Source organism: Seriola lalandi, unplaced genomic scaffold (genome assembly GCF_002814215.2).
Source record: "Seriola lalandi dorsalis isolate HSWRI2012SDOR001 ecotype SW California unplaced genomic scaffold, Sedor1 jcf7180002054581, whole genome shotgun sequence".
NCBI lineage: Eukaryota > Metazoa > Chordata > Actinopteri > Carangiformes > Carangidae > Seriola > Seriola lalandi.
Genome location: NW_019525134.1, coordinates 4,199,274 through 4,255,715, shown reverse-complemented (window position 1 = coordinate 4,255,715; position 56,442 = coordinate 4,199,274). Strand labels below are relative to the sequence as shown.

Here is a 56,442-nt window from a genome sequence, read left to right as displayed (position 1 = left end):
TCGTTTGAGGTAGTGTGATGCTGCATAGGTAACAGAAATTATGCAACTGGTTTCAACTCCCAAGAAAAATGTTATTTTTCTAGTTTATAATCATCATAAGTATCATCATCATCATAAGTAAGATAAGTCTATTAATTAATTAATCTATTAATTAACTTTTATCCCCCACACTTCAAAAGCCAGATGCTAGCAATACGCATTTGACTGACTTTTGGTACCGTTACATAAATATGCATCTAGTGGTCAGTGGAATAACCTGAAAACACAAAAATAATTATCTTTCACTCACATCTGCATTACTTTGGAAAGTATTACTGTACTATACTGCAAAATATTTATGTTTAAATGGTTACATTCAGGATATTATGTTGCGAATTTAACAGGCCATTCTCAACTAGATGTAAAGACAAAATTGACATATAATCACCTTAAAGTTTTTGCAGCAAACAGTTGTAACTTTACACATCCAGTGGCTGTAAATGTCCCATATTGTAAAAACTGAGAATTCCATGTCTTTTTTGATTATAAAGCAGGTCTAAGTATCAAAAAGCTCAATCTACGGAGATATGTACACAGCCCATAATCAGAAACTATGCCTTAAAATGAGCCATCTGGACAGTGATGCCGCAACTACACAGTCGGACGGCACGGCCCAGCCTAACCCTAACCTTTTCTTGTTGTCGTTTTAACTTAATTAAAAACACAACACTGGGGCGTCGCGTAGCGTAGTGGTTTAAGCAGGCGCCCCATGTGTAGAGGCTACAGTCCTCGCTGCAGTTGACCCTGGTTCAAATCCCGCATCGGACGGCCTTTCGCTGCATGTCATTCTGCCTCCCTGTTTCCTGTCACTCTCCACTGTGCTGTCCATTAAAGGCATAAAAGCCCCAAAAAAATATACTTTAAAAAAAAACAAAAAAAAAAAACACAACACCACGCGATCACTCCATCGCTGAGTTAGCTACAAGACATAGGAATGTCGATGACACACTGCAAAATCACCGGATGTCATGAAGCCAATATGTCATTGCACCACCTTCCCAAGGATAGAAATATTACAGCCCAATGGCTAAAGTTTCTTTTTTTTTTTCTAAAATAACCCAAACATTTTAGCTTGAATTTGACCAACTGTTTGGCTCATTTCAGCGCTGACTGACCATCACATTTATATTTTCTGGGCTACAATCTGTTACTTGTGGTCGGCCTGTCTCTGTGTCACTCATAATACAGTCAGCCAATCAGAAGAGTCTGGCTGACTGTACAGTGAACTTACAAGATGCTACAGCGCTCTTTAGAGTTGAAGGAAAGTGTAGAGTTGTATTCTCATTCTCTGTGCATTCACATAGTTATTTGATCCATTCACAATATAAAAATGACAAACAACAAAATGGGCACAAACAGACAAACTTTTGTTTACTAATATTAAGAATTAGGTTTAACAAAATAAACTGTTGTTATAGAGCATGTACTCAATACTGTTAAAGAAAGGAAATCCAAGCAGCCCACCAAGCACTGAAAAATGGACATCCCCTTCTTTCTTCTCATATAGTGGATTATTTCCAGTGTATCGTTTTTCTGCCTAATGTAAGCCATGGGAACATCAGACAATACATGTGTGAGATAAAACCCAGACCCTTAGGAGCCAGTCAAGGTACATACAGCTCCAACAAGCACCAACATGTAGAAGCAAGGAAGTCTGGGGTGATGATAAATTTCTTAAGGATGACATGATGGACCATGTTTATCACTTTTTCACGTAATGATACTCCATCCTCAGACAATCAGATTACACTGCACTAAAAATATAAATCGATATCCTAGTGGGGTCTTGTCTTGTCATCAAGTTAAAATAGACGATGAAAAACGTAACTAAGAGTGTACTGGTCTCTAAAAACCTGAGACCTTGCAGATAATCTGCACGATAACACACTATTCTCATTTTCAGCAGTATCCAGACATATGACTGGATTTTTGTATCCACGTCTGAAGAGTTGAGTTTGCTCTTGCCATTCTGCCACAGAAGCAGTGAATGGACTCATATTGAAAATGGAGTCACTGAATCTCGCAGCTGATGTCAAGAGTAAGATAGAAGGCTATTAAATCTCTCAAGGGAAAATAACGCAAGTAAAGAGTCTGCAGCACTGAGGGAGCTGATAGCATTTTTCCTGTGGATAGGAAAATGGAGCAAGCTCTGTCCTACACCGCTGGTGGGAACGTCTGTCAGCAAGCCACAGCCGGGTCACATTAACTACCAGTTTTCCCACAATCTGGCCTTTATTAGAAGGGCTAATGGCAACCCTAGAATCAGGTAGATCTGAACTGCCCCACAGAGAGAACACTGAACACTGCCTAATTCATACAGGACGGCCTAAAAATATCTCCCTGTGTATGACATGATGCCAAGGAAAGCAGTCAGTTCCTCAGCTATCACAAAGGATGTTGTTGATCTTGAGTGCACGGAAGGTCGTAGAGCAACAATCTTCAGTTAATGTTAGACAGGTTAATAAAAGGTTGCTGGTTTCAGTTTTTTAAGCATATTGATCCAGAGTTTGTTCCACCGGGGAGGTGATACTGAGCTGCAATGTGAGCCAGAGTGAGGCTTTGAATCTCATTTGTACAGCAGTTTTAAGATGTAATGTGGCCTTGGTCCAGTTTGGTTTGGAAAAGGATCTATGACTCAACGAGAACACACACCAAACTTTTGCACTCATAACCCAGAGGAAAGCACTGTTCCCTGTTGCGTTGTACCACTTCCACCTCATTCATGTTGAGTCACAAAGCAGCAACAGGGAAGGATATTTCCCACTTTACAAATAACTCATTGTGGTTTTCTTGGAAGCAATGTTTGACCAAGATAAAGTAAGCTCCAAACTATATCACTTCCACACTTTCTTTTTATCAGGTGCCAGATGTAAAGTGGTGAATGCTCAAATTAACAGCTCCATGTTGCCACATTACCACTCCAAACAACTTTTAAAAAACAGTACAAATTTCCCTCTTGAAGTTAAAAGGCATGTTAGAATCTCAGTAGCTCACATCTTCCCACCGTGAAAACATACAACAACATGAGTATGATGGAGATGTAATTGTGCAATTAGGATTTAATATTTAACTCAGTTTTGTGTTTAAATGTACATTATGATATTACTCATTTAATAGTTTATTTTTACATGACAAAATACCATTTTACAAAACCAAAATACCAATAAAAAGTTCATAAAGTGTTTGTATTGCACATTTGTAGTACTTTTTGACTAAATGTAGCAATATGGTTTATTTCAACATTCAGGACTTACAAAATCGTGAGTAACACTTTACAATAAGGTGCACAAAATACTGAGTAGTTAGCAGGGAATGAGTGAGGAACAAATCAAGAACAACAGGCTTGACCAGACTTTTTTACATTCAAAACCAACGGACATGCTTATTAGTCATTACAAAACCTCAAGACCAATTCTGAAATTTGATTTTGAAAGAATTATGCGGTCGTACAACTGATCTCTTTGTCTTTTACCAACTGCTTGCTCAGTTAACCAGACAGCCAGTTTAGTAAAAAGTCTTGATTTGTCAGTTTTGCTCATTTTAGAAGATATAACACTGTCACCGTAAACTTTCTCACAGATCTCATTCCCTCATTGCAATCCTCCACAGCCTTCTATCACTGTGCAGGTAGGACAGCGTTATCCTTCATCTTTGAGGGAATCTTACACCCTTTATAATCTCTGTGGCCGTGACTCTGAGCCACCAGGGACCCTGACTGCCCCACATACAATGGTTCAGTTTTCAGTATTGAGTAAACAGGGGATGTAGCTAATATTATCTGTACAAAGATAGACTTTCCAGCAAGTGGAGCGCAGAAAAGCAGCTGTGCATCCTGGGAAGACTGAGGAGACAGAGTCTCTGGAATGCTGATGAGTCCCAGAATGAGCAAGTGAGGATTGAACAGCTCTCCAAACACATGGGAACCAACTTAAGTGTGAAAGGGAAAGACTATTTAGTGTAGACTGAAAGGCAAGTCGTTTGAAGTGTTTGTGATGGATAGACTCTATCCTGGAAAAGCATCTCAGACGCTTGTATGAATCTACGTGTGAACAGAGTGCGTAGAGGAAGAAACACAGGATAAACAATACAGTAACAGCAACAGGAGGAACTGAAGTCAAGTGAACAGGAAGTTGCCCGGCTTCCCGTTCTAGATGTGAATAATTGGTGTTAATGATTCCAAGTGCTGAGAAGGCAATCGTTCACAGCTTCTTGGTTTTTGGGAACATTTATCAGTAGTGCTCTCAAAAATAACAATATGATACTTTATCATTTGACTGACATGTTGACTGTTTCATAAGAAAGGTTGTTGCCACTTTTGATTTTCTCACCTACAAATTTGCTGTTATTGCTTCTTTTTCTGCCGTTGGATTTTTGCAAGAATCATCTTTATTCTGGATCATAAAAGCCAGACTTTCCACAGAACACAAATAAAGTGTTTGAGACATACTAAAGTGAGTAACAGCAGGCCCCATATTTAGCAAAATAACCAATATTTTCCAGGAAGGTTAACTTAAAAACCTCTGGCACCACACATGGCGATGGGGGAACAGAAAATGAATACCAGATTTTTGCACCCAATTAAAGATATAAAAAAAAGAAATAAAATATAGTATAAAACATGTCCACTAGAAGAAGTAATTACTCTGTAATGCAGACTTGTTCTGGATCCAGAGTATAACCTTGTGTTATCATACTTTATAGAGCTATACTCTAACGGACCAACATGACATTTGTTAGCAATCACTTTCAGTGCTGACTATAAGCATTAGGACAGTGGTAAGACCTAGTTAGGCTTCTTAAGGGATTACTATTAATAATGTGCTTTTTTTTTTTTATTCCTGCACCTTTGCTTTTACATGTGAGCTGACTTTGGTAATTATTCTGTGCCTATTTTATGTTTCAAATTTGACATCTATTATTTGCAAGCCACAGAGACGTCATACACAGATGAAGGGATTCCTCACCGTGATGTTAGCATCAGTCAGAGTAAGCAGCGTCACCTCAAAGGGCTTGAAACAAAGAAGAAGACATGAGAAATGCAAGCAGAGCATAACAAAATGATGTGACTCAGCTCACACACGGTTGGCACAATGGCAGCTTTATGGCTGCTCACAGGTGGCCCTTTAAAGTTTACAAACATCCTCTATAAAGCTGCTAAGTGACTCTGTACTGACTCACCTTCACCAGCACACGTCTCTGTGTGCACCTGCATGCTCACACGCAGGCAGAGGTTGCCAAGCACTGAAAGAAAGGCAGCTGTGAACATGCACGTGCTCTCTCTCAGACGCGCGCACGCACGCACACGCACGCACGCACACACACACAGGGAGAGATAATCTATAATCTACTGAAAAAGTTTTTAAAAAATGTACAAATTTTGGAACAGAGGTGAACACTGGCCCAGGAGCCTCTACAGGGTTTCCTATAGAATTAGTGGCAGGCTTTTTGCAAAGTGAGCCTGAAGGTGTTCTTGTGTAGAAAAACAAAGACGGGTATGTCAGTGAAAATAAAATGAGTGGTATTTCTCCGAACAGGCTGGTTATCATCCCAGTTGTAACTATGCTTCCCAGGACCTGAGCTGTTTACAAGCTCATGAATTTCTTAATGGAAAATATTCACCCCCAACAAAGTCACCATCAGTGTTGTTGGATGCGTTACTAAGTGCACGCCTCTCCTTTTCCACATAAAACCACCATCTCTAAATTGTGCAGTTTTCAGTTTAACCTCCTTTGAATTATCATGTCTCCTCCCCAGTGAGTGCACTTGGGAAGCACAGGGGAGCAAGGAAGAGAAAGAAAAACAGGAAGACAACCCAAACTAAACATTACAGGTTGCATGACTTCATTTTATACATGTACAATGCTATTTGAGTGCAATAGATAAGACTTTTCATTATTTTTCTGAAAATTTTAGTTTTTAAATAACAGTATTTTGAAAAATTTTAACCAGTGGATTGAATATCATGAGGGTAATTCTCCTGTGCAATGAGCAACGTTTTGTGGGACCAACAGACTGAGGTAAAAACTTCTCCTTTCCTTTACTCAGTCAGTTACAACCACTGAAGAGAAAGCCAAGCTGAAACAACTGCACCACTAATTTGTCTGGGCTACTAATCAAAAGCTTATTATATGCTATTTGAATTAAATACTTTCACATAAGTCTCTACAAGGTCCTTTTCCACTATAATACAGTATTTCAAAAGAGTCTAACAAATAGACATGGATGAATATTCTCCTTAGACACTGTCTGTTTTTTATTAAAGTTTATTAAGATTATGTGACATCTGACACATTGGCATTTGCTTTCAAATCCATCCAGACTTTTATTATAAAAATCGAGCATTTTATAGAATATTTTTTGCTCCACAAAACTGAACATGAGAAATCTGATTAATGATTGCGGAAAACATATGTTATTGCCCACTTATATGATGATAAATGTTTCACCAACACAAACAATATGGGAAGTCGTTGTCCTTATTGGATTTTTGTTCCACATGCTCCACATGCAGCATGGCTAGTTTCCATAAATGTGTTATATACAAAAAATTTTAATTGTTTTTATTTCTGGTCTTGTCTATTTCACACACCGCAGACTACGGGGGGAAGGGACAAATGTTTGACAATCCTGATATTGAGTATGGTTTTATAAACCCTTGTGGTCTGTCAAAATAAGAGAGAAAAGTGAGGACTATTATCATTACACTATACAGTATAAACCAAAGCCTCCAGCATAGAATAGTCATATATGAATAAAATATAGAAAATCCACTTGCTTTAAGTCAAATATAACTATGAATGATGGCCCGCCGTGCTGCCAGCTGTGCATGTAAACCATTACATCTTCACTTGGATCCAATGAGGACATTTGCAGACACTGTGGTTTACACATTCCCCACTGTTCACAAAACTATTCTTCAATTCTGCTTTCCATGCAAGCAAAGCTGGTTTATCTGTCATCCTAGACAAGAATGCAAACACACTCACTAACAAATACCGGGAGAGAACACCATGAACATTACTGGTGGTGTCTGTTGAGCTCTAATAATTAACCAAGGCTTTTGAATGCACTGACAGTTTGGTCAGAGCCAAGATCATCAATTTCACTATGAAGTTAAACCAACCTATCAAATCTTTTCTGGACACTTTCGGTATGCAGGAGCAAAGAAAGGCCATGCTTGCCTATTCTTAGCTCAGACACACAAAACCCTACCAAATCTATGATTGTGACTATTAAAGTACAATGAAGTTAGGACACCCATGTGCTCATGAGCAATACACGTGACAATTGATACATCATAGCTCAAGCCCTTTAAAGACCTCTCCAACTGGGCAGCCGAAATTTAAAATGTCTCAGGGAAGTGAACATGGATTTGCCAAGAATGCATGAAACATGAAAGGTTACAAGGACCCCTCTTGTTTTCGTTATTCATCCCACTCACTGTGAGTGTTCGATGTGGTTTATACTGCAAATTTATATAAACGTGGGACCAACGTGCTACAGAAAAGGAGTCATAAAAACAGCACTCATTTACTTTCCCTTTGATTCACACATACACACCAGCCACGCAAGAAAATACCTTTAGCAAGACTTTCTTGTTTTCTTTCTTATAAATCTAATGATTGTGGACAGTAACGAGTAAACTGGACTCAAATTTTCCAAAACAGGTCTAATGAAAAGACTGAAAGATGTTGTGAACATCTGCCAAAGCCACTGTTTTAACTCTCTGATCAAGCACGTCTGCTGGACATGCTACGTCCAGCTGAAAAATTATGAATCTCTAAACAATGAACCATTCACTAATTATGAATGTATGTGTTTTATTTCCTTCTAAAAACTTAATTCTTAACTTTCATCTTTCAACATAAGATCCTGCATGTTGCCAAATGTCTAAATATCTACTCTTACACACTAAAGCTGCACTAAATGGTATTAGTTTTCTCTAGGGATGGCAATATCGGTCATTTGGTCCACCTCTTTGGGCCAGACAGAAATATCTTGCCAATTGCCATGAAATATAGAATAGATTTTCATATTCTTCAGACAATTAGCTACTGACTTTGATCTCACCAATCTCATTGCTTTTAGCCACAGCAGGCAACTGCCAAGAAAAAGCTCTCATAAACGCACTGTGTGCTACCTGCCCAACAACAAGCAGCTGACAGATACAGTTAGCGAGTAGCTAGTGAACATTTAGTAGCTTAAGACACTCAAATATTTGCGAGGTCACGCTTTTTTCTAACATGTTTCCTACATCCATCAAACTGATAGTATGTCAGTGTTGTGTTCAAAACTTACATATACAGTATATACTGTATATATATTTACATACATAGTGACGACCCCTTCCCCTCTGCCTGCCTGCTTGTTCTGATACTTGTGTTGTACTTACAGGGGGTTGGCTGTGGGGTGGAGCTCTGATTGGCTTTAGCTTATACCTGCCCATCTGGGAAGGGCTTCCAGAAAGCATAAAGGACTGCCCTCCTGGCACTCTCGTTCTGTCTCAGCCTCGCCTGCTGCACCCTCCTCAGCCTTATTCCTCTGTTTGGTTTGCTGCTGCATTCAACATGCAAAACACAATATTTTCACTCAACCACATATTTTGTAAAATCACTAATTTCTCTCATACTTATACTTATTAAATGTCTGTGGAGTGTGTTTGTTCATTTGAAGTGAATAAATTACTTTTGTGTGTGTGTGGCCTCCCTTACTGCCCTTATGTTGCCAGCCCTATCTATATCTATCTATCTATAAATAGATACTGCATATATAATCAATAGGCTATAGCAGTGAGACTGCACGGTCCAATAACTTTTATCCCCATGCTTATCGCCATATATCATTTCAGTGCCCTGGAAAAAAAATTGCACCACTTCAATAAAGCTTAATCTCATTTAAGAGTAACTGTTGTGATAGAGATTACAGATAAGAGAAAAAAAATTCTGAGTTTGTCTTTCCTGAGTGTATCCTTTCCCTTTGTGTCACCTTTTAATTTATCTGCCTTATCTCCTATTTGTGAGCTAATATCCGCCTTACTGCTAACAGAGACAAAGAGGAGAGGCTATGACCCAGCCTCGCCTTGTTTGCACTTCCCCAGCTCTCACAGTCTGATTCAGTTCTTGATGGATTGGTGGAAAATGCATGGCAACTTGCAGGAGATGCAGGAAGATATATTTGGAAGTTGTAAATGGCCTTTCTGTCAGTATAGTTGTCACTGAATAGATACTGTCCACAGACAGCAACTATTACATTTTAGGCTTTTAGCTGACTTAGCTCATACAGAGTGATTCACAAAAAAGGAAAAAGCACTGTCTGGTTCTTAAAGACAGTTTGACAGGTCATGTGGACGGCGATAGACACATAGTTGGCTCTTACAGAGACTCAGCCTGCACCTTTTTGGATTAGTCTCTCAACTTCACCCATTTACAAGGGGACAATCTTCTTAATATCCCAATATTGATCCTAATAATTAACAGATGTTTTGCTGAGATTTGCTTTCACTCTGGACAATGCAACACTGTGCCTCCCCTGAGCCGCAAATCAAGAAACTGAATGAGAATGTGTCCGTCCACATGAATGATGTGGCCATATATCATGCTGCTGTAGAGCCCCAACGTGATGTAAAGTAGAAATCGAGCTTCTGTAAATGAATTTTATATAAATGTATCAGTGGTGAGAATGGTGAAACATTTAAAACTGCAAACACAGATCCGTACTTTATGGTGTCTACAGATTTCAGATTAAATTATTCTGCTTTCTAGAAAAATCATATGCATGGATACAAATGGGTGGTGAGGTAAGTTTAGGGGCGAGACATCTGTCAAAGGGAGAGGGCAGCGAGTAGTGAATAGGTGGCATTGTACAACAGAGCCTTGGAGAAGATAACTTCGTCATGAAGGTAGTTCTCACCCTGTGGAGAGGGAACAATGGCCTCTATTGATAGACTTTATTTATAGTCGCAGGAATGAAAGTCTATGAGAAAAGGATAAAAAAACTTTAAACCAAGTAAGCTGAATTAAAAGGCTGTTGACCGGTTCTAATAGATGTTAGATCATTTTCCTTTCCCACTGAATAAGATCTTTATCTAGGACTGTGAATGAAAATTATATAACCCTTAAGAAAAAGTTGATGAGTGAACTGAGGAGGAAGTGGTGGGCTGGTGGATGAAGGCTGAGGAGACAGTACTGTTTCTGTCAAATATTATATATGAAATTGCATAAAGGACTATTACATTTGTGCAAACTGTAAACTCCCACACCGCTGTGTACACAGTCACTGATTTTGGCATTATTACCCAAAGTCTAATGAGAGTGAAATGCATGGATCTTTATGAATGTTAAACAAAAACTGAGATGCAATAAGCCACATCTGCTGTAGCTGCAGCTGACAGGCATTAAACACTTAGATTTATCATTTGGAGGAATTGAAATTAAGGTTTCCTGGCTGAAAGCAAGTTTACAGCACCTTTCAAACAAATTGTGTTTCTGACAAATGTAGGTTCAATATACTCTCTCCTTTTCTCTCTGTTTTTGGTCTCCACCAACTCTGTCTTGCTCTTTAGCAGCTTAATCCTCCACTATGCTCACCAACTAGTTGTTAACACTGTCTATCTGCCATTGGTGTTAGACAGATAATGTACAGTTGATTCATAAGAGCTTTCTCACTGAAAACAATGGGATGAATGTTGGGACTGAGTCAGAACGGTTATGCTGCATAACTGTGAATCAATGAGCTGAGGGGAAGTGCAGAGCTGGGTGATAAACTTCTCATCACTATGAGCGACCTCTTTCACATTATACATAGACTTTGTTGACAAACAAACATCAATTAGTCCAGCTTTAAAACATCCAAACTACACAAATCAGATGTTGCTCCTGAGATGAGGCACCCAACTGTTACCAAAGGTGATAGTAAAACATGCAACTCAAGCATGAATTAGAGTAAATGTCTGGAGGCAATAACTTTGAAAGAAAATAAACATCAGGCAACAAATACACGTAACCTTGAACAGCTGGGAAATATATTTGTTAGCTGAACTTTGCCGAACAGCTGATGGTGAACAAACTAGTGTGGCTACATAATGTAACATCAGAGCTTTTCCTCCCTCTGACTGTCAAGGACGTTGAATGCAGATGCAACTTCATCTATAAAAGACAAGCTTGGGCTGCTGCCATTCTCAACTAAGCATCTAATTTTCCTGATATGGTACTTAGTACCTCAGGGCCTAACCTGTAACATGGCATATCAGCTTTCTGACTGCTCCCAGGAGGGGCTGCATGGTGAGGAAGTGGACTGCCATGAGCCCACAGAGGGCCAACAGAGCTCCTGGATCCAGGCACGCTTCCAGCCCCCAGCACGCACACCAGCCCATCTTCCTACCCCCGGGGCATTCTCACTGATGGCTTAGACTGGCTTTTCACTGTGCCATGATGCTTTCATTAAGCTAGTTTATTCCCTGTTTTCCACTGCTGGGCATCTCTCCCATCTGCATTCTCTCACAGCAATCGGCCAAGCTGCCGAGGCTCTGGGAGACATGGAGGCTGTGTTTCAGTGAGTATGCACAGTGCTTTTACTACAAATCCCGCTTTCTCCATCATCCATCTCAGTGGCTCTGTGGTTAGGTTGTCTGCCACAAAACTAGTGGGCTGTGGCTTGGTAAGACTCGTCTATCCTTTTTTTATGCTTCAAGCTCAACTTTGGAAAGGCAGGTCAAGGCTGTGCTGTACAGAGCGGGATCACTGCAGCAGTGCAGAAAAGTTGCCAATGAGTGAATAATTGTCCTTTTGTAATTACCAGCATTGTTACTATCAAATTCTCCCCTCACAAGGACTTTGCGTAATCCAAAACAAGTTATGTAATCAGTCTTAATTGAGCATTGGGAAAATGAAACCCACACATTTAGCTCAAGCAACTCAGATACATAAACAGAGCAATGAAAATAAAATTTATAGAGGCAACAGCTCATGGCAAACAACTGGGTGCAGAGATAGCTGCAGAGTCAGTTGCACTGGGTGCAGGATTGGTAGATGCTGGTTTTGGAGCAGCATTGTCCTTAGCTTCTGTGTCCAGCTCATTTGTGTGTTGCAGTATTTGTAAAAGGTTTAGTTCTGTTGATTGTTTTATTTTTCGCTTATGCTCTATCGATCACCACAGCCTCTCTCACTTGTTACAGTCTAATTACATCTAATGTCTGTAATTAGACTGTAGTAATGTCGGTTTGATTTGTGGTTGTCATGGTGGTTGCACCTCTGGGGGCAGCACGCCCATCTCTGAGATGCTTTTACGCTCATTACAGACACTTGATAACATCATGGTAATTGACACAACAGGTTGTATATATTATTTTGTATCATAATAAAAGATATTAGTTTTGACAGATGGATGATGGTGAGCTACGTAGACTATTTAACTGGAGTTACATTCAGGTAACTTCCTACTGCTTTGTCTCATTACTGAGTAGGAGTATTTGTGTGCAGTGTTTACGCTGATTCATTCACTTAGAGAGAAGAAGGTTTGCAGTGGATATTGCTTTGCTAGATGGGTGTTTCTGAAAAGGGGAAGATTACAGCTTCCTTGGCTACAAAACTCAGCTACATTCAACAACAACAACAACATTTTTATGTCCATTTCCACTGTTTTGACAGTTCTTGCTCTCTACAATATCTGCACACACCCACTACATGATTGTTAAAGTTGATTAAAATAGACTATTGTTAGGGCTAACTAACACATGTGGTGAAGGTTAGAAAAAGATAGCGTTTACAGTTTATAAAAAGTCAAACATCTGTGACAGGACACAAACTCGACCTCCACACTCCACATTGGTAGTGAATGTAAAACATGACTACATGTATGTTATTCCTAGATACACACGGCAACTGATAGGTGACAAATTGAAGTATGATAGTAAGGTGTTGGGCCACCAAAAGTCTCCCGAACAGCTTGAGCTCTACTTGGCATAGATTGTGCAAGTCTGTAGCTCTGCTGGAGGGATGAATGCCATTCTTCCTAACAACCGTCCCTCATGTGGTGTTTTGATGATGGTGGTGGACAGCACTGTCTAACATGTTACCCATTTGGATGACACCTGGTGACTTTAAAGACCATAGCGTGTAATTTACATAATAGGTGTGGAAGATAACAATGGACACAATTGAATAAGAGCAATAATCAGTCGTGTTTTCTTTGGCAGCATCTCACAGAGGGCTGTAATGAATCTACATGATGCATATCGCCGCTAACACCAGTTTCGTTTCTATAACTCGAGTAATTACTTGAGATGTTTTTGACCATAAGGATGCACTGGGCATGGAAAATCTGGCTGTAGCGAGAGACAGAGGTTGTGTACACTGCTCCCCACAAAGCAACAACGCCATAAACATCCTGGCATCTGGCTTATGTTCCCATCATAAGCTATGCTCAAATTCAATTACCAAGTCAACATTCTCTGAGTGATGTTGAAGGGTTCTTGATGGAGTGCTATGTACATAACCCTGATTAGGGATTACGCATAGATGTGATGAATACCGCAAGACCATTGAGAAACACTCCAGCATCATAAATCAAAGCCACAACGATCCTCCAGATTTCAAGCTCTGTTCAGTTCTGGTCATTAGGGAAAAAAAAAAAGGCTCTGCATAAAACACATTTAACAACATGAGAATTAGTGTAATGATAAGAATTATAGTTTGTTGGTGTATGAGGGGATTTTTAAGGCGTTTTTTTTTACTTTTTCAGCAACACACACAAACACAAGCGCTCCATAAAGAATTTATAAAACTGACAAACTCATGCATTAACTTTGTTTTATCTTTTTTTCCACTAAACTATCGGCCCTTAATGGAGATCCATTTAACCACAGAGTAGACTGCAACCATAAATGCCTACACGGTTCATGCAGAGATTTATCCATGATAGAACAAGACACATGCTGCAAGTTTCCTCTTGGAAAATGGCTTATTTTAGATTCAAATGATGCCCAATTTCATTTTCAGTACACAGAGTACCATAATTTAGATGGGTCAAAGTTCAGTTGAATTCAGACCAACCTATCTCCAGTTTATGCCTCCCGTGTATTTTCATGACATTCGAGTCAATTTTTATAGTATAGCCAATATAAACAAATGTATCTGACAATAAAACTTTTAAATTTGGTCCACATCATACAAATTTAGCAACGACATAATTTCTCGCTACAGTCTTGGTTTATATTAGGGAATAAAGCTGCAACTTGGGAAACAGATGACAAATCTTTTGTATTGTGCAGTGGACAGACTATTTTTTTCATCCAGATGGTTTGAAGAGTCTTTAATGATTCTGGAAATACTTTGAGAACAGTGGTAAGTGTTTTTAAACAAACTATGTAGACAGTCTTGTATCCTCTATTTTTAGCCATTCTAGTGGCATGAGTCTATAAAAGACCATGTCAGGTTTGTGGGTCCCGAAGGATGAATCCTAATGACTTTTCCTGTCCACAAGCAGGTCAGAACTTTCAGCTAACCTGAGGCATGTCTCAACATCTACTAGACGGTTTGACACAAGATTTTGTACAGACATTTATTTATGACATTTTGTAGCTTTTGTGAGACTTACATTGAACAACTATTTACTATTAACTATTTACTATATTAACTATTTGCCAGTGATGCCAGTTAATTCAAATAACCTGTTCAGTCAATGATATTTCACTTGTTTGGTGGATACAAGCAATGACGGTGTAATACAATTAAAAAAGCTCAATGCCTTATGGTAACAGTTCAGCTAAGTTTAGGCACAGAAACAATTTGGTTAAGTTTAGGGAACGATTTTGGTTTGGGTTAAAATAAGTACTTTGTTGAGGTTAGAAGAGCTTTGTCAACATGGTTACTATAATAAACACATGGTTAAGTTGTGGAACAGTCGGATAAAAAAGACATTGACTATCGGTTGGAAACAGGAAACAAAGAGTGGTTTCATGTTAGTCCTGTGATTTGTTATGTATATTAATATCCACATTTTGCTATAAAAATAAATTACACAGCCCTTTCCGCAATACAGAGTTTCTGAATTTTGTGTATACATTTTAAGTATAAGGTCTTACAGATCCACGTTTACCGTAGCCTTCTGCCAATTCTGATCCCAGGCTATCTTGTGAGTTGGTCTGTGCATGGCCAATCAGAGCGTTTGTGGATGAATAGTGGGCGGTAACTCATGTGGCTGGGACAGAAAGAGGCCTTGAGATAAGCAGGGGGAAATCAAATCAACATTTTTTTTCTTAACACCATTACAGAAGTGATTGAAACCCACACATAAACAGTACAGATAACTGTTAAAATATGGGACTTTTAGACAGCTGCTAATTATATCTAGACTTGGATCCTCTTAAACTATCACGTTCATGTTTGATTAGCCAATAAGCTGCATTGCTGGATAATATTAAACTGCGCTGCAGCAAACGTTGAGCCAGGATCAACCAGTTTTTTCCCATGACAACTTTTCCTCTGGACTACTTGTTTTATTGGTGCCTCCCTCTATGACAACAGTAATCTTATTGAAATGAATGAAGAGGCTACATTTTTGACGCAGTGCTATTGTCGGTCTGAAGGAGGCTTTACAACATTTGAATAGGACGCTGAGAGCTGCTGCAGCACTAATTCAAGATAGATGTGAATGATGGGGACTGGATGCCTGATGGGGAACTTATATGAGGGCTACCACTGTGTAGCTCATATCAGATTAAATCAGGAATAGTATTAGCATGCAAATTGAAAATAGGGGCAGTATTTCCTTTGGATTAACTGCCACTGCCTGTGACAATGTATAAGTGCTACACTATAGCCCTTATCACACAGCCATATGAAATACTGTAGCTGTATGAGAACATGCCCATGGGCATCCTGAGGAAGGTCTCCACTCGTTTAGTCATAGACCTCATTAAAATGTGTTGTACGTCATTATTTCAAATAGATTCAGGTACAAACGTCACTGTGACAAAGCAGAAATCATCAGGGTGGATTAATGATGTGACGAACACACACACACACAACTCTTAAAGAAATGGGAAAGTTTTATGTCAGTGACACAAATGCAGCTGGCCAAGATGCATGCAAACTGGTGTTGGTTTTTGCTATTTTTATATACAGGCTATAGTTTGTTGCATGTTACTTTATTTGCTATCAAAACAAAAGTGTAAGACAATATCAGAATGTACATCAGAAAATTTGTGCAAAATACTGAAGGTTCAGTAAACGATCGTCACTCCCACTAGATGTCGCACTAAACCACCAGCATCTCAGACCAAAACAAATTCTTCACAGGCCACAGCTCCGTTTTTCCACAACCACGTTTTTCCACAACCACCCCGTTCAGCTAGGGTGTTAGGAGGTCCAGTGAAAGCGGCTGCCATAAGCACAACAACTACTCACAACTGAGTAAAGCTACCCAGCCACAAACGTTAGCCCAGTTTGCTAACATTACGTGACATGCTCCACCTGCAGTGCTAGCAGATAGAGGATCTTTGCTAGCAAAAGCAACATTTACTGAAAAAAAAATCATAATACATGTAACAGCAAGTTAGCCGAAGTTACCACACCTACTGATGCACTAATGATCACACACGAAACATTATGTAGGCTAACCTTCAAGTTAAGTTACTTACCTGAGGAAAAGGTACGAGTGTTTTAGCAGCTAGTAGGAGGTCGTAAAGCCTGACCAGAGACCACTTCTGGCAACAGCTTAAAAAACTTTATGGACATTTCGATCGCGCACTGCCGACCGGGTTTGGGACGGTCGTCCACATGGTCGCTCTGCCTGTGCTTCTGTGTTAACTGTGACTTCGTCTGAATCATTTACCTTATGAGCCTCGGTCAAACAACTTTTCGAAGTTGCAGGAGGCACCTGAACCATTTACTACTACCACTATATGCGTCATGTGTTTAGCCCATTTTTCTCTAAACAAATGTTAGTTGTATATATAATCAACAAAAGCTCAAAGCGTCACAGCGGTTTCAAGTAGCTGTCAGTAGCACATCACACTTACGGTTTTAACTTATAATTTTATTTTTTTTAAATATATTTTTATTGCTCTTAATGCAATGTTCTAAAAGTGTATGTTTTGTGAAAAATAAACATGATTTATACCCACCACTTTTTTTAAAATGGTTACTTTCTTCCCAAAAGTAACAAAGTAAGGCTTTCTGGGAGATCCTAATTTAACCAATGAGCATGCACCCTGTCATTTGTGATAAGTTGCGTGAGTAAGCTGCCTTTGTATTTATTTGTTAGTGTTGGCTGGCTAAATCTATTTCAGATGTTTCATAGTTGCTGTGGTGGTTTGAGTTAGAGTAGTTGATAATTTTGTCGCTAAGGCTGCTAGTTTGCTGGATGGGAGTTGCATGGTGAGCATCTCCATGGTGACATAGCCATTGTCTGAAGTGGTTGTGCATGCCCTATGTTTTCGTTTTTTTTTTTTTGGGGGGGGGCAAGAAAAATGTTTGCACCTGGGCCAATCACAATTGTGTTGTGCTACATTTGGGCGATCCATGTGTGTTGGGGAGGGCCAACAGTTTAAGAGGAGGTACTCACATGCACTAACATGCACGTGTTTCCAGACCAGGTACCAAAACAAAGAAGGGATGAATTAGGATTACATGATTAAAACCTCAACTACACATAAAGCTAACTCGTTGTGTTTGGTGTGGGAGCTCGTGAAATCATCCTTTTCAATTTTGATATGAGATGAGCTCTTAGCGTGGTTGTCATCACTTCTTGACTCTCTGGTCCCTCCATGTCGTCTGACAGGATATCTGTGATAGCACTGAAGTCAGTAAACAAGTATGTGTTGTGATCGCAGAGTATGTAAGCTGTGGTTATGGTTGGCTTGTTGAGCGGTGACATGCTTCCTGCATAGCCATCAAGGTGTAACTCAGTCGACGTCTTATGTATACTGGTTAACCATCTTCCTTTGAACCAGCTCTTTTAAAATAGTATTTACCACTACTGCCGCCTTTAAAAAAAAAAAAAAAAGCTCAATCACTTGGGTTTTAGAGACATTTAAAATTGAGTAATTGAAAACACTTGTCTGTGTGAACGGATGTGGGCACCCCTCCAAAATGTATTCCTGAGATGCCTGGGCTGGAGACAGATCCAGATGGGTCTGAACTGAAACCAGATGGCTGGGTGAAGGGAACATAGCCTAGGTACTACTGCATGCTGCATACAGACGGACTCCTTCTAAGGTGCACAGACTGTGATTTTGCTTGATGTGTGTGTATGTGTGAATATGTGTGTTTCTGAAGTGTTCATGCACACGTGCTAGTGTGTGCTTGGGCGGGGGAATGTAAAGAGAAATTAGACTAATTATCTGAAATCCAGTAGAGGTATATTTTAATTTAAGAACATTTGTTGAGGTATAACAGAAAGTCCATTGCCCCCATAGCTGTCTTAGTTTTGGAAAGAATAATGACAATACTATGACTATACCTACATAAGAACCCATACTGTGCATTAAGCTGAAAGCTTTATAACACTGCATAAAAGCAAGAAAATGCACTGTGTAATTCAGGTGCTTGCATTAAGTACTCCACTGTTCTTGAGCAGACTGTTTTGGCTGAGACCAACACTCTGGCATTTAAACAATGGACTCCACAAACATAAGATGTTCAACTGAGGAGCCATGACATTGGATTTAAAAGGTCTGACACAAAGAATAAATCATTGCAAAAGTTGCAAGTCTCAAAATGTGCTTTTCATATTTCATAGGGCTCTTGAAGTTCACATTCCAGAGGTCACTTCTCAGACACGTTTGTCAAGTACTGTTAAACTTTTAAGTTTCCTTAGATTTTCTGATGATGAAGTCAGAATATATAAAGGTGTCAGTCATTATCTAGCATGGATGTTGCTCAAGCAAACTACAAAGTAAATTCTCTTTATATTGCATTGACATCACCCTGGCTGCTGTTGGAAACAGTAACTGGACACACCTGTGCACCAGAGAATATTAACCACAAAAACCTACCAGACAGCAGGTGTCTCAAAACGCTGACTGCGAAAGCGCCACAGCACGAGTAGATTAGGAGTGATGAAGCTCTGGGAATGATATAGTTGAGTTAGTGTTTCACAGAGCCTTGCGAATGGCTCTGCCCTTTGGGAAATAGTGTGGGTCTGATAAATTAATGCATTTCAAATGTATCTTCAACAGCATGGCTCACGCAAGTAGACAATAATTATTTCCACCATCTTACTTCAAACGCATTCCCATTAAAAATGTTTCCAATCAGATTTAGCTGGTTGCAACAGAAAACAGGAGCAAAGCACGCAGACGACAAGCAGACACAATATCAAACACTGCACTTTTTGGCCTTGTAAAATGTCTTTGGGCTCCTGATCTGGGTAAGCAACATCATTTTAGTTCCTTGAGGAGAACTGAGTTATTTCAGTAGTCTTACAAGGTGCTGGGTCACCAGTGGAGCTGGGAGCTGAGATTCAGTATCTTGCACAAGGACACTTCAGCTGCGTGGATGCTTGTATGTGACATGTTGAAGCCATGGGTGAACTAAGGAGACTCAGCAGGACCAAAAATCAATGAACTTCAAATCAGGAGTTGGATAAGAATCACAAAATAGTGTGTAACCTGGAGGATGTGTAGAACATCTAGATAAAAATACATCATTCAGAAATTCTTTGTGACAGCACTGATGACAGTAAAACACAAGAACATCATTGTGTTCACCGGTCAAGTTTATTCATGTTCATTAATCTGTCAATTTTATTTGTAATCTGGTTTTCATCTATTTATTCAATACATTTATTCCCTTTGCCAGTGAAAGAAACCTCTTTTTCATTCCTTCAGCTGCAGTTGCAAACATAAGCAAGTCCATCAGTGAGCACGTATCTCCAATGTAAGGGGAGGTGAGGGTACAGAGTGCTTCTTTAGAGAGTCGTCCGCTGACTGAGTCGTGTTTGTGCAGCATGTTGCTAGTCGTCGTTTTACGACTGAGCACAAATTACCAACAATTTGCAATTTCTGCTGGTTGCAGCTCTACAAAGTAAATTGTGGCTGTAAAACTGATGGCAGAAATGGTACAAAATTAAATGTAGTGGACAATATTTAGTGAGGATTTTGGAGCATTTTATTTTGAAGCCCCAGTTTAAATTTCAACATGATTCCCCCTGTCCACACATTATGAATACAGTGATTTATTTCATTGTAAATTATTAGGAACCCAGTGCTTTCACACCAGCCTTAACAACCATATAGTTCCTGTACTTGACTAGAAGACAAGCTTGCCCTTATAGTCAGACATGTCCAGCTTCAGCAGTTGGATTCGAAGACAGTAAAGGGTGGAAGAAGTTGTTTCATACTCTCTCTGCAGTTTACATTTTCACAGAATACTTTACATAACATAAGAAATTTTAAAAGTGTTCCACAATCTTCCATCCATATCGTTCACGCAAGATCCTTCCACCATTCCCTCGAATGAAAAAGTGATCTTAGGATTTGTATCCCACTGTGTTATATGTTTCTGCATTTCTTTGATTCTTATTCCCTTTGCAGAGCAGCGAAAATGTGAAAATATTTGTAGCAATTAACTTTTTTTTGTGCAATGTTTTGTTCCTAATGTTTCATGCTGCAGAGCTGCAGTGTGTTTTCATTCCAGCTTCCAGATGTATAGCCCTGCTATGCTGCTCGTATCGGATACACATTCAGGAATGCAGATCCCCTGAGTTTTTTGCGTTATGTTCAAGTCATGCAGACATCTGTTTGAGGAAAAACACCATCCATTCAGATACTACAGAGGAAGAAATGCATTTAACACTCCTAAGAAAATAAGCTGAAACATTCCACCTTCTTTTCTGGTAATGTGCCAATGAGCATTTTCTCTGTCAAAATCCTACTTTTTCTAAGAAGTTTGAGCTCTATAAGGCCACAACAAATTAGAGCTCTATACACAGAGGTGTCTGCTAATTTCAGCCTTTCTGAGTAGTGAATACCACTCACAATAGCGAATGGGCTTAGCTGCTCAGTGTGCCCACAGAAACCAAATCTCAGTCTGGTTGCTCCACTTCTGGTGTTTCAATAGACTTTCATCTAACAATGCAGACTATAACTGTAATTAATTTGGTTTGTGTAAGCGGTTTTGAAAGGTTGTTAACATTTTGTTTTATAATTAATCAAATTTCTCTGCATCCTGAGAGCCTTATAGGTGGATGTGTATCTATTTCAAATTCACTCTTGAGATATAAAAGTGACACGGTCTGTATTTTAGCTGATGTCAGGGTGGGTGCTCAGTCTAATGGACAGATCAGACCCAAGTCATGTTCAAAATATTTCCTCAAAATTCAAGTGTCATTCACACGTGAACACCACAGTCATCTGCTGCCAGAAAGCAAAATGCATTCCCCCCCCCCCCCCACCGAATCAAATGACACACATCAAAACACACAGAAAATACTGAATGACGGTGCAAACACATCACCGTTGACCGGTTTTACATGTGGCAAACTTGGATGTGACTCTGATCCTGCAGGGTGTCTCGCATCCTTTCCACTTCTCAAATTTCACAAATCATGGACCACTCTCCATCCCTCCAATACATCTCAGACACCAGACTGTTTGGAGGTGTTACTTCACAGTAATAGCTCATGTTAAGTCAGTGAAATCTGACAAAGTCCCTCTTGTGGACGCAGGTAGACTTGCACTGCACTGTCCTTCCTTGCAAGTGTTTTTATATAACTCATTATAAAAAGATTCAGTGCAGACATTAGCAATATTTATGATTAATTAGCTTCCACTTGATAAAAGATCAACCCCCCATTTTTACACTAATTTCAAATCTCTTACTCATAATGAGCATCTCATAATCTTATAATTATAGAGGAAGTTGCTGTCAGGCAAACGGCAATAAGCTTAGGGCAAAATTCAACTTAGATGCAAAGTGACGTCTAATCAGAGAATCAGTTCATCCACCTCAATGTAAATGAATGCAAAACTGCAGCCGCCCGTTTTGACTGCATGTTCATTCTCTGCAACAGATTTGTCCTTTCGGTGAACTCTGCCCTCTATGTTGTCTGTTATATTTCTGAAAACAAGGTGAAGCACCTTCTTCTACCTGACAAAGGAATTCATTATCCTTTCCCCCAAGAGGACGCAGAAGTGGTATTCTCAAATGTGCTTGTGGTATGGCTTCGCTCCAACATTGAAGAGTCTGCAGTGATGTGCTAACAAGGATGAGACCGACTTCCAAACTCATGAATAAACTCTCAGTTCATGTCTTCAGTTTCAGCTGAGACGCACCAAACCCCCACCCACTTGAGTTTTAAAAAAAACATAGGGAAGCAATAAATGCAAGAGCAGCAACATATTCATGGAAAGCATGAATATCAGCTCAGCGTCTGACTCAAATCCTACATATTGTTTGCATTGTTGTTTTCTTTAGGCTTTTTAGGAGTGCTGACATATAACCAGTGAGCAAGCATACTTTGACATACTGTTTTCCACACCTAATTTACAAGGAGAGAGCCTTCATTCACACGGACAGACATGTAAGAGTCAACACTATAATGGACAATTACTCCTAATTTTCTAAATATGGTCATGTCTCATTCAAAGAAGAGGAAAAAAAGCACTTAAATGACCTAAAGAGTCCCATCCAAGGACAAACCCGCAAGCAATCAGGTAAATTAGATCACAGAGCGTTCTCTGGTCTCTTTTCAAAAGGTCAGCACTGATCCAACTTAGTCTGAACTGTGCAAATTGTCAAAAATCATTTTTCAAACATGTAACTTATGCCATTCTCAGACGAGGATGTTGATGGTGATTGACCGTGACAGTAGATAATAGCTCATTCATTAGGCTGTTAAATTCATATCATCTTTCCATTACAAAGGCTATCGGTGCAGTTGGCAGGGGCCCATATTTGGATTCCCCAGCAGACATAAGGTGCCAACAGCTTGACATCATGCCCAAGTCCTGACAACGCTCTGGGAGAAATTAGGGTTATAGCTCAATGATTGCCAAAGATAACCAGAGCACAGAAGACAGACGTGAAGAGGTGCTCTCTGCTCTCTGAAACACTACAGGAAAAGAAGAGTGATTGACAGAACATGATACGGTTAGTGAGATAAGAGGAGAAACATTTACAGGTGCTTGAAAGGCACTGTATTTCAGCTAAGGAAGAGGTTTCTGCTGTAAATCTAAATCAAAGAAAGTGTTTTCAGATCACTGTTAAACATTTTCTTTTATTCCATTCTATGATTATCAGGACAATTCGGCTTCATATACTGTCTGATTCTGTCTGTAATGGTTGAGCGTTGCACTGGGTGAAGAGGCGTGAGGCCTCCATGATAAATGATAGCTTAGAGTCCCACACATCATCCTCTGTGCGGCGGCACGTGCAGCTGCAAGTTAGTGGACTCTGAGCCAACATTTTACGGTCTTAGTAAGAGGAGAATGGAGGATTAGATCAGCAGCAATCATTATCCACACTTTATGTCAACAGCACATGTAGTTTATCTCCATGTTAAGTAGATTCCCTAAGCTAAAGCAACAATGGTGTCATCATTGAGCATGGTTCAGGAAAATGCCAGAGTGATAAAAAAGACATGTCATTTGAATGTTCTGGGTTGATATTTGGGCAAAGTCTGGTAAAGCATGCACCACATTTGACTAAAAAACTGGTTGGTTAAAAACCTCAGGTCTATCAGTGTGGTGAAGGGCTTTGCCTTTGTTGATGTTAGGGACAGCAGAAAAATTATTTGGGGTGGGGAGGAGGGCTGAATCTCCTGTTTCCGTTTAGAAAAAACAAAAAACAAGACCTGCCTTGAGGTTATCAGTATTTTTCTTTGAATCCACCTCTTGACTAAGGAAAACCTGCACCACCCTCTCTAAATCTCTCAGAGAGGCAAACTATTATTAATATACTAAAAACAAATGTAAAGGGTGTACTCCTTTTTTCTGCGTAATGGAATGATACTTTTCTCATGAGCCAACAATACACACATCAGAAGAAGTGAAATTGGCAATGGTCAAAAGTTGTGGCAACTTTGATTGTGATGGGGAAAATGAAGCTCTGGATGCCCTATGCCATAGTGATCATCTTTATAATATTTGATTCTAAAAAAATGTTACCTTGGAAAAAAATACATTACTATGAATAAAATGCCCTCTCAAGACTGTTCTCCCTCCAGTCAAAAGAAAAATACAACACCCTTCTACCTTTTCAAACTCCCTCCTTTCCACCTAATTAATTTTGATACTGTCCCTTACCTTTTATTTATGCAAGCATGGTTTCATGTCAGCCTGCCTATACTGTAGGGCAACACAAAAAAAATCTTATTCTATGTAAATCGTTTTGATCACGGAACAACTCATCCATAAACCAATTTATTCCATTTATCAAAGGCACAACCCTTATTTCAAGCCTCGTGACTCATCTGTAGCCTAATACTTGTCAGTCAGGGATCACTTGGTAATCGGATCACAGAAATGATATAGTAATAGAAATGTAGTAGCCTGAGAGAAAGGATGATTTTAAAAAGTCCCTTTAGATAACAATTAGAAATATATAGTGCTCGTATTTAGTTTGTTGGCGTCATTACAGGAAATAATTCCCACAACCTTGACGCTGAGCTGGAAGATCCACAGTGTTGGCTGTTGTTAAATGATTTTATCAATTAGTAGTGGAGAGACCGGGACCACGGTCTTGAATACTGCCTTCTGATTGGTCCAAACGCAGAACTCGTAATGTTCAGCGCTCCCATATAAACCCATGCAGACTTGACATCGGTGCTATCTGTCATGCAAGTCAAAAGGATAGTGAGGAGTCCAATGTAGAGACATTGCTGGCAGCCTACTTGTACTAGCCTACATTTGTTCTGTTTTCGGCGCTGCAGAAGCTTTTGGAGCTTTTATTCCTATGAATTACACACAGAGCAGGAGGCGTCTCTTTCCATTTAGTTGTATCATCTGTGTTGAGAGGACGATGCCTTTGAGGACCGGACTTTTTCTCCTGATGGTGCTGAACGCATCTGCAAATGAACTGGATCAGAACGAGTCTTATTCGCCCAGGAGAGCACGCTTTTCTGCCAATAGCCCTTGTAAGTAACACGCTGCTTCCATCTGCATATCTCAGAGTGTACAGCTTGCTTTTTTTTTTTTTTTTTTTTTTTTTTTTTTACACACCATTATTACAATGCACAGCCTTACCTTTGCTCGCTCCCTGTGTGGAGGTTTTTTTTTCTCACATTTTTTTTCTTTCTTTCTTTCTTTTCTTTTTTTTTGGCCTATGCAGCCCTTTCTGTCTAAACGAGCGCGTTGATTCACGGAGAAGGCTGCGGGATTAACGCTGTGGTTTTTGCCGGTGTCCTGTCGGCAACAGATGAGCATGGAGCTTGGTGCTGACACCTGAGAGTGCAGGCTGTGTCATGCTGACAGTCTCTCATAGCTTTGGCTGCTGCATAGGTCCAACTATTCAGCGTTACAGTGGACTTAAAGGGGGTTTCAGTGCGTAAAACATAAAGCTTCCTGTGTAGCCTGTGTAGTCAGAAAAAGAAGTAGGCTACACCATTGTACCTTTTCTCCAGCATGCCTCAGAAAAAAAAAAAAGCTACACTGTTTGTCACTGGGGCTGTGCCTTTTGGACAAATAAATGCAATCCTATTAGTTGACGTTTATCCATCAAAGAAAAAAGAAAGACCTAAGTCAAAATCCCTTGTAATAACCATCAAGAAATGACACAGCAAAGCAGAAGTCTGTGTGGCTTCATTAAAATTTTGACTTTTCCTTCTTAACACAAAGGTACAGCTCAGTGATAAAAAAAAGGCAGTGGGTAACAGGGATGCTGATTCCCTTCTGCAGGAATTGCTTCATCATCATAAGATTTGCAGCTCACTCTCTGTATTTTGAGAGGAATCTCTGGTCCCTGATGGCAGGCAGACTTTATCTGACTGTGCAGGTCAACATGGGGCCCCAGATTTGAAGTCTGCCAAGTGGGCTTAGGATCCTCTGTGACATTTCTTAATGGTTATTACAAAGGATTTAAGTCAGGCTGCTTGCCATCTCAGTGGATTCTTGGATAAAGAATAAGGGAAGCCCACTATCTGGATACACTGATTTACAGATTATGTCTTACAGCTCTGTCTTGGTGTAAAAATGTCAAGTCGACTGCATGGACTTAGAGCTGTGTCCCATGGCTATGAGTGGTTTTTGAAGGACTGAATGCTGCTGCAGGGGAGCTGTTTCGAAGGCTTTACAAAGATGAAGATCAGGGTTACTAGCCTAATAACTCTTCTGGTCATGTGATGCTCCTGAAATGAATATTTCTGAGTGTGTATTTCATCATGTAGAAGCGCATGGGATCAATTCTGGGTATGTAACTGGATTGTGACATGTGCTTAGTCAATAGTTAAGAATATTGAAGTGGTTTGGAGTCAGAGTCCTCAAATCAGCTTGACAAGTTCGGCTCGCGTACAATAATTGAAGACAGAGTCTGGTGGCACTGTGCATTTGTGCGTGCGTATGTATGTGTGTGTGTGAGTGAGTGTATGTGTGTGTGTGTGTGTGTGTGTGTGTGTGTGTGCCAGCGGTACAAGTGTATGTTTATGTGTGTCTACAGGCATGCCAACAATTTTCAGGAAACTCTTTGGTATTTCTGGTACTGTTCATCCAAGCTCTGCTGAAAAGAACCAAACAGTGGAATATAGGTCCCTGCCAAGAGAAAAGTGCAGTAGTGCCAAATAGTGTCTGAGACTCTCAGAATTGTAAGGTGTCCAATCCCCAGTCAAGTCAATGTTTGCCCCGAGTGACTGTACGTCTTTTGTGAATCACCAAAGTATGAAAATTCTCTTTTGTTCGTCGAATTTTTTTTTTTTAGCTGAAACCCTGGCAACCCTTGTGTAATGAGCTCAGTGAGTGTGCAGTGATTCCCAGTGAACCCACTGTTGGCTCCCCTGCTGATGGTTCATTCTCTGTGCCCACAGCAGATGTGGCACGCTGTCTCAACAGTGCCCTCCAAGTTGGCTGCGGAGCCTTCGCCTGCCTGGAAAACTCAACTTGTGACACAGATGGCATGCATGACATCTGCAAGTCCTTCTTATACAGTGCTGCTAAATTTGACACTCAGGTATACGCTTTAATTCATTTCACAAAGACTACATACAGTATGCCATTTTGTCTGTTTCTAAGTGCACATGAGCTGTGTAGTATTATATGGGTGTAACTGTCAGGGCAAGAATGTGTGAAGCACAAGTTTTTTTTGTTATTTTTTTACAGGGTAAAGCATTTGTGAAGGAGAGCCTTAAATGCATTGCCAATGGCATCACCTCGAAGGCATTCCCCACCATCCGCCGCTGCTCCACCTTCCAAAGAATGATATCTGAGGTCCAAGAGGAGTGTTACAGCAAGCTGGATATCTGCACTGTTGCCCGATCTAATCCAGATGCTATTGGTGAAGTGGCACAGCTGCCAAGTCACTTCCCCAATAGGTGAGCTCCTCCTCCACCATATAGTATATACATACATATACACAAGTCGATTGAGGTTGACAGTCCTACATGTTACATGATTTGTTAAGTAAGAAAATGTCAGTCATTACAGAATTTAAACCCTGTGAAGCTCTTTGACCCCGAGAAACGACTGGAAAATAATCGTGCAGCTCTCCAGTAGTGGACAATAAGAGTGAAACGTATCTGCTGCTAAACTTTAGTGAATGAGAGACACAATGACCTAAAGTGCTGTTCATATTACAAATATACAAATAGATGCACCTTTAGCCCTGTATTACGTAGTGTAACAGATGGCTACATTTGTATTGATTTCCATGTTTTGGTTACCATCTGCTTCATACATTCTTTCATACAATGAAAGAAAATAAAACAGGAATATCAAGTTTGGATGTTTTCGTTCCTATTGTTGTTGTAATACATGCAGGATTGCAGTCTGGGAGTGGATACAGAAGGATAGGAGGGTGGAGCACAAGGCTTAGATGTGACTGGAGCCGGGATGGTCACTCCCATACGGATGACATCAGACCTTACAGCACATGTACAAATACATAGATATACTATATTAAGATCTGAGAATGCCAAAAACCTCCAAAGAAGATCTGTGAAATGAGAAAAAATTGTAAATTTTTGTCCCTTTTGGTTTTGAGCACTTAAAAAAATCATTCTGTGATGCTTTGTGCTGTCCCAGGTTTTATGGTAAGCTGCTTCAAAGCCTGATGGACTGTGATGAGGACACAGTGGACCGCGTTAGGACCAGCATGGTGTCGCGGCTGGGCCCAGAGATGACCATGCTTATTCAGCTGCTGCAGAACAAGCCCTGCCCATCCACTGCTGTGGCTGCAGCTGCCGCCATCCCAACTGGAGTGGAGGGCCGTGGGAGCTGGCGCTGGTCCATGGGTCCCCATATGTACAAGATCCAGCCTAATCTGCGAAACAGAGACCCTGCCAGTCATTTTGGCAAAAAGCGCTCTGCCAGTGACAGCTCCTAACTTCCACTCAGATTCAAAAAAACTCCACACACCCCTCAAAACATCACGAAAGCTCCTCTATTCCCTAGGGGTGATAAAATCCATTCCTCCGCTAGACTGGAAGTTACAGAAATATGCACCTCTAGGGAATGCCGGAACGCCCATAGAGTTGATATCAGAGTTTGATTGTCGTTATATTGTATATCCTACACTATAGGCTTGAGAGAACCCCCCTTCCATCGACTGTTTTCAAACGTGTCCGCTCACAGTTAGTGTTGAACATGTGGCTGTTGCATCTGCGCAACACGGTCCTGTTCATACTCCTCCTCACCTCCTTCAACAGGGATGAATCCTTAAGATGTCTCTTGATGCCAAGCAAGAAAAAAGAAAAGAAAAAAAAGCAGCCATGGTGATTCACACCTCTAGAGCACAAGTCCGTACTTTAAAAGACAAAAACACAATCTCATTATCCTGACATTTGTTCATGAATAGAGATAGTTGGATTATTATTAGTTCATTGATAGGAATGCGAAATTATTGGTAGATGTATCTAATATTTCAGCAATGAGACCAGTCAAATTGTGAGCATGAGATGTGGAAATAAGTTTCATATCTATTTTCTGACACTAACATAACACTTAAATGTACTGTACACTAAGTTATCTGAGACAGCCATAGCAAGCCCTCTAAACGAGAGTGCTCATACGGAGTGAGGTCTGTAGAGGTTTCATGATAACCTTTGAGAGGTTACCTTAAACTGACCAAAAAACTTCAAACTGCCCTGAATGCTATTCATGAAATACCAAAATAGTGTATAGCTATAGTACTTATGATTTTTATTAATTAATTTTATTTTGATTTTTTTTATTTGATTTTTTCTGATGGCAGATGTAGTCATGGTCGTGTGTTTCAAATCACCGTCCTGCACATAAGGATCGTCCAGGTCATGGCCAAGTCTGTCTATCAGAAAAAAAGAAAAAAAAAATCAATTTTGCATATCTTGTATCCAGACACTTGTAATGCTTAAGACTGTTGAGCTCTACAGTATATGTGGGACCATGTTTAGTGGAATCTGTATCCATGTTCTTAACTGAGTGTGAAGCAGTGGTGTATGTGCAGTAGCTGATTAGCACGTTCACCGATGAGACTGAGAGCAGCCATCTTCTTGGACTGATGATCATCATTCTCTGAGGTGAATCACGTGACATACACACTGGCTTCCAGTGTCAAGATTGAAAATGACTATTTAAAAAAAAGCCTTGTTGGAATGATATTTATTTTCCTACTTTATTATTTAATGTTTTTTTTTTAATTTTTATTTTAATGCATTATTGTAGTTTTAATTCGTTTACAGATTTAAAAAGCAGTTCAGTCATGGCTCCTATTTGAACATGAGCTCTATGCCAAAAAAAAAAAAAAAAAAAAAAAAAGAGCTGACACTCTGGTGACTGAATGGGACCCATGTCATGACTCTGTGCTGGCCATAGGGGAACAAGGTTGGTCATTCAGGTCAGGTGATGTACTTTATGGGTGTTACAAGGGACCACAACAAAACTCTAGCTTCATATTGACACACTTTCTGGTTTAAAAAAAAAAATAAGGTTGCCATTTCAGCTGCTAGTTGTGCTCGTTCAAAGCTGGGTTTTGTGCACATTATTGAAGTCTGAGCAGGTGTAGTCACAGTAAAACAAACACTAGCATTAAGTGCGCTCACAGTGATGTTTTTGATGGTTTTGCACTAGTTTAAAGGATAATACAAATTTTCCTTAAGATGGCTGGCTAAATGTAGACAAATTCTAATCGTAGTCAATGTCAGCTATTATCTTCATGCCGTATATTTCTTTTATGTTATTATTTATTGTTTTTGTGTTCCTCTTTTAAAGGCGTCACCTCTGATATTATATAATAGAGAAAGGATGACATGTCTCAAAGGAGACATGTCATGTTGTTTGTGTTGGTTTCAGCTGTAGTTCGTCTTTAAAGCCCTTAAAAAATTGATTAAAGTAAATCTTAGGTGGCAATAAATTTTTACAACTAAATAAGCGACAATAGTTATTATTTAGTATTTCATCAGAACTGTGCGGGTGTGGTTTGATCAGATTTGATTGACACTGTCTGGAAACGTTAGCAACAACATCCCCACTACTGTCATCAGATTATGGTACAAATGTTGCCACATCCAGATTAGTGCATGAAAACATGTGACATCCAATTTCAACTCAAATAACCAAAACGCTGAAAAAAGAAATATGAGGGGAACATCGATATATACACTTAAACTCTATAGAACCAAATTAAAAAAGTCCCAGTAGACTTCGTTCTCTTACATCTACGATCAAGCCAATCTGTGAGAATCGGTAGACTAGCGCAGAGCCACGGTCACTGAGCAGGGTTTTCATGCTGGTGTTTGTTTTATCCATACCTGGTAGACAGGTGCTGGTTTGGTGCCAGTAACTTCGATGAGATAACCGGTGGTTTAAGATTGTTTCTGCAAATTTTTGTGCACATTGAAAAACTCAATATAGAGATTAACTTGGAACCAGGGCTGGGTTCAGTTCACTATGAAGCAATTTGATTGAGAAAATTCCCTTTCTTAAAAATTAAATCTTTGCAAACTGATCATCTTAACTTTTTTTTTTTTTTTTAATTACAAAATTATAAGGATTTTTTTTTTTTTTGCTCCTTTTTTTTTAGCAATTGAACCTGGTCCTGTTTGCAAAAGACAAGTGAATCTATATATTGTTCTGGATTGATAAGAGTGAAGCACAGACCAGAAAAAGAGATGCTTTATTTTTCAGTGTCAATAGCTATGTTAAGAATTCCAAACTATGCAATAATCTCACACACAAAGGATTCACAGCAACACAGAAATTGACCTTTATTTCATTCAGTGCCAGCTGATGCTGTGTGAATAAAGCAGCAGCATGTGTGCTCTCATACTGCACTCACAGTGTGAAGGCATTGCTCCTCTGTATCGCTTTCTGTTTCTGTGGTTTGTGTAAACTGGTGTTTCTTTTGTTCTGTGAACCTGATCATTTCTCTTGTGTCATTTGGTGCAAAAGGACAGCAGTTCTGAAGGAATCACTTGGGAAGTTAAGAGCTATAGTCACACTGTAGTATATCCTAGCTTACTATTTTATGTTAAATATGCACTTTGCATCTTAACCACTATAAAGGGCATTGAAACATTCAGCACATGTGCAACTGAGACATGTTTTATTTACCCAGTGAATGGAAATCAGTTTGAATATTTCGCATCCTGAAGGGTCAGGGCTTCTTCATGTACTATTGATACATATGTCTGTATCTTGGTTGTCCATGGGTAAATCCAAAACCCAACAGCTGCTGCTAAACTGTTACTTCCCTGTATGATGCTGTCCAGATGCCCGTCTACTGTGGCCACTCCGATCTGTCAACACACAGTCAGCTCAGCATCAGTTCGCATTTGCATTTAAGCATTTTAATGTCTATCTCATGTCTTCATATTTATTTTCTATGAACATTCCTTGTGTCAAATATATTTGGCAAGGGCAAATTGACTGTTTCCTCACCAAGTCAAATGTAACGGTAATTTCAGAGAATGTACCTGTACACTGAATGTCTGTTTCGACGAGAACATGCCCGAGTTAGGTGACCCGTGAAGGCTTATTGGGGAAAAACAAAAGCGAGAGAAGTATAAGGCTTTCGATTTCTTTCTGTTTTAGATTTTAATTCAACTATAGGGTGCTTAAGGTGGTACTGGAGTATTGTTAAATTGACCCGTGGTGACTTTTGTGAAACTGTTTCTCCTGTCAATACCAGAGACTAAAGACTCCCACACTCCTGGCACTTCATGGTACTCTTTCCTCTCAAGACTTGAAATAGATTGATAAATGTTGTTGCGCTTAAACAAAATCAAAAAGCTTCAGTGACTAGTAAAGTTTATTTTGTATTCATATATAAGTGACAGTTATTTTACTATCGGATTCAAAAAGTTATCAAGGATTTAAGGAGATTACTGAAGTTGCTGATACAGATGCTATGTAACGCATGATTGACCCTTGTGAATCACTTGCACTTTAGAATATACCCATATACATATATACCCATACTGTGTATATGTTTGGGTTTTTCCTCTGTACTGAAAAGTCATGAAAGATACAAATGCATCAATTGTGTGTCTTTTGCTGATCAGAAATAAAATATTTATCATATCTGGCATATGGTATGAAATATGTTGCTTTGCTCTTCTTTCACTCAGTTGGATCCATCATCATTCACAGATTTACATCAATACTGACCAGTTTAATAAGTAAGTTTTAGTAAAAGTCCTTTCATGCTTCGACATTCCTGTCTATCAGTTGCCCTCAAATATTCAAAGAAGGGTCTCTGATTTCATAACTTGTATAATGGATGGAAGCTGGTGAAAACTGAGTAAAATTTTCCCTTCCACTGCTGGTTAGATAAGTTTAGAGATGCATATATGTTCTGGCTCTATGGTTCACAGCAATGGCAATACAAATACAACCCCCACACCCCCCCACCGCCCCACCCTGACCCCTCAAAATGTTTGGGAAACCACAAAAGACACAAAGATAGATGTAGCAAATTGCCATGATCCGTTGACCGGTTGAGCAAGAAGTGGAGTTTGTTTTTCTAAAACATTTGTGATGGATTTTCTGGATTGCTGATTCCCTTCATCACCACCTCTCCAACCAGACCACACAATCTACAATAAATGTGTCACCCATGACACCACAATAATATCCAGGGCTATTAGCATTTCTAATTTCCTCAGCAACATGAAAAATGGAAACAGAATCAGTCCTCGGGGCCCAAACGCTTGGCACCAGATTTTAAAGAAATGCTTCTATGTCGGTTTCAGCTTCAACTCTCCCGCTGAAGATGCAACTCAAGAAAAAGCAGGAAAGACAGTTAAAATAATTCTAAACAAAGGCCCACTAACTAACCCTGATCAGAAACCCTTAAACCTTTGATTTAGTTATTGATTGTTGATTATTGTTATAGGGGGGGCTCTGACCTCCCCACAATGAAAAAACAAACAACACAATGGATTGGGGCAGGGTATAATTCTTCTTACTTCATCCGTTCACATTATACATATTCATTGGATACATTTATTTTTCATTCATATAAAAATATTGATTTTAGTGTCAGGTGCGAACAACAAGTGTCATGTGTGCTGAAGTTGTTTGTCTGAACCTGCTTAATTTGTGTTCACATAATGTTTCACATACCAAGAACCAGTTTCCATCTGACTCCAGCTCCATTATTTTCCACCATGTCTGACACGTACAGTATCGAAAACCATTTACCTCTGAGGTGGTGATTCAAGTGCAGGCTTCAGCTGCCAGTTTTCCTGTGATGGCAAAAGTTCTCTTTCAAATAGATGTCCTCTGAAATCAACTGGCCCATACCAGATTACCTGGGGTGTCCAGGACCAGACCAGACCAGGAACACAGAGGTCATGACCATGTAGCTCTCAGCTCTGTTCCCATTTGGTCCCTTTATTCTTAGAGTGACAGAGTATACAGTGTATAGACTTCCTTTTTGTCCTAGTGCATGATTTCCCATTTGATAACACTAAGTCTTTTCTTTACAGCCTCCGTTAGACTGTGATTTTATTTCAGAGTGACTAATACTGAATTCAAATCCAAAATTTATTTGAGCTTTCTATTGTAAAAAGGATTGATTTTCAAAGACCAGCCATGTGTGAATAAGTTCTGCACTATTGCATGTGCTGAAACTAACAGTGTATCAAATTCATCCTGGTGAATGATAAAGTAGCTGCTTAAAGGCAAATCATCAGCACATAACACTGCTATGGTTTACCACATCCCTTCAGTACTCTGTATGTGTGACAAATCCTGCAGGACCCACGGAGGAAGATGAAGGACACAGAGAGCACCTCCTGATGAAAATGAACTTTCTTAAACTTGAGCACAAACGAGCTGAAACTGCAAAGTGCCTGTTTGGTTTGAGAGCCTGAGGAAAAGAGGGGGCAGAACGCAAGAGGCTCCATGGACGCTAATCTCAGTCAGAGGGAGATATAATTTCATGCCTATTTAGAGAAGAGTCCTGAAGGGCTTTCTCATCAGCCGCTCTCCAGTCTCATGGATAGGTGATGCAGCAGCTCTGCACACAGATTCTATCATCCCCTTCTTTAAAGAGACATTCACTCTCGACTCATCAATGAATTCAACAAGAGCATGATGGACAGGACGAGACGGTTTTGAATTTCTCCATATGGTCAGTGTAGACATCTGTCTCTCACTGAGTCTTTCTGCCCAGTTACATTGCTGCAGTTATGTGGTGGGCAGCTTTTAAAAGCAATTGGGATGGAATTACTGCTTTCAACACACAGAAACATCTTGTTGCCAGGAAACATTTGAACAGATTTTTGACCCTGCTTATTCACTTTGTTGCCTGTTGCTTGGACTGCTGCCGAGTGTATCACCACCCTGACAATCATAACCAGAGTAATAATGAATAATGACAAAATTAGAATACCATTATGCAGATGCAATTCATACCATCTGCTCGTGCTTTTTTTGTAAAAAATACATTGCTATAGTAGCTTCTGATTCATGCACGTGCATGTCTGTAAAATGCATATGCCTGCAATGCTCACAATGTCACCCACTTACAGTCTGCATGCATTTCTTACAAGCAGACCTATAAAAAGTATGCAGATTTGAACAGCAGGGTGCACAGAGGTGAGGGGTGACGCATGCCCCCTCCTTGGATAAACGCTGAGCCTGTAGTTGATGATCAGAAATGACCATGAAGCTTCTGCCTACAATCTGCAGGCAAGAAAACAAACCCACCATTGTTTGTCATTGTTTTAACCTCTTGATCAAACTCTGAGGGAGGAAAGCAATGTATCCATGGTGCATGCATAGTGTCAGCAATTTGATGGGACAAATGAACAATGCACTGTGGTTAGTGCGGTACGGCAATTGCCTCTCCCCCTCTCCCAGTGTGTTTTATATTCATTATGTCCTTCTCTTTCCCATGAAACTTGTGGCATATTCATCAGCAGTGTGACAAATTAGATGTGCAGTGAAATGGAGTATGACTGAGAGCAGTGGAAGATTAGATCCACTCCAATCTTACCCAGCAATCACTATCCCTTCATTTCTGTGGGGAAATACCCAAGGACGGGAAAGAAAATTAGATCAAATTTTACTGAAGAAAGCGCTGGAGTGGCAGGGGAAAGAGATGAAACAGAGCATTTTCCATTTCTGCCAAAGCATCTTTAGATTTGACTTGGAATTGAATGCAAGGCAGTTTTTGGTTCTGGATATGCTAAATACGTTAAACTACACATTTACTCCGGCTGCACAGCTGACCGGAAAATATAGGTAGATGGATAAATAGTAAGATACATAGGTTCACTGCGTTTTGTCACCATCCACTTTTTTCAATTTGCTCAGCACCATGCTATTTGTGCACCTAATGTCTCCCTTAGCCTATCAGACTGATGGAGCCAATTGAGCATCATATTCAGTCACTTCACTAGCAGGTGAAATGCTCTTGAACGCTCTCAAATGTTGCTTTCTCTTGCAGAACCGGACTATTTTAACGGCTCTCCAGCAGAACATTGAGCAGTGGGAAAAAAAAGAGGAAAAGGCAGGTTTCACCAATATGGACAAAACCATGTTCCTCACAGTGTTGTTTTAGTTTGAAGCAGAGATGGATTACAATTTCCTTAGTGCTAATTTCTCTTGTTTTACATCACGCCTTAGCCTTCGTGAAAGACTTAGAGGAACACAACAACACAAGACTTGTCCGTAGAAGAGAAACTCCCATGTAGGATCTCATAGAGAAAGCTTTCAGGTTTAGCTCAGAAAACTGGCAAGATGAGATTAAGAAAGATATATTGCTTGTGTCTACTTTGCTTTGTGTTAGTTTGAAAAGACGCTCCCAGTGTTAAAGAGACATCAGTGTGTCATGTAATTTGTGAACTCAGGGTAAATTTAACAGCGCTCTGCTTGAATGACAATATATGAATCATATTTTTTCACTTATTGATCATCAAGTGCAGATAATTCCATCCTTTTATTGGAGCCCTTGGATTTGACACAGTGCGGCAGAGACATCTAGTGGCTGTAAACAGGTTGTACATATTTTCTTCATACAGGACACAAAGCTTCAGCTAACAAATTGTAAGTCCATAATTTTGAAATGGCAAATCCACAAGCACCCCACAATGATGTAGCAGTCTGTCATGTCAAACTGAAATGGTTATTTCGAATATGTGAATTCATCTAGGGCAATTCCTCATCCATAATTTTTGTCCATCAAATAATAAATATAAAAAACATTTTTTTAAACAACCACTAAAGCTTTGCCGTTATAGACGTCACAGTAAAGCAAAAAGACACTGAGAACATAATCGATGGCATGTATGTTCACTGTTCACAGTTTTATCTGAAACATGACTTCAACTAAGGATGAATTAATCCAGATGAACCTTCCCCTAGAGCAAGGTAGATGAAAACATTTTTTCAAAGGTCTCTGAATTCAAAAGTGAATAACAATCAGTCACACTCATTGCAAAAGAAGGAACTTAAATCAGCCATGTGTGTAGAAAGTGTAGAAACGCAGGAGATGACACATGAACAGGTTGGAGTGACGTTTATCTGGTCAGGTGCATCAGCCGATACAGGTGATAGTAAATAAGATTTAGCAAAATGATTAAGATGGCACACTGATATTATTCAAATGTAAACAGTGGTTTGGATATGGGTCACAATGACCCACGTTTCGACTGATAAGGTGGAAAGTGAAATAATTCACAGGAATCTAGAGTGAGCATATTTCATCGTCAGTATAAGGTCTGTCATGACTGCTGGATGAGTCAACGCCATGTAACATTTTAATGAGTATCTTCAGTTGCATATTGGCCAAAGGAAAGGCTGGGTTCAGTTTCACTCAGTGCAAGGCCACTCTGTCTCCTCTTTCAGCTGCTATCAGCCTCCTATTTTGCTGTATGATGAATTAGGGGTATTTTGTGGTAAACCGTACTTAGCTAGCTTCTTATATTACCGTGAGGGGACATATAGCGGGATCAGTAGGAAAGGCTTTGACTTTGAGGAACAGGAGTGGCAGAAACTCAGAGAGAGAGCATTGCTCCGAGCCTTCACAGAACACTGCTGTAGTGATTAAGTAATTTACCCATCAAACTGGACACCCTGAAATCCCCAAAGTGTCAAACAATTCACAGTTAACTTGTGATTTTTTTTCCCTCTGCTTTTGAAGTTCAGGTTTCTTGGTTTGTCAGTGTATGGCGTTCTTCTTCCACAGAATATCACTGTTGAAAACCTGAGCCTTGCATTAGGTTTTAAGGTTCTGTTTAACCAGCAGGTCCAGGAAGCAGCTAAAGCAGCGACAGATGATAACAGGTGTTGAAGACCACACGTATCTACCACATGCAAAGAAAGGTTCAAAATAAAAGAGAGATTTTAAAAAAATATTCTACTTCAGTACAGTCATAAACTCAAGAAATCTTTCCTATGGGGCACTGCATTGAGAAAACAAATGAATACATATACACTGTTGCCCATAAAGTTGGAATAATTTTGTTTTCAGTCACAATCCTCTGTTTATTCCTATTTAAATGGATCAGTAATCACTTTTGACCAGGTGCAATGATTACATTATGTGTCCCAATTACCCAGGAGAAATGAAATAAATCACATTGTCACAATCATTTCATGGAAAGAGGTAAAAAATATTCTATTCCAACTTTATGAACAACAGTGTATATATTTATATATGTTTTAATCTTATACCTCACATAACTATAAGCTATTTTTCTATCTTATATCTTATATTAATGAGCGAAAAATCATTACTTGAGACATAAAAGGTTATTTTATTGTGAAACTTAAATAAAACTATTTCAATTCTGCCAATTAATTCATAGATTTACTTTCCTGGACCTGGACACAGATACACAACTAAAGACTGATTTAATTCATTGTTGCTATGTTGTAGTCCTTAGTTGGAACATTATCACTGTCCTCACCTTAAGACAAGAAGTAGTTTTCTCTGTCTTTGTCGCGGCCTGAGCAGCAGCAGCAGCAGCAGCAGCGCTGCGAGCTGCCTGCCAGCTGCTATCAGGCTGATCAGCCACTTAGTTTTTCACTTGCTCTACCAGTTACTTGTTCCTCTGTCTACTCTCTCCTGCTTGCTGCCATGCTCCCTCAATTTCTCACTGAAAACATTCAAGTAATGATCGTGACAAACAGGCCTGCTCTGGCTACTGACCGTTGTCTTTTTTTCTTCTATATATTGAGAGAATAAATGTTCATCTTCTGTTAATCCAAAGGCAAGAGGAGCAGTACATCATTTCCTTTAGACCTTACTAAAAGGTTGTACCAAACACAGTCACAAATACAGTCCTGGTTATCCAAGAGGATTATGCATTATATGATCATCCTGCATCAGGGCTAAAATAAGGCTAAAATAAGGCACACGGTCTAATGAACTAATCAAATACAATAGCTCCAGGCTCTCCTAAGCCAAAGAAAAGAGAACAAAACTAACTAAAAAATGATAAATGCAACAACACAACTGCTTCAAAACAACAAACAAGAGCTCTTCTTAAGAATAAACATGCTGACAAATTTTAACTATAGAAATGAATAAAGTCGTTGGATGTATAAATCTGACTTTTAGATGAATTCAAAGCCTTAAACCTTTTTACACAGGTTTAACTTAAACCCCAGAAATAGGGACCTTAAATGGCATTTGAGTGATTTCTTCAGGACAAAGCAACTGCTTGAACTGTAGATTAAACCACTGGTGCAACAGCAGTGGGGCTGATTTTGTTTCAGACAGCACACTTTCAAACCTGTCTTAAAACTTGAACAGCAGCTTCGCTAATGACAGATCAACAGTTCTGCACGGTTCACTAACACAGGTGTTTTCACTTGTTGCCTCCTCTCAGGACTGTGTGGATGTTCACTAAAGTATAATTCTGTCCATGCAGCTCTTTTCTGATTTTTCTGACCATAAGCAAAGTGCAAACACAACTCCATCCAAATTCAACTGGAGAGCAGGAACTTTTCAGGAATATTTAAACCACTTGTTCAGCAGCTCGCCCTTAAAAATAAACTAACAGAGTCTTCATGGTAGCACTACACAAGTGTGCACATATAAACTAGCTATTTGTAACGTTGATTAATTAATGAACCAGTCACATACACTCAAAGTGATTTGATCATTTCTAAGTAATGAGTAAGAAATCATGATATATACTGCAAGTCACCATGAGTTCTATGTTATCTCTGCACTAACACCGTTTTGAAACCTTATTATAAAGAGTTGCCAGGTTTCATTTGTTATTAGCCTACTCCAATTGTTCTAAATAAAGGATCAATCAACAATTTCAATCAGTGCTTTGAAAAACCTGCTCAGACCTATAAGTGCCCTCCATACATCCTGCAGTGGGACAGCCCGTGTCTGTCCTTGTTCCTGTCTGTGTGGACGCGCGTCTCGGCCTCAGTCATGCATTGCGGGCTGGCGCCGCCGCCTCTCCACTTCCACAACATCAGGTGTAATGTTTCTGTTTGTTGTGGCCTGAGAACACTAATAACGTGGCTGGAAGACAATGTTGATGGTAAAGCTGTTCAACATCACCCAAGATCACTCAACCCCCCGAAGACCTGCGAGCTGATTAAGTGGCTTTACTGGGCTCACCAGAAGGGGTGGTTTGGCTAAACACTGAATAAATTATCCCCCTTTTTAAAACTGGATCTCCAATAGTTCAAATGCACGCGATTCAACAGATTTCTGGCCACAAACTGTTTTATTTCTGACAGGTTCATTCTCAGACGTGGATTTTGAATAACCATGAAAAAAGTGGAGAGTTTGTCCACATGTTTTAAGAGCAGCCTGGTTCAAAATGGCTTGTTAGAAATATAATTTCCTGCATAAAGCAACGTCTTCCCTGTCATAGAATTACTAAGAATAAAACATATTTAGTGTAGAAATCCACTCAAATGTGTGTAGTAGTAGTCTTATCGCTTAATTAACCTTCTTAATTACACCTCCTGACACAGGGAGACGGGTGGATATGATGAGAGGTGTTCATGTAAGGTGAGAAGGAAATGAGCTGCAGGACTGTGAGCACAGGCAGGCAGGGTGTTGGCCAGTGTTTTTGGAGAGGGGTGACAGATATATCTCTCCCCTTGCTCTTTAGCTGGGCCCTTGAATGATTTAAATCTTCCCAGGCCCTCACTCATCAGTTAGTTAAGAGACACGTCCGGCCGCATCACCAGCAGCTCGAGCACAGTGCGTAAAAAGGATCAAAAAATCATCTAGAGCTGCAACTGCAAGGGTGGGGATGCATCCCAGTTCAACCTCAACCTCGACGCCCTTTTCTGTCAAGGATATTTTGAAGCTGGAGCACCACCATGACTTTGAAAATGAATTTCTGGTGACTGATCAAGTTGTTCCGATGCATCATCATCACCAGCAGCACACACACGCCGCGTCCCGGGACTTCTATGACTGCCAGCCAGAGCCGTGCGCCTCCGGGATGCAGGAGAAGCTCGATACTCACAAGTCAGCAGCGGAAGAGGAGATAAATGAGAAGGGTGAGGTGACACATGCTTTACATCACGGGCAGATTAGTTGGTTTCTATACACTGAAGGCTGTTTACGTGGGGTTAGGCCGTGCGACAGAATGGGGCCTTGGGTGAGTGATACGATGAACCGCGGCCAATGACCTGCCACAGTTTCATTTTCCAAACCTGAGCAAATATTATTAAGAAGAATTTAACTTCAATACGCCATGATGAATGGGAAACATGCATTTACAATATATTGCCACCAAACATCCAAAAGTAAATCACTCACATTTATGAAGATAATAAGGAGCACTGACTTGTGGTGAATAGAATTATTGTTGTAATTAAAAGATCACTGTGATCAATTACAATCGTTATAGATAACCAGGCGCACGCTCCTCAAAGAGAGTCCTGTTTGGTGGTCTTTTTTTCCCACAACGTCTATCGATCCATTAACTACAAGATCAAATTTGAAGTCAGGTAAAGTCTGGCAAGTTATCAGTTTTGAATTTAGTTAAGTAATAAACTGTGTCGTCTTTTTAAATGTCAAAAATAATCAAATTTTCGTTTTCTAATTCGTACATTTTTTCAATGCGTCTATATTTCACTTTATTTTATTTTATTGATATTAAAGTGTGTATTAATATATATGTAGCACAAAATATAGTCTATTGTAGAAATAATGCAACAGAAACATTTTCGAAATGTACGGTAGCCTATTACAATAAAGTTAAAATTTTTTTAAAAAGTTGAAGAAGACAAACGTAAAATTGATCAGATTTGACTTTATTTAAAAATAATACAAGTATAGAACACCATCCAACTCCATCTACACATTTTGTATTTTTATTTGAGAAAAATAGAATAAAACTATTCGGTTATTTAAGAGTAGTTTTAGTAGGTCCATCTAATATAGTTTAAATGTGTAAAATATATAGCAGCCAAATGGTTTGTAGGATTTGAATTTTGTAAGGTTCAATAAATTTGATTTATGTGACTGTTTTGTGATTTGCAGAGATGAGCGGCCTTTACATTTCACCTGACAAAAACGCACAGAGCAGAGCCAGGCAGCGCAGGAAGCCCCGGGTCCTCTTCTCCCAGTCCCAGGTGTCCGAGTTGGAGAGGCGGTTCAGGCAGCAGCGCTACCTGTCCGCCCCGGAGAGGGAGCACCTGGCCCAGATCCTCAAACTCACCTCCACCCAGGTCAAAATCTGGTTCCAGAACAGGAGGTACAAATGTAAGCGTCAAAGGCAGGACAAGTCTCTGGAGCTGGCGGGTTGTCCAACTGCACCCAGGAGGGTGGCGGTGCCGGTGCTGGTGCGGGACGGGAAGCTCTGCAGCGCAGGTTCACATTCATCACCTTACAATATCACTCTCGGACATTACAGTCACGTGTTTGGATATGGAAACAGCGGCGTGTATGGCTGCAGTTATCACAGTGTGTCTCCCTCAGCCTCACACGTGTCTCATCACCAGCTGGATGATTTAACAGGTAACAGCGAGGGGCCCTTCAACCACGGACACTTTCAGGCTTCATTACAGGGTGTGAGAGGCTGGTGATTAAAGGAATATAAATGGTCCATGTAGCAGAAACTTATCAACTATTTCAGGGTGGTCAAATTTTTTATTGTATATTTTGTATGGAATTGTTTCTGTTGGCAGTTTTCTCTTGTTGGAGGTTGTTGTTGTTGAAGTCAGAGGCAAATTAAAAATCAGGTGATTGTTTATTACATTATTAGTGCCGCGGCTCCGAACCGAGGCACTAATTACATTATTAGTCTTTCTTTTTTTTTATTTGATTATAGGCCTATGTATATTTCACAGTTTAAATATATACTCATTCCTAATTAAAGATATAAAATTTCAAATAGTTCATCAAAAGTCCCTGTTATTTTATATTACCTAAATACGTTTACATGCTAATAATTTGGTTGATTTATTTTGTTTTGTTTTTTTAAGACACTTAATATTTTTGTTTATCTGTTTTCAAAGGTTTTCAGAATTTTTATACTATCACGTCCAGGAAGATGAAATGTCTTGAAGTTGACTTTACAACTTTTACAAGGACCGATGTTAAAAATATGTGCAAAGTTTTTAAAGGTCATTAATGTATAATAAACTCTCACTAATTGATATCAAATTTGACAAGACGCCTCGATCCATTGCTTCTAGTTAAACTGCGTAATGTTCCTCTTAAGATCCGATTAAAAACAACATAGTCTCCCTGATTAGAAGCCCTTCAGTAATTGGTCATGGAGCTTTCCTCTGTGCAGGTTATCAAAGACAGCCATCAAAAAGCTAATGGATGAAGTGACATCTGACCTGACTGTGCTGCTCTATCAAACTGAGCTCATTATTGTCCCATTCACAAATCCGCTGATAAGGCTGGAGAGCTTGTCCTGTCCCGGAGCTTTGCTTGGTAAACAAACCCGCAGACAGAGTGGCTCTTTAACTTTTTCAAACTTTCAATCAAACGGGAAACAGTTCCAGTCTGACCTGTCACTTATCGATGAGCCACAGATAAGACTGATACTCGCGCTGCAAAAACTCAATTTCATCGTGCTGCGTGGTTAGCTATTAAACGTAGTCTGCCACCTGATGTAGCTTATGTTACATATGCAACTTATAAGAAATGGTACCAAATGGATTTAAAATATCACATCAAAACCTTAAAGTAAAACATATAAAAAAAGGAAATGTTTAAACTCAACTCAATTGAAGCCACTTTATTGATATTTAATCTAAATAATAAATTAATTAATTGATTTAATTAATCAAGTGTGTGTGTGTGTGTGTGTGTGTGTGTGTGTGTGTGTGTGTGTGTGTGTGTGTGTCAATGTGTCACTTTTAATGGACATTGACGCTGAGCCCCAGAGCCTGAGCAGGAGAAACACCTCTGGGGGGAGAGAGAAGAGCTGAAGAAGCATCTGTGCACAGATAAGGATGAAGCTGCAGACAGAGAGGAGACCAGAGACACTTCAAGAGATCAGATAGTGGCACTCTGCACTGTGTTTGTGTGTGTGTGTGTGTGTGTGTGAGAGAGAGAGAGAGAGAGAGAGAGAGAGAGAGAGAGAGAGAGAGAGAGAGAGAGAAAAAACTTTGCAGCAGTTGTGTTAATGGGCATCCATGTCATCAGTGAATTGTTATTTATGCAAAGATCAGAAATACCTATAAAGTATGCATTTGCAATCACTGCTTGTTTAGTACCTGAATTGAAATTTAGGATTTGATAAAATGGTGGATTATCAAGATTGAATATTGCTTGGCTTGTGGTGGCTGAGGCAGCATGCTGCTGGCATGCTAGCAAGCTTTGAATGCTAGTTGACTTGTGCTGTTTGCTGTTTGGTCTATTAGGTGGCTCAGGTATTATAAGCGTGCTAATTAGCTTAGAGGGCTTGTCGGGTAAATGGGAGTGGATGCTACTTGCTAAAATGGGGTAGCTGAGGGTGGCTATTTGGCTGTTGCTGCGTGGGTTGAGCAGCATGCCGTGGGAATGCTAACAACACGCTCTGTATAGCTTTACATGGAGTTAGCTGGTTGTAGTCGGTGGTGGTGACCGGTGATACTGGAGTGAAGTTAACCTGTGGTGTGTTGAGTGTGTGGGTGCAGGTAAAGAGGAGGGTGGTTCTGGGACACTGGGTGTCATGGCCACAGCTCAATGAAACACCAGTTATTGAGAGGGTGCCCGCCTGATGACCTTGTAGTCTTGACTGCACACTCACACACAAATTCATTTTATATTTGGTAAGACAGGTCAAGGGTCTATCAAGCCAGTGGTGCCAGCCGCAGCAGCTCCGCCTGAGCAGATACAATGTAGATAAAGAGTGAGGCTGGGTCACGGTAGGCATTAAAAGTGTCACCTGTCCTGGGGCCCAGCCTGATACCCACTGATGCCCAGTGTGAGGCCCAGTGATAGGTCAAACATCATTTGAGACGAGTGCTGAGCTTCCTTAGGAAAGCTCACTGTTTTGGCACATTGAACTGTGTACTGGTAACTGTTGCCATGCAGAGATATGCACACATGATGATTACAAAAGAGAGCGGGTAATTTAGGTGGTAATGGGTTGGGAAGTGGGCTGAGAGAGATGTAGAATAACAAGTTGCCTGTTGTTGAAAGAGAGGGAGAGAGAGAGAGGGAGAGAGAGAGAGAGAGAGAGAGAAGGGAGGGGGGGTGACAGAGAGATGTATGAATGAAAGCAAAATCCTCAAATAAAGATGGTTGATTACACTGATTCACATTTCATGAGGGTCATTTTAAATAGAGGATGACGTGAGTCTGGCCATCAGTGAAAGGCACATTATAGTTTTACCTTAAAAGGTTTTAACTCATCCTGTTAACTCATCCTGCAGACAGCCTTACGTCAACTTCAGACAAGAAGACGTCTCTTCTTTGGCTATAAAAATAACATCATTTAAAAGCCAGTCTGATAATCTGGTGTTTATGACTGAAGCCGAGATGATTCACAAATCCAGGATCAGTGTTCCTCTGTCTAACCATCCACCCAACTAAATCTGCACAAAGAGAATGTTGATTTTGTAGTTATGAACTAAATGAAGATGAAACTATCCATGAAAGATAAGCACTGATGGCATATAATCTGACTCTCTTTAAACTGAATCTCTGGTAAAATGGCTCATTGTGCGCTTGTTCCTGTAGCTTCAAGTGGCTCCTGGCTTGTTTACTCTGTGAGGACTTGATGTGTCGCTGTGAAGCTCCCTCTAGGGGACGACTCCCACATCACTTCAACATGATGAAAAACCACAGACTGTAAAACCCCATTCATGCCAGAATCATCTCATACAATATACTGTATTTTGTTATTATATTACACCCCAAATGCATTAAACCAAAGTTAATGATATTAGTGCAGTGGTTAAGGAAAGATAAACGAGTAACTCTGAGAAAGAACCCATTAAAAACATTACAGGCTGATTTCTTCAAAATCACTAATACAATCTAAAAAGTTATTTCTGCTGGACAGATGAATGTTAGGGCCTCGATATAAAAGTTTTATCAGATTAAAATGGGCTCTAAAAGGATATGGACACAGGGTAGGGGTGGATCGGGAGACCAGAGGGTTTTGGTTTATATATTTTTTGCTTTTTGATAACTTTTTCAGTTCAATCGTCTTCAAGAAAATTTTAGTAAAAAAAAAAAAAAATGAAAAAGAAATAAGAATAAAACCGATTGTTTTGTTATGATACAGTTTTTTCTGTAAACTTTAAATTGACCTGTTCAGCCCGATGACATTTGTTACGTCATGCAGTGAGGAACTTGTGCAATACCCCAGGTGTAGGACACATTATAATACAACACTGATGCTGAGCAGATAAAACTCTGACAAATCTATTGTTACAAAGTTTCACTGCTCATCATCCCAGACAAAGACATGGCAGGAAAACAACAGAAGATTGATGGCACAACAACTAGCTGTGACTCAAAGAAAACATCGTCACCACATATTACCTGCTGTGGAAGACTAATGCCTTTCCGGGCTAAAAGGTTACAGGCCTTACTATGTCATGTCTGAGCCCATGAAGCTGAATGTATTTGTAATGAACAACTAGGATACATTACAGTAGGAAAGAAATGTCATCGTTTTCAACTACCAGCAATCATGCAGATTGTCTGAGAATAAGGGCAGAGGCTCAAAGCATCTTAAGAGCGCTAAAAGAGTTATTTGAAATGGATGATATCCTCACACAGCACAACACAGGCCCCAGCATGAGCGTGAGATAACCCTATTTATGAAGTCATAGTGAAGTGACTTTACATTTTATTCCATATTCACTACTGTATGATCCAAAAATACACGTAAGGGCTTTTAAAAACAGAAAGAAAGACTGTGTCTAGACAGAGGGATAAAAGCTTTCTGTGCTTACAGTTCAACATACTTTGGCAGACAGACGGTTGCAGACAAAGAATTGAAGGTGAAGCATATCATACGGATGATCTTAATACTCTGTTGACCAGACAGTAGCTAATGCTTAAGAGGAATCTCAGTAGATTTGGCTTTTATAAATGATGATCCACAACACAGGTCAGAACATGTTAAACTGTATATCAGTCGGTGTGGCTTTGTATTCATGTTGCACATAAAGTACACAGCACTCAACTTTAATGAAAATTTGATAACAGAAAGTTAATTGTCGCACTTTTATCGAAATAAAAGAAATGGTAATACAAGCACTCATCAGTGTGACATTGTGATGTTGGTGAGTCTTTGGTGTGTCGTTGGTGCAGGGAAGCTGGTGGAGTCAGCAGGGCCAGGGGGCATGGAGAGGATCATGTTTATCATACCTACATTCATGTGTTTCCAAATGAAGCATGAACTCCCAGAGGAACACAGCCACTGCTAGAAAATGTCTCAATCACCGGAGAAAGGTCAGGCTGAACCACGGAGAACAACAAATAAACAGCCACTGAACAATAACTGTGTCGGTTCAGGAGCCAGCCTAAATGTGTCAAACTCATTAGTGCTCCAGTAGGTATGACCACCCACTACTGCAGACGGAGTTGTCTCCCTGCAGCCGCAGACAACTGGGTTACAGCCCTGAGCTGAGGGAGCCATGAAACTCAAGACAAATCCATCTGACTTCTACGACATACAGTTAAACTATATCCTGGAAAACCTGTATATTTCTAACAATTCTGTAAATATTTAACTTACAGTATTTATTGTGTATATAACACATAATACATCTGGAGATAAAGATTTTTTGCTGGATGTAAGTAAAAACAAATTTCTTAGATTGTTGTCACACTACACACTAAATTATATATGAGAATAGATTTTGTTTGCCTATTTTATACTTACATGTATTTGCTGTGTATTGGTAATTTACTTCTCCTATTGTATGTTTTGTATATGCCAAGTAGTTCACTTCCTAGATAGCATTGGTAGATTATATACATTGGATGCCGGGCTACAATATACAAAACATGCTGTATTAATGTAGTACAGTGTAAAGTTTGTATGTAAGTAAGACGATATATGACATTTATCAGTTTAAGGTATATAAACTGTGCATTTCACAACATATGTGAGTCTGGTGTTTAATTTGGGTAATTCATATGAATAGTGTCATTTCAAAAAGGCTAATTTATTTTACTTAAGTAAACTATATTATTAATACTTATTTTTCATAAGACATGATAATGTGATTGCAGAAATCTCCATGAAATAAAATGAACAGGCATGAACAGAGTTTATAGTGAGCCACTTGTCCCGCCCTTCTCACTTGTCAGCTGCAGTCTGGATGAACCCGCCTCTGCTTTCGTATAAATTCAGACGGTGTGAGTGTGTGAGGAGACACACTGCTTCAACCACGTCCCCTGCTGCAGCCGTCTGGCACTGAGAGGCCTCTGATTTGTGGATTACTGGATGGAAATGTCTGATACAGTTAAACCTCTGACCTCCTTCCTCATAGAGGACATCCTCTCCATTAAGGACAACACAAGATTTAACGGCAGATGCTGTTCACAGAAGATGGAAAGATGTTCACAGTGGAAAGAAGAATGTGAAAAGTTGTCTGAGAAACTCTGTCCTCAGGAGACAGTGTTTGGAGTGCAGACAGGTGAGTGGCAGACTTTCAGTGACTGGAATGTAACTTAGATGGATGGATAACCCAATACATTCTATGTATTTCACTTTCATTTGCAAAATAATGTTTTATAAGAGGGAATATATCTTTGTGAGATAAATTCTCTGTATGTCTGTATGATCAGTAATTGTCATTAGTCAGTTTTTTTGAAACTATTTTTATTAAACATCATGAACCTCCTTTAGAACCGCTACTTCAGAGCCTGATATACAGACTAAACCATATTGATTAAAAGAACATAGTTTTACCCATTAATGACCCGATCACATCTGTACTTCACAGAGTCTCTGGACACATCCTGCCCTAGCACCTCGGAGTCCAGCGGTTTTTCTTCCACGGGGAAACAGAAACGCTCCAGAGCTGCATTCACACATCTTCAAGTGCTTGAACTGGAAAAGAAATTTAACCACCAGAAATACCTGTCCGCCCCGGAGAGGGCTCACCTGGCCAACACATTAAGACTAACTGAGACCCAGGTGAAAATCTGGTTTCAGAACCGGAGGTATAAAACAAAACGAAAGCAGCAAACGTCAGAGTTCTGTAAGGAAGTGTACAAAGCAGAGGAACTGGGCCTGAGAGAGGATTTGGTCCGATCATCACTGATCACCTCCTTCTGCAAAGCTTATCAATACAGACCGTACCTGTGGGACTACAGTGGCCCCTGGGGGCCAACGTTATGGTGAAAGTGAAAGGATGTATGAAGCTATGATTTCAAATCATAAACATATGTTTAGTATTCCTGATATTTAGGCTCAAAGTTGATTCTTTGTTATTTGACACTGAATCCAGTGTTTGACCACGTGTTACCTTCACCACTCTGCCTTTTAAAATGGTTCGGCTGATAAACAATTCTTATACAAAAATCACACTAATCTTGTTGTATGGACATGATGTGGTTTTATGCAACAAACCATGTGATCAATGAATTTACTTGTGGCATTGTTGATTAATTCATTAAAAAAATTATGCTAATACATTTTACCTGTGTTTAGAGCTTTCTGTCAAAATGTACAAAAAATAAATAATTTACAGTTTTTGAGAATACCTGTCACAGAACAAAGTTGAACTATGCTTCTGACATACTCTCTCAAATTGTTAAATGACAATATATCAAATGTAACCTGGATGTATTGAATAATGTACAATTGGTTGTAGTTGTAGTAATGTAGTTGAATTTGAAAAAGCCAGTATGATATAAATTACTGTAATACTTTTTTATTTTAATTTGTATTATATACTAGAAACATTTAACGTATATGTGTGGAGTTAATATGATAAAACTACAGAAGAAGATAAGACTAGACGGAGATGAGGATGATATTTGTAAATGAGGGCGAAAGAATGAGACCTGATTCCTTTAAAGAGCCCCTGACCTGATTACATGGAGATAAACTGCTCTTCAACTTTCCTGAAGTGACATCATGAGGAAAGCTACTGTATGAAACTAAGATACCACAGCTTCTTATCTGAGACGTTTTGGTTAAAATGACTCAGTGTGGCAATCAAACAAAATTATTAACTGATTAGTTCATAGAGAAATTGCAGATAACAGTGTTTTGGACAAAGAACAATAGGAATAAAAATAGAAAAAGATATGAAAGGACAAAAGGGAAATCTGGATGACTGAAGCTATGAAAAGTAACTGAAAAATAAACCAAAAGGAGCAAGCAGCAAGTAAGCAGCACTGTACTGTAGGAACACATGAGAATAAACATTTATACTTAACATCCTGATGATTGAATACATTGAATACACATTTTAAAGTCGATCTTTTCCAAACAAAAGATAGACAATGTTGTCTTGCACATCAGGTTCAATCAGTTTTGCTTCTGCCACTATGGCATGAGGTAGTGAACCCATAGTGTAGCTCTTCTCATGAATGTGATTATAATAGTAACAAAACCTGTTTGTTAACATTTATAACATGCAGAGAGTAAGAAAGGGCGATGGTGATAAGAAACTGCCATCCAATTGTAGTACACATCAGTCAGTGTTGGTCAATGGGGGAAATATGTGGTCGTATACAGTATACAGTATAGTGTTGGCCACTTCAAATATGCAGTGAGCTGTGAGGATAGTTTTACTTATACTACATACTACAACATTGTAGACATACAAGTATTACTGGGTTTACAGCACCCATGGGCGCTCTACTTATGGCTATGCAGCATGTGTATAATGTAGTTGCATGGCAGTTGCATTTAGCCTTTAGCTTAAAGGGTGCCGCCTACAACCGCCTGCAGGTGTGTGCCAGTATGCGACACGGTATGTCCTTGAGCTGCCCTGCCACAGGTTTCAGATATGGAATGCGCTTTGTTATCTTTTACAGTATTGATATTATCCATGCTTTGAATATAGGACACTGTCTCATTTTGTTATCAGATGGCCTCCTGTATGTATGTTACCCTCAGCAGGTAGGTCAGTGTCTCCTTCACCACAAGGCCGAACCTTCAGGCAGTTTGACTGTTCACGCTGAGAAATATTCTCCCCCATATAAAATAAAACTATCATCATAATTTAAATTTTAATATTTAGAAAATAATAACAGCATTATTTTACAACCTAATTATTTACATGGCCTGGTTGCTGAGGTCAAATAAAACATGCCTTTTGCAAAATAAAAAAAAAAAAGAAATTATTAATGAGCTCTGGTGGGATTCTCAACAGTAAGTCATGCATCACATTATGCTGTGTCAGCTGACAGCTATTGAAAGGCCTTCGCATTCATCTGTCTGCTGTTGCCACAAGCAAGAGCCTCCTCCACTCAGTGCATCAAATCTGCTGTTTCACTATTTCTCCATGGATGGTTTTTCTGAGTTAACGACCGTTGTTATGCTGTTTCCACCACAGGGAGCATCCCCGTGAATAAAACCATACTGTGAAGTCAAAGTATTACAATTTTTAGAGTCCAAATATGAATAAAATATACAGGCCACTTCTATTTCCAAGATGCACATGCACATACAACGTATTATTATACTTTGTACCAATTTTTTAAGTAAGTAGAAAGGACGAGGATGCGGATAATTTAAATTAATGTAACTATATGTTCATGGTTTCACCACAATGTTACCAGTACCAGCTCCTTCGGCCTGTCTAGGAACCAGTCTATGACCGTACCTGGTGCAGTATTTAATGTGAATGAAAGCCATATCAGAGTTTCAGTGAATGACCCAAACAGAGATGTATTTTCTTATACAATCTTTGGATTAGAATATATTGACATCATTGTAAAGTGTCAAATTTATGTGACAAAACCAGCCTTTCAGCTTTCATTTGGATTATTCCAATTCCTTTTAGTGGAATACATATACATATTTCAAGTATTGCAGTGAATCAGAATCCAGTTAATAGCTTATAGAATTATATAAAAGCTCTATATCAACAATGTGGCCTCAGTGAATATATAAGCTGCTTTATGCCAGTCGCCATGCTGAGCCGACTCAGTACAGTACCTAACAGTGCTGATAAGATGGAACGCAGGATTTAGAGCTTTACATATTTAAGAAGGGCAAGTTTGTAGAAACACAAGCAAAGTGTGAGCAGAGGGCTGATGGTGTTGATAGAGGGAGACCTGAGGGCTCTCACGCCAGTAACCCGTCACTGCCCTCGTAGGGATTTATCATGTACCTAGGCTGGAAGTGTCAAAAGATTATTAGAATCTTATTTTTCTTATTCCTTAATGAGAAAATATTCTTCTTTCTGTGAAGAGTTTTCACTTTGATTGTCTTATAATGCTAACTCATCCCATCCCATTCAAAAAAGGCATCTAGGTTGGACATACTCTGACGTGTCTTAAAATGTAGAAGCAGAAGTAAAGAAACTAAACGTGAATCTTGAATCTTAATGATTTGCTTAAACTAAAGTGAGTTTTTATCAACAATGCCATCAGCTGCACCATTCACTCCAGGCCCTTGGAATAAACAGGTAATTAGACATGAAGAGGGCAGATAGCATCTGTTTTGACGGCATTGAAAATCTGACAGTATCTCTCAGTGTCTCTCAGGCCGTATATGAACACACTCATCAGATAAAGGAGCTTGTTGAAGGGTGAAGCTGAAGGTTGGGAGAGCTATTATTATTGTACTTGTCTTCATAATACCTGCACTTCATCAAAGAGGAAGGCTCAAAGAGACACGGTTTTCACAAATACAGAAGAATTAAATCAACATCTTCATGGCTGTTACATTCTGTTTCATTCCTCAGGCTTGGGGAGTGTCTCTAAATCTGTCTCTGCACCACCTGGATTAACTGGATTTGGAAAAAAGCAGAGAGCAGGAGTTTATAACATTACTACCTTATCTCTTCCTCTATACTTGGATCATAGATTTCGCCAGTACATGGCTACATAAAGATTTTCTGGGATATGAAGATGAAGCTGGTGTAAATGCCAAGGAATACAAAGTCAAGTCTCAAGAGTTTATCTTCTTTGTCTATATATTTAGGGATCTGATTGTGAGGTGCAGTGAACACTGTGGTCGTGGAGCTGTTGTCGTGCTCTTCAAGGTGGCCAATGATGCTTTGAAAAACAAGTAGATCTTCATAACAGATGAGGAGAAAACCAGAGCCCGGCCACAAAGACAGCCTTTGTCAGTGCTCCAATATGCCGTGACTGTCTGACAAATTTGTTGGAGTTGATAAGAAGGTTTAAAACAGCCCTGATCTTTTCACATGGGAACACTCATAAACTTCCTCGGATAGTGTAACTGGATCCCTCATGTTACGGTACCAGTAGAGCAGCTGCCTTTCTTCTCCCATCAGCAGATACACTGCTGTAACTTGACTGATGGTTACCATTGATTGTGCTGCTGCAAACAGTGTGTATGTATGTGTGAGAGAGGAAGAGAGAGAGAGAGAGAGAGAGAGAGAGAGAGAAACAGGCAGACAGAGAGAGAGAGAGAGAGGAGTAATTCACCAGTATTTTTATCTGTAAGGGTAAAGATGGAAAGTAGTGGGATAGTTTACTGCAGATTAACGTGATTAGAGAAAAGTATGACAGGGACAGAGGACATGGGCTGACGGGGCCGTTCATTGTGCACCTCAGATAAACAACCTGCTCATGGACAAGGGCGAAAACTAAACACATCAGGGACAACAACGCTACAGCACAAGTGTACGTGTCCTGAGGCATGTTGGTTTGGAATAAAGCTCTGCACTGTCTACATCGCAATAAAAAATCAGATCAGTCTTGTTTTTCTGTCATTACACACTGAGTCATGTACAGGACACACACCTGAAATATTTGAGCATTTACAGTACCTTAGAATAAGGAAAACAAAATGTTTTAATTACACACCACATGAATATAACATCAATAATGTATTATAATACGGGATTAGATGCAGACATGCTGAATGGTCCGTGCATGAAGTATATTTCTTCTGCAGTTGCTCACGTTGTATAATATAAATGCACAAAAATGGCCCCTAAATTGGCATTTGGCATTATACAACGTGAACAACTGCAGAAGAATTAAACTACATGCACAGACCCTGAGTGTCCTATTGTTAACAGTTATCTAATGTTCACACTCTCACTTATGTGCCTGAGGATGAGCATTAGCAGAAGAAACAGTGTCGTTGTAATGTAAGATGCTCGTTATTTTCATCACAGTATAAAGGGATATAGTATATGAGGTGAAATGTAATGATTCAGTGATTTTCCTCATAAATCACAAACAGTGAAATGTAGATGAACATAGTAATTTTAAAGCCCACATTTGATAATAATAATAATAATAATGATAATAATAATAATAGTAATAATAATAAACAGTGCTGGACTGATCATTACATCATCATATATCTAAATTTTGAGCAGTGGATTCAAACACACTGACAACAGTCAGCATCGTCTGTGCCTTTGAGGCTTGTTTGCGATGTGTCTGTGACGACAACCTCTAAATGATACAATACCGCCCTCTAGAGGAACAGTATGACTCCTGCAGGATACATACTTTAAAGGGTCAGTCCACACAAATTTCAAATAAACATATTTTGTCACACACCAGTAACTCTGGCTAATCTTCACAGAAATACTTCCTACCAAAAAGAAAAAGCCCCTATTAAAACCATTAATGTTTTTTTTTATGTCATTTTCATTGCTGTGAGCAATGTGCTTTTTCTAGCACATATTGGTAAGTGAACCCACAGGGAGCAGGACCAAAACATTAAACAGAGCCAAAGAATAAATATTCAGTGTTTGACCAGTGCTTGTTCACTGACTGCATCTTCATTTCTTTTTCACCATTACAGCAGTCTGCATCTGTGGTAGCACTGATCCTGTCATTTCTTTGTAATCAAAAATAATTAACCTCAACAGCAGTTAGTGTTGCATCATTTTGTTTGTTTGTATTTGTTCATGTAGAAATATTACATAGTTATTGCACTGGAAAGGTTGTAATGACAAACTAAAGCTTCATTAACCTGTAAAACTCTTTGTACTTTGATGCTGAAAGAATAAAAAACATCTTCCCCAACATCTAAAAGACAGAATCAAAGCAAATATTGAAGTAGTTCAGAAAGAAAACCCACAAAAAACACAGTAGTCATCGGTTGCATGTTTATTTCAGCTCCAGTGTTACATACTGTAGCAGCATTATTACAATCATTTCATATTTGCATGGTCAAACTTCAAAGCATTCCTTTTGTGGAGATGGCACTCAGCAAAAAAATCATCCCAACTCCCACTTGAATCATTTGTGCGTAAATAGCATAAAAATATTTACATTATGAAAATCCCCACACAGAATATCAGCTCTGCTGTCTCCTTTTAAATGTAAGCATCTATTAGAAACCCTACTTTAACATGTTAAAAGGTACTTGGACACACGTGTTGCAACACAGTTTGGATAATCATGATCATGACGCAGGAGGGAAAACTGTTGAGTGCAAGTGTAATGCAACAAATCAAAAACTATTCTGACTTCATTTCATTTTTGGTTATCAGATGATTAACTAATTCAGAAGAGTATAGTTTTGTCAGTGGGCAACAGACTAATATACTGTAACTGTAACTGTGACTGTAACTGTGATTAGACTTAGATTAGAATAAAACAGCGGTATGAGCCTATATCCTAATAAAGCCGTTTTTATATTAAAGCTGAAAATCATGTTTATTCATGTGAAATTCATATTGCACAAGTAACTATATCCGATATAAGTAGTTTATATTCTCTAAATCAACTAATTAGTCAAAAAAAAAAAATAGGTCACAATCGAATTTTCCAAACATTCTGAAAACTTTCCAAAAATATTCATGATAACCAATTTCATCTTTGAACTGCTTTTGCTCTGGTATTTTATTAGTGAATAAGAGAGAAAATGCTCAGACTGAAAATACTTTTTCTGACACAAAACTTAATTAAAATAAGGTTAATGAAAGATGCTGACAAATTCAAGTGATGAGGCAATTTAACCCTACTGGGTGGAAACTATGGGGGAAGGGTAGAATGTCGACTCACAGCAGACAGGCACACAGCATCATAATTACAGGATCAAAGTAAGATGCATAGAGTGCAATGTATGTCTTTGGTATACTAATAATTACCCAACTGTACAAGCATGAAGAATTTGTTGCCATGGGGTTCATGAGACCACTGGAATCTGATGAACTCCCTGAACTTTTCCAGAGTAAGAAAAAAACTTCCATAATTAAAACAAATAAATCTGGCTGCTTGCTGGATTACATCAATATCTGGAGGAATGTCTCGACAACTGAATCAAAAATAGACAATAGGCTGGAAAGAGCAGTGAGCACACAGGAAATGT

At 39.4% G+C, this 56,442-nt stretch overlaps 3 protein-coding genes across 3 annotated transcripts; all 3 read left to right on the top strand.

Moving 5' to 3' along the window:
* Positions 1-24,822: 24,822 nt before the first annotated feature.
* On the top strand, positions 24,823-31,514 carry stc1 (stanniocalcin 1). Its single transcript, XM_023418390.2, has 4 exons — positions 24,823-25,113; positions 26,995-27,137; positions 27,287-27,498; positions 28,208-31,514. The coding sequence occupies exons 1-4, from the start codon at positions 24,933-24,935 to the stop codon at positions 28,506-28,508; spliced, it is 837 nt and encodes a 278-aa protein (XP_023274158.1). The 5' UTR covers positions 24,823-24,932; the 3' UTR covers positions 28,509-31,514.
* Positions 31,515-40,842: 9,328 nt separating this feature from the next.
* Positions 40,843-42,778, top strand: nkx2.7 (NK2 transcription factor related 7). The gene is made up of 2 exons (XM_023418285.2): positions 40,843-41,095; positions 42,084-42,778. Exons 1-2 carry the CDS (start codon positions 40,843-40,845, stop codon positions 42,626-42,628), a joined length of 798 nt encoding a protein of 265 aa, XP_023274053.1. The 3' UTR covers positions 42,629-42,778.
* A 5,610-nt stretch (positions 42,779-48,388) lies between these two features.
* Positions 48,389-49,649, top strand: nkx3-1 (NK3 homeobox 1). Its single transcript, XM_023418379.2, has 2 exons — positions 48,389-48,646; positions 48,956-49,649. The coding sequence occupies exons 1-2, from the start codon at positions 48,454-48,456 to the stop codon at positions 49,354-49,356; spliced, it is 594 nt and encodes a 197-aa protein (XP_023274147.1). The 5' UTR covers positions 48,389-48,453; the 3' UTR covers positions 49,357-49,649.
* Positions 49,650-56,442: the final 6,793 nt, after the last annotated feature.

Bases quoted from the DNA above. Each gene is read 5' to 3' on its own strand.
- nkx2.7 (XM_023418285.2), top strand. From the start codon at position 40,843: ATGCATCCCAGTTCAACCTCAACCTCGACGCCCTTTTCTGTCAAGGAT. The intron at 41,096-42,083 runs GTGAGGTGACAC...TGTGATTTGCAG, and splicing joins AGAGGAGATAAATGAGAAGG to AGATGAGCGGCCTTTACATT.
- stc1 (XM_023418390.2), top strand. From the start codon at position 24,933: ATGAATTACACACAGAGCAGGAGGCGTCTCTTTCCATTTAGTTGTATC. The intron at 27,138-27,286 runs GTATACGCTTTA...ATTTTTTTACAG, and splicing joins CTGCTAAATTTGACACTCAG to GGTAAAGCATTTGTGAAGGA. The intron at 27,499-28,207 runs GTGAGCTCCTCC...GTGCTGTCCCAG, and splicing joins CCAAGTCACTTCCCCAATAG to GTTTTATGGTAAGCTGCTTC.
- nkx3-1 (XM_023418379.2), top strand. From the start codon at position 48,454: ATGGAAATGTCTGATACAGTTAAACCTCTGACCTCCTTCCTCATAGAG. The intron at 48,647-48,955 runs GTGAGTGGCAGA...TGTACTTCACAG, and splicing joins AGTGTTTGGAGTGCAGACAG to AGTCTCTGGACACATCCTGC.